This window comes from Salmo salar, chromosome ssa06 (assembly GCF_905237065.1).
Source record: "Salmo salar chromosome ssa06, Ssal_v3.1, whole genome shotgun sequence".
NCBI classification, from domain to species: Eukaryota; Metazoa; Chordata; class Actinopteri; order Salmoniformes; family Salmonidae; genus Salmo; species Salmo salar.
Window position 1 is genome coordinate 51,386,381 of NC_059447.1, and position 63,184 is coordinate 51,449,564.

Sequence of the window (63,184 nt, forward strand, 5' to 3'; positions counted from 1 at the left end):
ATTGCAACCCCGTAATGTAACAACGTCATTTTATTTAACCTTTGACACGGAGTCATGCTGAGGCCAGGCTCTTTTACAGATGAGCCCTGTATACACAAAGATACAAGTCAATATTTGCATCACTAGATGAAATAATTGAAAACAAACACTTTCTTCAGTAAAAAGGTCCTCAATCAGCCTGAGTTGCCGTAGAGCATGGAGGTTATTAGAAGTACGGTGCCAGAAACATTTAAGCAGTTTTACTTAACTCTGTGGATCTCCATAGTTAGCCACCCCTGAGACTGGGTCTGGTATCTCTTACTTCTAAGTTAACGATGAAGTAAGGTACAGCAGAAGTTTATGGAGGGCCAGCCAACTTTCTGATACAGACTGCAGTGATGTGTACTACTGAGCTCTTCTCCTGTAGTGTGGCTTCAATACAGTGGCAGCTGCATTCATATAGCCACAGTCTCTAACTTGCATGAATGTCAACTGAATTATTTGTTTTCTGCTATATAATGAGGCTTTTTTTTTTTCCCCCTTAATTTTAGGATGATAAGATGTTCAGCTTGGTCATGCAGTTCAGGCTGCCAGGAAACCACATGACTGAAGACCCTGTGTATAGAGTGGGCAAAACCTGTAGCTACACCCCTGGACCTCCCGAGAGATTCTGTGCGACCGCAACTACATGGAGGCAAGTGAGCAGAGCATGCCCCAACGGAGATGTTTACAGTGGAGCTTAAATGATCTGTCTAGAGCTACAATTGTCCAGTGTTTCATTTCTTCTGTGTCTTGACCGTCTCTCAATTCCTCTCGCCTCTTCAAAATGCACATAGGACAACTTTAGCGGCGAGGAATCTTGGCCTATTCTCAGTGCATTTAAGGAGGCGAGTGGACAGATTGCGTTCCTATTGTATGGGAGGGAGAAAATGCATAGGGAATAATGGCCTTTCTTCTCTAGGTGTCTGTCAGAAGGACTCTTCCAGACATCCAAACCGTCCCTGAACAGCCCACTGGAGGCCCGAAAGCAAGGAGAGGAGCTGAGGTAGCCATGTTTCTGTAATTTCACTACAAAATGACAGGATGGCGCTAAACAAAATGTGCGTTTGTTTAATTCACGTTTCCATTTCCTGAGACAGGCTGTTGCTTCAGGATACAAAATGACAGCAGTCGTTTTTAGTCCTAGCAAGAAGGTCATGAATGTGGATGAGGTCCAAAGAAAGGGCTATGCAATAGCCAACACTCCCACACGGCTGGTGTTAAGAAGCCCTCATAATGCAGAGGAGACATACCTCCAGAATGTAAGCTCACTTCCTCCATGAACTGGGTCATGTTCAGTAGAGCAAACGGTGGCCCTACCTGAACTCTGCAACATATTGTTAATACGGTGTGCCCTACTGAACACGGCCCTGGTGTGGTTGCCCCCTGAACAGGTAGCTGGGGTTCCGATGCGGGTGCTCTCAACCTCAACCTTCTTTGAGCAGAAGTGGCTGGTGACTCGCGTAGATGCCACGGCTGTTTGTCCAACACCAGGTTGAGTGTGAAATAATGGACTAACTTGGCAAATTTAAGAACCTATAAACCCATTTCTTAATTGGCTCCAGACAAGACTTTCGTTTGTGTTATGTAGTGTTCAGTTGGGACAATGTCTTTGAATGGGATGAACTTTTTTTCAATAATGGCACATTTGTTTTCAGTTGCAAAATGTTCTGTTATGATGTGCACTTGGCTTCTTGTTTCACTGCAGGGGCAGTGGCCTTTACTCCAGAAGTGATCACCTGGTACATGCCCAAGCACATCGACCCACTTTTCTCCTCTGATGCCTTCACCATGTTGGAGGTGTACATGGGAATTGACGCTAAGAGGCTGGACACTGAGGAAATGGCTGCCAGAAACTACTCGGTTTTAGTCACAGAGGCTCATATTATTGTTGAAATTCCGGTGGGGGCGGTTGGCGGCTATTTCAAGGTCAGTGTTGGATGACTAAAATGTTCCTGTTTAATTTCTAAGTCAAATCTATTTGTAGAGCCCTTTTTACAGCAGCAGTTGTCAGTGCTTTGCAGTAACCCTTTGCCATCTCTCATGGGTAAACTCCTAGAAACGTTGTCTTGTGTAAAATGTTTCTTATTGAGCAATTGTCTGCTTAATCAGGCTAATATACAATGGATCGGTGGGTGTGTATACAGCCTGACACATTGGATTGCAAAATCGTGTGAATGTTGCATAAAATTACATTTAAACATACTCTACCGCTTGAAATTTGAGACCAATATCCACACTAAAGTATTGTTTACCAGGCTTTTTAGGGAGCCGGTAGCTTTGCCACTGGCAACTGAATGCAAGCAACGCTCGGTTACACTCGGCTACTGTTTACATTTGCGTGTCGGTTGCTTTGAAAATGCAAGTTGACAACCATATACCTACCAGCTCTCTAAAGTCTGGTAAACAATACTTTCCTTTGGATATTTTGTCTTTAAATTACGAGCGGCTGGAGGACAAACCACACAGATAACCGGTAGGCTTTTTTTAAAAACCTGTTTTGGCACTCCAATTGTGTATTACAGCCTGAATGCATCACTCGTCTCCCTTACAGAGCCATATTCAGGATGACAAGTACTTTGTCACTTACACCATTGAGCCCATGCTTGAGTTGCTGTGGATCGAGGAGGTCGCACACGAGGACACCAGATACAAAGTCCTCTTCCCTATCACAACACCTCCGATGGCCAGGCCTCCACAAGTTCGCAACTGTGAGTCTGGTTTAGTTAAATGGTGCCTATGGTAATTTGGGATGCCTGGGTTGTTCATTAGGCACAAGACTGAAACGGGGAGGCAATACCCGGACTTCTCCAATAACAAATGTCCATTTTCGACTTCCATTGTACCGCATTTCAAAATGTTTGCCAATGAACAGACACGCCCTTAGACACGGTTCCTGAGCAGGCAGTGTTTGTGCTTGAGTTGGGGACCTTCAACCTTGATGTGGAGCTGCTGAACATCACCTTTCCCACCATGGTGCTAACTGTTGCAGAGTGCAACGCCAGAGGCTTCAATGTTCAGGAGCAGAGATCCCTGGACAACACCTTGAAGACCTTCAGGATGGAGGTGCCCTTCTCAGACCCGGTGGTCTTTAAGGAGGTGTGTTTCTGTTAAATGCAAAGCCACACGCTACATGCCCTAATAAGTGGGCCACCAACAAAATAGAAATGATGGTGCAAATGTACTTTGTATCCCTCATTTACTCAAGTGTTTCCATTATTTTGGCAGTTGTATGCATTCACTTGCCAATAGTGCTTGATTTAGAGGAATGAGGGCAACATTGTTTTAATAGTCCCCATATGTGCTTGGTTGTCACTTGATGTTGACTAGAGTTCTGTTACAACAATGATGCTTTTAACTTCACTACAGAAAAGGGTGGAACAAGGTGTCACAACCTTCACTCTTCAGCTGATCTACGGCCTGGTCGTCTTTCCAGAGTACGCTCCTTTCTCTCACTCTGCCGTTGTGGACGCTGTACTGCTGGACATTGGTATGTAACTGGACTACGCCAAACTACTGTTGAATGGTTTCCTCTCGTTAATGATTGCCCTGAAAGGAAATTGGCAGTGAAAGCCACATGGTGGACTTGAGAGCCCAACTAGCCATACTGTAGGCTTTTCCTACGCGGTCTCTCTACAAAGAAAATGTTAAGCTTTAGAGTATTTGGACCCAGTGTCCTGTTCCTGATTTTCCAGGATCGTGTTTATTCAGTCCCACCGTAGCAAAAGATTTTGCAACCGAAAACAAGGGTTTCTTCTTGGACAAGTTCAAGTCCTGTTTTTTGTGCTTAATGAACACAACCCTGTTTGTCCTTGTAGTGCCACCCTCAGTCACTGGCAACTGTGATCAGGAGAACTTCCACATCACTGTGGACTACAGCAACCAAGAGCCCTTTTTCGTGGTCTTGGTTGGCAAGCGGCTGCTTAACCATGAGCTTGCTCAACAGTATTTAACAGAGGGCGACGCAGACTTCACCATCACGTTGCCCTTCTCTTCGCCGGACGCAGTGTTTGAGGTACGATGCTCTCCCAAAACATGTTAACCTAAATTGCTGCAGCTAGCCTCGCTTTCCTTACCCTGTATACAATATTGGACTAATGAACTCTCCCACTGGTTCCCAGTCGGTTCACTCGTCCTCTGTCAGGAGCAGACTGGATGTGGCTCTGTTGAATCCTTACAACAACATGACCATCAAATACTTTTCCCTGGCTTGCAGCTTCCTCAAAACGCTGACTGGTTGGTTCTCAAACAATTACTTCCGATAAATAGTCGTATGACATGGTTACCAAACCTGGGTTCCTTGGAAATACTGAGTCTAATAGTAGTGCCAGATGGGCATGGTTTGCACTTTTGGTGCTATTCCATTGGTTCTACTGTGCTTGGCAAGCTCAATTAACACAGAATCCAGGTCTGATAGCTACATGTCTTTTGCCCCCCCTCCAAGAGTGTTTCTCTAATGGGACGATGACTGCGCTGGCGGTGAAGGTGGAGTCTGCTCCCAATCTGAACCCCGGTCAACTGACCCTGAGCGACCCCGCCTGTGGTCCCACCTACAGCGACGATCGCTTCGCCTACTTCCACTTCACTGTCAACTCCTGTGGCACCACCAGGAAGGTAAAATGACTATTACCCTGAGGTGATGGGTACTGTGTATTTACGGACTGTTTGCTTCTGCAGGCTGTAATAAGTCAATTCCCCTCTACTACATAGTTTATCAACAATGTGATGCTGTATGAGAACGAAATCTCCTTGCCAGATGAACTTGAGGTGAAGCTGAATGCCACGACGTCTTCAGAGGACGAATATCAGTGAGTGCATTACGCATCACAATTGTAGCTATTAGATTTTTATAGTTGTTTTTTCTTCCTTCACCAATTGCTCAATACTTGTGCCTCTACTACCAGTGTGTCCACTCCACTGCTTGAAGTTGCCTACATCCCTCTTTTTAGGTTAAAGGTTTCCTGCTACTATGTGGTCAACATCACTCGCACATTGGCCTTCCTCACCAGGCCGCGTGACAACGAGCCTTTTGCCGAGACTGGGACGGGTCGACTAATGGTCAGAATGAGACTCGCTCAGGGTAAGCGTGCACAAATATGATATATTACTAGTAGCGTTTGCTATAAGTGATTAGTGTTCATCGCGGCACAACAGGATATGATAAACGAGCCTTTCTCAATGGACAAGTTCAGATGGTACCTCGCTGTTTTGTGCCCACTGAACACGACCCCGGTTGTCTCGTCCTGTGTTCCAGACGCCTCGTATAACACGTTCTACCAGGAGGAGGACTATCCAGTGGTGAAATACCTGAAACAGCCTCTGCACTTTGAGGTGGAGCTGACCAGGTCCTCTGACCCCAAGGTTGCGCTGATGCTTGACCACTGCTGGGCCACCCTCAACGAGGACCGCGACTCCCGACCCCGGTGGAATCTCATCATTAATGGGTAACTTGTTGTTTTTTGGGCCTAAACAAGTGTTATTCCACAGGTGTGGTTCCTGAGTAATTAGCAACCGATCATGCTTGGCAGGCCATTTACTTTGGCTACCGTGGCTATGCCCCCATCCGTAGGTCATGAGTGGTCACAATGGTTTGAGCATTAAAACAATGTATGCGGTCTGTCACCAGATCTCCACCCAATTTAATTAACACGTATGGGAGATTCTGGCGTGGGGCCTGAGACGGCGTTTCACATCACCATCAACAAAAGATGGAATTTCTCGTGGAAGAATGGTGTTGCGTTCAAGACACTTGTAGAATCTATGCCAAGGTGCATTGAAGCTATTGTGGTTCGTGGTGGCCCTATTAACCATTTTTTTACGCGTACGATCACATGTTTGTTATCACTGAGGGGTCCCTGCAGCGTACCATTGGAACAGAACGTATGATGCAACAAACGACTCTAAACCGCATTGTCTGAATAAAACGTTAAGTACATTATACTTACGGTATGCTACAGTAGAAAGGACAATGCGTTACACAGAAAATAAGGCACTTTGATAGGAATGCAATAAATGTGCCAGGCCTGTTCTGACTAGATGTGCAAATGTCTGTATGCTTGGGCTTTCTCTTGAAGGAAAGTTTGGCCGGCTCGTGAAATGGGCTACTTTTGTGAATTAATGAGGCAAAGTTAGACGTTGAAAGGGCCTATAGAAAATTGCCAGGTAGTGTGCCTTGGTTTGAGGTCATCTGTCCACATTTTGGAACAGTGAGTGCATTCTGACATCACGTGCATAAACTAAACTCCCACTGGGGCGACTGTTGAAGATATTTGGAACTCGCGTGTGAAAAGGTTAAGACACTATGTTGGCGTTACCTGTACCTACACCTTTTTACTCAATGTTATCCTTTTGGTTTGCTACAGTTCAGTGTTGTGCCGAACTGATGGTCAGTCGAATGGAAATCAAGAGCGGCTGGCAAGCTTAGCTTGCCTTTCCGATTGGTTTTGGGTTGAATTGTGACCTCTTGCGTTTAAAACAGTTATTGCACTAAACATAAAGGATGGTTCACACGCCTGTGCAGCATGGAAGTTAATGTTTGAAACTGAATAGGATCAGTTGAAAGGATCCCCAGAAGTTGATGCCACTTTCAATGTAATTCCCTGTACCTGGGGAATGAGCTAATTGGGAGTTGCTAAACATGAACAAATACCACGGTCAAGTGTGGCAGCATCTTGCTAGCTAAAAAAATGTTACAGCACAGTACTCAAAAGAGTAGCTGGCTGGGTTTGTCATAAGCATTGATTTGGGTGAGCACTTCGCCACAGATGGAAACCGCTGGCCTATTTTTAACTTTGCCATCTTATCTCAAGAATTGAAATTGGGTAACTATATTGAAAGATGACTTTTCTACATTTTAATGGACACTGCAACCTTTGGTAGATGGGCAAATGACACTTTATTTTGCGGGTGCCTTTTCAGTAACTGGATGCAGTGTAGTGAAGCAACTTTATTGGTCAAAACCATTCATTTGGGGGATCGGGTTTGCAAAACGCTATCAAATCATGCAATTTTGCCGTTTTTAGGAAATGGTCGCAAAAACTTAAATTTGGCACCCCTATTTTAATTTGCTCCGGCGGCCATGTGGACACAAGGCTCATCTGTCACGGGAGTAACTTTGCAGCTGTTTACTAAATGGTAGCAGTGTGAAAATGTTTTGTATATCATAGGAAAAGACACCACATGTGCATGAAATGGGCAGTTCAGATTTGTCACTTCAAGTGCAACTATATCATACTTGGCTTAAATCGTTGTGCAAAATCCTGAGAAAGCTCTGGCCATCGTCTGTCAGATCAAGTGGATTTGTACTGGTGTGGGCGTTTGTCTCTCTTCACAAATCCCTTTTTGCTAATATCTGGCAGTTAAACAAGAAACCTCCCAAAGATGCAAATTAAAAAGTGTGCCTAAACTGTCAATGCGTCGGTTACTTTGTATAGTAGAGCTGCTCCCTTCACAGAAGTCCTCCACGTGTGAATCCGATGCCGTGGGTGTAGAATTTATTTTGTGTGACCAATTTTTCCGACAGCGGAAGAATTGCATGAAATTCTTAATTCAAATGATTGCGTTGTTGATGATACCGACTGTATATTCGGCAACTTTTGGTTAAACCACGATCAATATTCAGGTAGTCTGACCATTCTGGATCATTTAGATCTCACCACATGAGAATGCATTCATGTCAATGTAATTGAATATACATGTTGGATGTAGAATTGTCTTTTTTCAAGACAAAGGGAAAAGCCTGTTAACAAAGACATTCCTTTAGTTCATACTGGAGGGGGAGAAAGAACCCACTTCTCCTGTAAATTGATCTGATCCTCACAGGACAGTCGTGACACCACCATAAGACTTCGTACACAAGGCGGTTGGGGTTTACAGCGTTTTCTTGTGCCTAACTTAGTCCCTCTCTCTACACTGGCAGCTGTGAGAACCCGGAGGATCCATACCGTGTGGTCTTCCACCCGGTGGTAGCTGATGCCAGGGTCCACTTCCCCCCTCACGTCAAACGCTTTGAGGTCCATATGTTTTCCTTCGCTGAGGATGCGGTTGAGCCGAGGGGCCAGGTAACAAAGTTCACCCAATCTTTATTGGTTAATTTTGTTTGACTGGCAATCATCCCTTTTTTAAAATCTTTGATTCCTAGGTCTTTGTCCATTGTGACGTGGTCATCTGTGATGCCAGTAGTCCCACTGGTGGCCCCTGTAGTGGACAATGTGTGAATCAGGACAACCCGAAAAGAGGTCGGTCTTGTTTTATGCTTTTCAGACCCTGTCAGACCATAACTGAACTAATGGGTTCTCTCTCTCTCTCTCTCTCAACAGGTCAACGACATGTCAAAGACCTCTTTGAGGAACATCATTTATATGTTTCTTCTGGATACATTCTTTGGGTGTAATGTCTTGTTCTAACATGTCAAATAAAGTGTTCTATATAACAATTAAGTTTGCTTTACTTGCGCGGCAACAATCCTAACCGTTGGAGCTACCTTAATTGTATCTGATTTGCATTTAACACCACGGCGCATGTACTTTAGTGGACGTAGTAGGCTTGTCATCTGACGTGTATCAATCAACCCTTTTGTAAGCATGGAACTCTGAACCATCCACCGGAGATAAGTGTTGCACACTAATTTCCCGTCTAGGACAAACAATAGGTGTGAAAACAAAAGCTTTCCAATGTCCAGTAGGAAGAACTGACTCAATGTTATAGCAGATGGTGGTTTGCCAGCAGGGCTGTGGTTGGATGCAGGCCCCAGGGAGCGCAGCGGTGTTAATTTTCAACTGAAATTACAACTTTCCTTGATACCTCTCACTAGCTTGGTTTCCATCCAAATATGGACATTTCTTTATTAATGATATGCATGTCAATCTCAAATGGGAAGAGCTTGACTTCATCACTACTTGTTTTTGTAAGAAGTGTTGACAAGCTGAATGTACCGAGCTGTCTGTTTTTTAAAACTACCCATGCATATGCCACCACAGGTCTCTTCACAATCTCAGGATCAGATTCAAAGAAACACCTTACGGAACAGCGGGGACTGTGAAGAGACAGTGGTTCCTCCTTTAAAAGTTGCGGGACTTAGAGGTACCCAGCTTCATTGCTCCAGACCACCACAAGGGGGAGTTGGCGCACTCATTATGCATTTGGGTCCCAAGGTTTTGTTATGACCAATCGTTCCAAAGACGAATTTTGACGCGAGCCACCCTTGCCTTGTGGCGTTCAACGAAGCTGGCTGACAAAACAGATGGAAGGTGTCTTAACGAGTCAAGCAAATGTACAATTTGAGAGGAATATGTTAATGTGCGTCTATATTTTGTCAAAGGTAAATTAGCTAGTGTTAGGAGAATGAATTTGTCTTTTTAGGGACTCCTGAGAACCAGCAAACCAGGCTGTTGTCTTGTGAAACAGTGGATGTAAAGAATCTAGCTGGCTAACTATTTACTTGCTTATTGTGTCGGATTAAAAATGACTATGTAGCCGATCTGGGTATGGACCCTAAAACGTAAAGTTCATACCAATCTATGAAGCCTAGAGTAGAATATATTGTGCCAAGGATGCAAGTCCCCATATTGTAGCCTGTACATTGACTATATTCACTGATCATGTGCGGTTCAGGTATGACAGATTCTTTTTCAGTCATATCAAACGCCATTGTTTAAATGATGCGGTGTCTGCATGCATGTATTACACTTCAACTGTTTACTGCTCCTGGGATATCAATGATTACACATTGTGTAACTATGCAATAGACTAAACATGATTGATTTGTAATTCATATAAAGGGGGGAAAAAAACCCTATGCATATCTGAGGACACCGGCTAGTATTTCAACCAGTGGAGAATATGAAATGCTTTATTGAAGTGTATTTATAATAATACAATTAAAATGCAAGTTCAATCTTGGGCGGCCAGAGCGTTGGACTAGTAACCGGAAGGTTGCAAGATCGAATCCCCGAGCCGACAAGGTAAAAATCTGCCCCTGAACAAGGCCGTCATTAACTGACTTGCCTAGTTAAATAAAGGTAGGCAAATCTGTACTTCAATGCACGTATGGTGTGCATTAGAAGACGAGGTAAGAACAGCGGCAGACGGCATATGATTCATGGATGACAGTGCTACCCTAATATTCTCTCAGCGCAATTGTGATGACCTGTCTCCTAACCTTGGGGGGGCCAGTGACGGGACTGGCTTCCTCTCACATCAAAACATACCTGCAGACGAGAGAGCATGATTAACATGGTCAGTCATCTTAAATCAGGAGGTGAAATGCAAAACTGACCTTGGATCATTAACTCTGGGATTTCAATGTAAAGCATGTCTTTAATAATACTTTGTGTTGACTCAATCAAGTGACATCTCACCTATGATCATTCTGTGCCCTCTGTCAGCCAGTTCAGATGCGGGAGGGGTTCACCAAAACAGCTGATATAACCTAGAGGATTTAGTGGCTACAGAGTACTTTAAGCTGAAAAACAGACCCACGAGGATAATGCCAACAGGTGTCTGCGTCACACAGTATCTTCTTTCAGAGTGTACCTGAAATATTTAAATATAGAGGGCTGTGTTTCTCACCACTTGGTTATTGTGAGGCTAACCCCCAGGGAAATCATGACTTGGCAGCAACAGATAGTCCAGTGAAAATGGCTGTGTTTATGTGGAGTAAATTAGCAGCTGACATCTTAAGGGTTTTGTAATTCATGCATGTGAGACAGGTTCCATGTACAACAAGACAGGCAGACATGGAGAAAAAAAACAGAACAGTTTAATTACCTCTGGTTATGGACACTTTTTATGCCAGCAATAAAGCTTCCACTGCCTGGTCCTCAGGTCAGCTCGCTCTCTGAAAGTAAAGAAAACAATAACTGAGATATGACCGTTCAATCTAAAGCAGCACATGTCATTTTTTAGGATGCGTCAATACAGCCCAGTGCCGCTTACCTGAGATGCCATCTTCGTAGGTGTCCGCTTTGACATCCTTTTGTGTCGGGGGCGGGAATGTGCTTTCAGAAGAATTATTTGAAAATAAAGGTTTTGCTCTCGACACAAATGTACCTCCATAGCATATAACAATTTGCCTGTGATTAACCACACCTTCATACAAACGTGCTACTGTATGCAGAATTCTTGACGCGCAACTGAAGACGCTGCCCTATCCTGCCAGCACGCCCACAAGCGAGCCATTCGGTTGTGCTAATAGTTGGGCTAATAGCTGAACAATAGACTATTCGACCTTTACTAAAGAGTAGTCTAATAGCCGAGCTAAACCCAACTACACACACAACCCCTCATTCAATTACTCAAACGGTGAAGTGTGAGGAGCAGGAACAGCTATAACCCTCAAACTCACCTCTGGGCCTCAAAGCCAGATCCACTGCATTTCTTCATTGTTCTCCTCTAATCAGGCACTGATCTAGACCTGGGACACCAGGTGGGTGTAATTCATTATCAAATCAAATTTCTTTATATAGCCCTTCTTACATCAACTGATATCTCAAAGTGCTGTACAGAAACCCAGCCTAAAACCCCAAACAGCAAGTAATGCAGGTGTAGAAGCACGGTGGCTAGGAAAAACTCCCTAGAAAGACCAAAACCTAGGAAGAAACCTAGAGAGGAACCAGGCTATGAGGGGTGGCCAGTCCTCTTCTGGCTGTGCGGGGTGGAGATTATAACAGGACATGGCCAAGATGTTCAAATGTTCATAAATGACCAGCATGGTCAAATAATAATAATCACAGTAGTTGTCGAGGGTGCAACAAGTTAGCACCTCAAGAGTAAATGTCAGTTGGCTTTTCATAGCCGATTATTGAGAGTATCTCTTCCGCTCCTGCTGTCTCTAGAGAGTTGAAAACAGCAGGTCTGGGACAGCAAGGAGTCATCATGCCAGGTAGTCCTGAGGCATGGTCCTAGGGCTCAGGTCCTCCGAGAGAGAGAGAGAAAGAAAGAAAGAATTAGAGAGAGCATACTTAAATTCACACAGGACACCGGATAAGACAGGAGAAATACTCCAGATATAACAGACTGACCCTAGCCCCCCGACACATAAACTACTGCAGCATAAATACTGGAGGCTGAGACAGGAGGGGTCAGGAGACACTGTGGCCCCATCCGATGATACCCCGGACAGGGCCAAATAGGCAGGATATAACCCCACCCACTTTGTCAAAGCACAGCCCCCACACCACTAGAGGGATATCTTCAACCACCAACTTACCATCCTGAGACAAGGGCGAGTATAGCCCACGAAGATCTCCGCCACGGCACAACCCAAGGGGGGGGGGGCGCCAACCCAGACAGGAAGACCACGTCAGTGACTCAACCCACTCAAGTGACGCACCCCTCCTAGGGGACGGCATGGAAGAACACCAGTAAGCCAGTGACTCAGCCCCTGTAATAGGGTTAGAGGCAGAGAATCCCAGTGGAGAGAGGGGAACCGGCCAGGCAGAGACAGCAAGGGCGGTTCGTTGCTCCAGAGCCTTTCCGTTCACCTTCACACTCCTGGGCCAGACTACACTCAATCATAGGACCCCCTGAAGAGATGAGTCTTCAGTAAAGACTTAAAGGTTGAGACCGAGTCTGCGTCTCTCACATGGGTAGGCAGACCATTCCATAAAAATGGAGCTCTATAGAAGAAAGCCCTGCCTCCAGCTGTTTGCTTAGAAATTCTAGGGACAATTAGGAGGCCTGCGTCTTGTGACCGTAGCGTACGTGTAGGTATGTACGGCAGGACCAAATCGGAAAGATAGGTAGGAGCAAGCCCATGTAATGCTTTGTAGGTTAGCAGAAAAACCTTGAAATCAGCCCTTGCCTTAACAGGAAGCCAGTGTAGGGAGGCTAGCACTGGAGTAATATGATCAAATGTTTTGGTTCTAGTCAGGATTCTAGCAGCCGTATTTAGCACTAACTGAAGTTTATTTAGTGCTTTATCCGGGTAGCCGGAAAGTAGAGCATTGCAGTAGTCCAACCTAGAAGTAACAAAAGCATGGATACATTTTTCTGCATCATTTCTGGACAGAAAGTTTCAGATTTTTGCAATGTTACGTAGATGGGAAAAAAGCTGTCCTTGAAACAGTCTTGATATGTTCTTCAAAAGAGAGATCAGGGTCCAGAGTAACGCCGAGGTCCTTCACAGTTTTATTTGAGACGACTGTACAACCATCAAGATTAATTGTCAGATTCAACAGAAGATCTCTTTGTTTCTTGGGACCTAGAACAAGCATCTCTGTTTTGTCCGAGTTTAAAAGTAGAAAGTTTGCAGCCATCCACTTCCTTCTGTCTGAAACACAGGCTTCTAGCGAGGGCAATTTTGGGGCTTCACCATGTTTCTTTGAAATGTACAGCTGTGTGTCATCCGCATAGCAGTGAAATTTAACATTATGTTTTCGAATGACATCCCCAAGAGGTAAAATATATAGTGAAAACAATAGTGGTCCTAAAACGGAACCTTGAGGAACACCGAAATGTACAGTTGATTTGTCAGAGGACAAACCATTCAGAGGCAAACTGCTATCTTTCCGACAGATGAGATCTAAACCAGGCCAGAACTTGTCCGTGTAGAGCAATTTGGGTTTCCAATCGCTCCAAAAGAATGTGGTGATCGATGGTATCAAAAGCAGCACTAAGATCTAGGAGCACGAGGACAGATGCAGAGCCTCGGTCTGATGCCATTAAAACGTCATTTACCACCTTCACAAGTGCAGTCTCAGTGCTATGATGGGGTCCAAAACCAGACTGAAGCGTTTCGTATACGTTGTTTGTCTTTAGGAAGGCAGTGAGTTGCTGCGCAACAGCTTTTTCTGAGAGGAATGGAAGATTCGATATAGGCCGATTCGTTTTTTATATTTTCTGGGTCAAGATTTGGCTTTTTCAAGAGAGGCTTTATTACTGCCACTTTTAGTGAGTTTGGTACACATCCGGTGGTTAGAGAGCCGTTTATTATGTTCAACATAGGAGGGCCAAGCACAGGAAGCAGCTCTTTCAGTAGTTTAGTTGGAATAGGGTCCAGTATGCAGCTTGAAGGTTTAGAGGCCATGATTATTTTCATCATTGTGTCAAGAGATATAGTACTAAAACACTTTAGTGTCTCCCTTGATCCTAGGTCCTGGCAGAGTTGTGCAGACTCAGGACAACGGAGCTTTGGGAGGAATACGCAGATTTAAAGAGGAGTGCGTAATTTGCTTTCTAATGATCATGATCTTTTCCTCAAAGAAGTTCATGAATTTATTACCGCTGAAGTGAAAGCCATCCTCTCTAGGGGAATGCTGCTTTTTAGTTAGCTTTGCGACAGTATCAAAAAGAAATTTCGGATTGTTCTTATTTTCCTCAATTATCAGTTAGAACAGAAAACCAGCAGGCTCGTAGGGCAGCGTTTCCCAAACTTGGTGTGCATTTAGGTTTTTGTCCTAACACTACACAGCTGATTCAGATTAACAAAGCTTGATGATTAGTTGATTATTTGAATCAGCTTTGTAGGGCTAGGGGAATAAAAAGAAAATGTGCAGCCCTTTGGGGTTCAGGTGACTGAGTGTGGGAAGCCTTTGTCATAGGGTAAAAGTAGAATACCCCTGGGCTGTAGGCTGCACACCTTGGGTCAAATATTAGATTCTGTAGCTGTGTATTTCATCAAAACAGTTCTGTTCTACAATGGTTAATTTCCTTGGCTCAGGGTAAGTAGTAGCAGGCCTAGAAGAGTCTTATGCGACGCAAACATTTGAGTTGTCTTCTTCCTCCTTTTTTAATCAATCAATCATAATAATTTGTCAAATGCCTTACAGGTTGTTTTGCCTATTGATGGCAGCTGTGGGCATACAAGCACAACAGACGCCTTCTATAAGTATGCATTTTGCACCCTGCAAATTCAAGCACTAAGCGTTTGACAATATCTTTTTTAGATTTTTAACTAAGCTTTCCCATTCCAGATGACCTCAATGCTGAATGCCTTGGTAACGTTATTCGTCTGAGTGTAGCTCCTCTTTTTGAAGAGGTCGACGCTGTCTTCAGTGAGTTTGTCTCGTATGATTCTCTTTCTCTCCTTTTCATAATTCATGGATTGATATTGTTTGTCAACTGTTGTGTTCACACCATCTCCATCCCTTCCAGATGACACACAAATCATAAACCTGACGCCTGGCCTTGCTACTCAGTGTGGATTCAGCTTTAAATTTGACCCAATGGGGAATGCCATATTTTTTGCTTCTCTTCAAAACTGCTTTTCCCAGACCATGGTAACCCTAAGCACTGTAGTGTTTGCTCTAACTTCAAATGGACAGTTTGCCTTTCAGTGTCACTGCAATTGCAACCCCGTAATGTAACAACGTCATTTTATTTAACCTTTGACACGGAGTCATGCTGAGGCCAGGCTCTTTTACAGATGAGCCCTGTATACACAAAGATACAAGTCAATATTTGCATCACTAGATGAAATAATTGAAAACAAACACTTTCTTCAGTAAAAAGGTCCTCAATCAGCCTGAGTTGCCGTAGAGCATGGAGGTTATTAGAAGTACGGTGCCAGAAACATTTAAGCAGTTTTACTTAACTCTGTGGATCTCCATAGTTAGCCACCCCTGAGACTGGGTCTGGTATCTCTTACTTCTAAGTTAACGATGAAGTAAGGTACAGCAGAAGTTTATGGAGGGCCAGCCAACTTTCTGATACAGACTGCAGTGATGTGTACTACTGAGCTCTTCTCCTGTAGTGTGGCTTCAATACAGTGGCAGCTGCATTCATATAGCCACAGTCTCTAACTTGCATGAATGTCAACTGAATTATTTGTTTTCTGCTATATAATGAGGCTTTTTTTTTCCCCCTTAATTTTAGGATGATAAGATGTTCAGCTTGGTCATGCAGTTCAGGCTGCCAGGAAACCACATGACTGAAGACCCTGTGTATAGAGTGGGCAAAACCTGTAGCTACACCCCTGGACCTCCCGAGAGATTCTGTGCGACCGCAACTACATGGAGGCAAGTGAGCAGAGCATGCCCCAACGGAGATGTTTACAGTGGAGCTTAAATGATCTGTCTAGAGCTACAATTGTCCAGTGTTTCATTTCTTCTGTGTCTTGACCGTCTCTCAATTCCTCTCGCCTCTTCAAAATGCACATAGGACAACTTTAGCGGCGAGGAATCTTGGCCTATTCTCAGTGCATTTAAGGAGGCGAGTGGACAGATTGCGTTCCTATTGTATGGGAGGGAGAAAATGCATAGGGAATAATGGCCTTTCTTCTCTAGGTGTCTGTCAGAAGGACTCTTCCAGACATCCAAACCGTCCCTGAACAGCCCACTGGAGGCCCGAAAGCAAGGAGAGGAGCTGAGGTAGCCATGTTTCTGTAATTTCACTACAAAATGACAGGATGGCGCTAAACAAAATGTGCGTTTGTTTAATTCACGTTTCCATTTCCTGAGACAGGCTGTTGCTTCAGGATACAAAATGACAGCAGTCGTTTTTAGTCCTAGCAAGAAGGTCATGAATGTGGATGAGGTCCAAAGAAAGGGCTATGCAATAGCCAACACTCCCACACGGCTGGTGTTAAGAAGCCCTCATAATGCAGAGGAGACATACCTCCAGAATGTAAGCTCACTTCCTCCATGAACTGGGTCATGTTCAGTAGAGCAAACGGTGGCCCTACCTGAACTCTGCAACATATTGTTAATACGGTGTGCCCTACTGAACACGGCCCTGGTGTGGTTGCCCCCTGAACAGGTAGCTGGGGTTCCGATGCGGGTGCTCTCAACCTCAACCTTCTTTGAGCAGAAGTGGCTGGTGACTCGCGTAGATGCCACGGCTGTTTGTCCAACACCAGGTTGAGTGTGAAATAATGGACTAACTTGGCAAATTTAAGAACCTATAAACCCATTTCTTAATTGGCTCCAGACAAGACTTTCGTTTGTGTTATGTAGTGTTCAGTTGGGACAATGTCTTTGAATGGGATGAACTTTTTTTCAATAATGGCACATTTGTTTTCAGTTGCAAAATGTTCTGTTATGATGTGCACTTGGCTTCTTGTTTCACTGCAGGGGCAGTGGCCTTTACTCCAGAAGTGATCACCTGGTACATGCCCAAGCACATCGACCCACTTTTCTCCTCTGATGCCTTCACCATGTTGGAGGTGTACATGGGAATTGACGCTAAGAGGCTGGACACTGAGGAAATGGCTGCCAGAAACTACTCGGTTTTAGTCACAGAGGCTCATATTATTGTTGAAATTCCGGTGGGGGCGGTTGGCGGCTATTTCAAGGTCAGTGTTGGATGACTAAAATGTTCCTGTTTAATTTCTAAGTCAAATCTATTTGTAGAGCCCTTTTTACAGCAGCAGTTGTCAGTGCTTTGCAGTAACCCTTTGCCATCTCTCATGGGTAAACTCCTAGAAACGTTGTCTTGTGTAAAATGTTTCTTATTGAGCAATTGTCTGCTTAATCAGGCTAATATACAATGGATCGGTGGGTGTGTATACAGCCTGACACATTGGATTGCAAAATCGTGTGAATGTTGCATAAAATTACATTTAAACATACTCTACCGCTTGAAATTTGAGACCAATATCCACACTAAAGTATTGTTTACCAGGCTTTTTAGGGAGCCGGTAGCTTTGCCACTGGCAACTGAATGCAAGCAACGCTCGGTTACACTCGGCTACTGTTTACATTTGCGTGTCGGTTGCTTTGAAAATGCAAGTTGACAACCATATACCTACCAGCTCTCTAAAGTCTGGTAAACAATACTTTCCTTTGGATATTTTGTCTTTAAATTACGAGCGGCTGGAGGACAAACCACACAGATAACCGGTAGGCTTTTTTTAAAAACCTGTTTTGGCACTCCAATTGTGTATTACAGCCTGAATGCATCACTCGTCTCCCTTACAGAGCCATATTCAGGATGACAAGTACTTTGTCACTTACACCATTGAGCCCATGCTTGAGTTGCTGTGGATCGAGGAGGTCGCACACGAGGACACCAGATACAAAGTCCTCTTCCCTATCACAACACCTCCGATGGCCAGGCCTCCACAAGTTCGCAACTGTGAGTCTGGTTTAGTTAAATGGTGCCTATGGTAATTTGGGATGCCTGGGTTGTTCATTAGGCACAAGACTGAAACGGGGAGGCAATACCCGGACTTCTCCAATAACAAATGTCCATTTTCGACTTCCATTGTACCGCATTTCAAAATGTTTGCCAATGAACAGACACGCCCTTAGACACGGTTCCTGAGCAGGCAGTGTTTGTGCTTGAGTTGGGGACCTTCAACCTTGATGTGGAGCTGCTGAACATCACCTTTCCCACCATGGTGCTAACTGTTGCAGAGTGCAACGCCAGAGGCTTCAATGTTCAGGAGCAGAGATCCCTGGACAACACCTTGAAGACCTTCAGGATGGAGGTGCCCTTCTCAGACCCGGTGGTCTTTAAGGAGGTGTGTTTCTGTTAAATGCAAAGCCACACGCTACATGCCCTAATAAGTGGGCCACCAACAAAATAGAAATGATGGTGCAAATGTACTTTGTATCCCTCATTTACTCAAGTGTTTCCATTATTTTGGCAGTTGTATGCATTCACTTGCCAATAGTGCTTGATTTAGAGGAATGAGGGCAACATTGTTTTAATAGTCCCCATATGTGCTTGGTTGTCACTTGATGTTGACTAGAGTTCTGTTACAACAATGATGCTTTTAACTTCACTACAGAAAAGGGTGGAACAAGGTGTCACAACCTTCACTCTTCAGCTGATCTACGGCCTGGTCGTCTTTCCAGAGTACGCTCCTTTCTCTCACTCTGCCGTTGTGGACGCTGTACTGCTGGACATTGGTATGTAACTGGACTACGCCAAACTACTGTTGAATGGTTTCCTCTCGTTAATGATTGCCCTGAAAGGAAATTGGCAGTGAAAGCCACATGGTGGACTTGAGAGCCCAACTAGCCATACTGTAGGCTTTTCCTACGCGGTCTCTCTACAAAGAAAATGTTAAGCTTTAGAGTATTTGGACCCAGTGTCCTGTTCCTGATTTTCCAGGATCGTGTTTATTCAGTCCCACCGTAGCAAAAGATTTTGCAACCGAAAACAAGGGTTTCTTCTTGGACAAGTTCAAGTCCTGTTTTTTGTGCTTAATGAACACAACCCTGTTTGTCCTTGTAGTGCCACCCTCAGTCACTGGCAACTGTGATCAGGAGAACTTCCACATCACTGTGGACTACAGCAACCAAGAGCCCTTTTTCGTGGTCTTGGTTGGCAAGCGGCTGCTTAACCATGAGCTTGCTCAACAGTATTTAACAGAGGGCGACGCAGACTTCACCATCACGTTGCCCTTCTCTTCGCCGGACGCAGTGTTTGAGGTACGATGCTCTCCCAAAACATGTTAACCTAAATTGCTGCAGCTAGCCTCGCTTTCCTTACCCTGTATACAATATTGGACTAATGAACTCTCCCACTGGTTCCCAGTCGGTTCACTCGTCCTCTGTCAGGAGCAGACTGGATGTGGCTCTGTTGAATCCTTACAACAACATGACCATCAAATACTTTTCCCTGGCTTGCAGCTTCCTCAAAACGCTGACTGGTTGGTTCTCAAACAATTACTTCCGATAAATAGTCGTATGACATGGTTACCAAACCTGGGTTCCTTGGAAATACTGAGTCTAATAGTAGTGCCAGATGGGCATGGTTTGCACTTTTGGTGCTATTCCATTGGTTCTACTGTGCTTGGCAAGCTCAATTAACACAGAATCCAGGTCTGATAGCTACATGTCTTTTGCCCCCCCCTCCAAGAGTGTTTCTCTAATGGGACGATGACTGCGCTGGCGGTGAAGGTGGAGTCTGCTCCCAATCTGAACCCCGGTCAACTGACCCTGAGCGACCCCGCCTGTGGTCCCACCTACAGCGACGATCGCTTCGCCTACTTCCACTTCACTGTCAACTCCTGTGGCACCACCAGGAAGGTAAAATGACTATTACCCTGAGGTGATGGGTACTGTGTATTTACGGACTGTTTGCTTCTGCAGGCTGTAATAAGTCAATTCCCCTCTACTACATAGTTTATCAACAATGTGATGCTGTATGAGAACGAAATCTCCTTGCCAGATGAACTTGAGGTGAAGCTGAATGCCACGACGTCTTCAGAGGACGAATATCAGTGAGTGCATTACGCATCACAATTGTAGCTATTAGATTTTTATAGTTGTTTTTTCTTCCTTCACCAATTGCTCAATACTTGTGCCTCTACTACCAGTGTGTCCACTCCACTGCTTGAAGTTGCCTACATCCCTCTTTTTAGGTTAAAGGTTTCCTGCTACTATGTGGTCAACATCACTCGCACATTGGCCTTCCTCACCAGGCCGCGTGACAACGAGCCTTTTGCCGAGACTGGGACGGGTCGACTAATGGTCAGAATGAGACTCGCTCAGGGTAAGCGTGCACAAATATGATATATTACTAGTAGCGTTTGCTATAAGTGATTAGTGTTCATCGCGGCACAACAGGATATGATAAACGAGCCTTTCTCAATGGACAAGTTCAGATGGTACCTCGCTGTTTTGTGCCCACTGAACACGACCCCGGTTGTCTCGTCCTGTGTTCCAGACGCCTCGTATAACACGTTCTACCAGGAGGAGGACTATCCAGTGGTGAAATACCTGAAACAGCCTCTGCACTTTGAGGTGGAGCTGACCAGGTCCTCTGACCCCAAGGTTGCGCTGATGCTTGACCACTGCTGGGCCACCCTCAACGAGGACCGCGACTCCCGACCCCGGTGGAATCTCATCATTAATGGGTAACTTGTTGTTTTTTGGGCCTAAACAAGTGTTATTCCACAGGTGTGGTTCCTGAGTAATTAGCAACCGATCATGCTTGGCAGGCCATTTACTTTGGCTACCGTGGCTATGCCCCCATCCGTAGGTCATGAGTGGTCACAATGGTTTGAGCATTAAAACAATGTATGCGGTCTGTCACCAGATCTCCACCCAATTTAATTAACACGTATGGGAGATTCTGGCGTGGGGCCTGAGACGGCGTTTCACATCACCATCAACAAAAGATGGAATTTCTCGTGGAAGAATGGTGTTGCGTTCAAGACACTTGTAGAATCTATGCCAAGGTGCATTGAAGCTATTGTGGTTCGTGGTGGCCCTATTAACCATTTTTTTACGCGTACGATCACATGTTTGTTATCACTGAGGGGTCCCTGCAGCGTACCATTGGAACAGAACGTATGATGCAACAAACGACTCTAAACCGCATTGTCTGAATAAAACGTTAAGTACATTATACTTACGGTATGCTACAGTAGAAAGGACAATGCGTTACACAGAAAATAAGGCACTTTGATAGGAATGCAATAAATGTGCCAGGCCTGTTCTGACTAGATGTGCAAATGTCTGTATGCTTGGGCTTTCTCTTGAAGGAAAGTTTGGCCGGCTCGTGAAATGGGCTACTTTTGTGAATTAATGAGGCAAAGTTAGACGTTGAAAGGGCCTATAGAAAATTGCCAGGTAGTGTGCCTTGGTTTGAGGTCATCTGTCCACATTTTGGAACAGTGAGTGCATTCTGACATCACGTGCATAAACTAAACTCCCACTGGGGCGACTGTTGAAGATATTTGGAACTCGCGTGTGAAAAGGTTAAGACACTATGTTGGCGTTACCTGTACCTACACCTTTTTACTCAATGTTATCCTTTTGGTTTGCTACAGTTCAGTGTTGTGCCGAACTGATGGTCAGTCGAATGGAAATCAAGAGCGGCTGGCAAGCTTAGCTTGCCTTTCCGATTGGTTTTGGGTTGAATTGTGACCTCTTGCGTTTAAAACAGTTATTGCACTAAACATAAAGGATGGTTCACACGCCTGTGCAGCATGGAAGTTAATGTTTGAAACTGAATAGGATCAGTTGAAAGGATCCCCAGAAGTTGATGCCACTTTCAATGTAATTCCCTGTACCTGGGGAATGAGCTAATTGGGAGTTGCTAAACATGAACAAATACCACGGTCAAGTGTGGCAGCATCTTGCTAGCTAAAAAATGTTACAGCACAGTACTCAAAAGAGTAGCTGGCTGGGTTTGTCATAAGCATTGATTTGGGTGAGCACTTCGCCACAGATGGAAACCGCTGGCCTATTTTTAACTTTGCCATCTTATCTCAAGAATTGAAATTGGGTAACTATATTGAAAGATGACTTTTCTACATTTTAATGGACACTGCAACCTTTGGTAGATGGGCAAATGACACTTTATTTTGCGGGTGCCTTTTCAGTAACTGGATGCAGTGTAGTGAAGCAACTTTATTGGTCAAAACCATTCATTTGGGGGATCGGGTTTGCAAAACGCTATCAAATCATGCAATTTTGCCGTTTTTAGGAAATGGTCGCAAAAACTTAAATTTGGCACCCCTATTTTAATTTGCTCCGGCGGCCATGTGGACACAAGGCTCATCTGTCACGGGAGTAACTTTGCAGCTGTTTACTAAATGGTAGCAGTGTGAAAATGTTTTGTATATCATAGGAAAAGACACCACATGTGCATGAAATGGGCAGTTCAGATTTGTCACTTCAAGTGCAACTATATCATACTTGGCTTAAATCGTTGTGCAAAATCCTGAGAAAGCTCTGGCCATCGTCTGTCAGATCAAGTGGATTTGTACTGGTGTGGGCGTTTGTCTCTCTTCACAAATCCCTTTTTGCTAATATCTGGCAGTTAAACAAGAAACCTCCCAAAGATGCAAATTAAAAAGTGTGCCTAAACTGTCAATGCGTCGGTTACTTTGTATAGTAGAGCTGCTCCCTTCACAGAAGTCCTCCACGTGTGAATCCGATGCCGTGGGTGTAGAATTTATTTTGTGTGACCAATTTTTCCGACAGCGGAAGAATTGCATGAAATTCTTAATTCAAATGATTGCGTTGTTGATGATACCGACTGTATATTCGGCAACTTTTGGTTAAACCACGATCAATATTCAGGTAGTCTGACCATTCTGGATCATTTAGATCTCACCACATGAGAATGCATTCATGTCAATGTAATTGAATATACATGTTGGATGTAGAATTGTCTTTTTTCAAGACAAAGGGAAAAGCCTGTTAACAAAGACATTCCTTTAGTTCATACTGGAGGGGGAGAAAGAACCCACTTCTCCTGTAAATTGATCTGATCCTCACAGGACAGTCGTGACACCACCATAAGACTTCGTACACAAGGCGGTTGGGGTTTACAGCGTTTTCTTGTGCCTAACTTAGTCCCTCTCTCTACACTGGCAGCTGTGAGAACCCGGAGGATCCATACCGTGTGGTCTTCCACCCGGTGGTAGCTGATGCCAGGGTCCACTTCCCCCCTCACGTCAAACGCTTTGAGGTCCATATGTTTTCCTTCGCTGAGGATGCGGTTGAGCCGAGGGGCCAGGTAACAAAGTTCACCCAATCTTTATTGGTTAATTTTGTTTGACTGGCAATCATCCCTTTTTTAAAATCTTTGATTCCTAGGTCTTTGTCCATTGTGACGTGGTCATCTGTGATGCCAGTAGTCCCACTGGTGGCCCCTGTAGTGGACAATGTGTGAATCAGGACAACCCGAAAAGAGGTCGGTCTTGTTTTATGCTTTTCAGACCCTGTCAGACCATAACTGAACTAATGGGTTCTCTCTCTCTCTCTCAACAGGTCAACGACATGTCAAAGACCTCTTTGAGGAACATCATTTATATGTTTCTTCTGGATACATTCTTTGGGTGTAATGTCTTGTTCTAACATGTCAAATAAAGTGTTCTATATAACAATTAAGTTTGCTTTACTTGCGCGGCAACAATCCTAACCGTTGGAGCTACCTTAATTGTATCTGATTTGCATTTAACACCACGGCGCATGTACTTTAGTGGACGTAGTAGGCTTGTCATCTGACGTGTATCAATCAACCCTTTTGTAAGCATGGAACTCTGAACCATCCACCGGAGATAAGTGTTGCACACTAATTTCCCGTCTAGGACAAACAATAGGTGTGAAAACAAAAGCTTTCCAATGTCCAGTAGGAAGAACTGACTCAATGTTATAGCAGATGGTGGTTTGCCAGCAGGGCTGTGGTTGGATGCAGGCCCCAGGGAGCGCAGCGGTGTTAATTTTCAACTGAAATTACAACTTTCCTTGATACCTCTCACTAGCTTGGTTTCCATCCAAATATGGACATTTCTTTATTAATGATATGCATGTCAATCTCAAATGGGAAGAGCTTGACTTCATCACTACTTGTTTTTGTAAGAAGTGTTGACAAGCTGAATGTACCGAGCTGTCTGTTTTTTAAAACTACCCATGCATATGCCACCACAGGTCTCTTCACAATCTCAGGATCAGATTCAAAGAAACACCTTACGGAACAGCGGGGACTGTGAAGAGACAGTGGTTCCTCCTTTAAAAGTTGCGGGACTTAGAGGTACCCAGCTTCATTGCTCCAGACCACCACAAGGGGGAGTTGGCGCACTCATTATGCATTTGGGTCCCAAGGTTTTGTTATGACCAATCGTTCCAAAGACGAATTTTGACGCGAGCCACCCTTGCCTTGTGGCGTTCAACGAAGCTGGCTGACAAAACAGATGGAAGGTGTCTTAACGAGTCAAGCAAATGTACAATTTGAGAGGAATATGTTAATGTGCGTCTATATTTTGTCAAAGGTAAATTAGCTAGTGTTAGGAGAATGAATTTGTCTTTTTAGGGACTCCTGAGAACCAGCAAACCAGGCTGTTGTCTTGTGAAACAGTGGATGTAAAGAATCTAGCTGGCTAACTATTTACTTGCTTATTGTGTCGGATTAAAAATGACTATGTAGCCGATCTGGGTATGGACCCTAAAACGTAAAGTTCATACCAATCTATGAAGCCTAGAGTAGAATATATTGTGCCAAGGATGCAAGTCCCCATATTGTAGCCTGTACATTGACTATATTCACTGATCATGTGCGGTTCAGGTATGACAGATTCTTTTTCAGTCATATCAAACGCCATTGTTTAAATGATGCGGTGTCTGCATGCATGTATTACACTTCAACTGTTTACTGCTCCTGGGATATCAATGATTACACATTGTGTAACTATGCAATAGACTAAACATGATTGATTTGTAATTCATATAAAGGGGGGAAAAAAACCCTATGCATATCTGAGGACACCGGCTAGTATTTCAACCAGTGGAGAATATGAAATGCTTTATTGAAGTGTATTTATAATAATACAATTAAAATGCAAGTTCAATCTTGGGCGGCCAGAGCGTTGGACTAGTAACCGGAAGGTTGCAAGATCGAATCCCCGAGCCGACAAGGTAAAAATCTGCCCCTGAACAAGGCCGTCATTAACTGACTTGCCTAGTTAAATAAAGGTAGGCAAATCTGTACTTCAATGCACGTATGGTGTGCATTAGAAGACGAGGTAAGAACAGCGGCAGACGGCATATGATTCATGGATGACAGTGCTACCCTAATATTCTCTCAGCGCAATTGTGATGACCTGTCTCCTAACCTTGGGGGGGCCAGTGACGGGACTGGCTTCCTCTCACATCAAAACATACCTGCAGACGAGAGAGCATGATTAACATGGTCAGTCATCTTAAATCAGGAGGTGAAATGCAAAACTGACCTTGGATCATTAACTCTGGGATTTCAATGTAAAGCATGTCTTTAATAATACTTTGTGTTGACTCAATCAAGTGACATCTCACCTATGATCATTCTGTGCCCTCTGTCAGCCAGTTCAGATGCGGGAGGGGTTCACCAAAACAGCTGATATAACCTAGAGGATTTAGTGGCTACAGAGTACTTTAAGCTGAAAAACAGACCCACGAGGATAATGCCAACAGGTGTCTGCGTCACACAGTATCTTCTTTCAGAGTGTACCTGAAATATTTAAATATAGAGGGCTGTGTTTCTCACCACTTGGTTATTGTGAGGCTAACCCCCAGGGAAATCATGACTTGGCAGCAACAGATAGTCCAGTGAAAATGGCTGTGTTTATGTGGAGTAAATTAGCAGCTGACATCTTAAGGGTTTTGTAATTCATGCATGTGAGACAGGTTCCATGTACAACAAGACAGGCAGACATGGAGAAAAAAAACAGAACAGTTTAATTACCTCTGGTTATGGACACTTTTTATGCCAGCAATAAAGCTTCCACTGCCTGGTCCTCAGGTCAGCTCGCTCTCTGAAAGTAAAGAAAACAATAACTGAGATATGACCGTTCAATCTAAAGCAGCACATGTCATTTTTTAGGATGCGTCAATACAGCCCAGTGCCGCTTACCTGAGATGCCATCTTCGTAGGTGTCCGCTTTGACATCCTTTTGTGTCGGGGGCGGGAATGTGCTTTCAGAAGAATTATTTGAAAATAAAGGTTTTGCTCTCGACACAAATGTACCTCCATAGCATATAACAATTTGCCTGTGATTAACCACACCTTCATACAAACGTGCTACTGTATGCAGAATTCTTGACGCGCAACTGAAGACGCTGCCCTATCCTGCCAGCACGCCCACAAGCGAGCCATTCGGTTGTGCTAATAGTTGGGCTAATAGCTGAACAATAGACTATTCGACCTTTACTAAAGAGTAGTCTAATAGCCGAGCTAAACCCAACTACACACACAACCCCTCATTCAATTACTCAAACGGTGAAGTGTGAGGAGCAGGAACAGCTATAACCCTCAAACTCACCTCTGGGCCTCAAAGCCAGATCCACTGCATTTCTTCATTGTTCTCCTCTAATCAGGCACTGATCTAGACCTGGGACACCAGGTGGGTGTAATTCATTATCAAATCAAATTTCTTTATATAGCCCTTCTTACATCAACTGATATCTCAAAGTGCTGTACAGAAACCCAGCCTAAAACCCCAAACAGCAAGTAATGCAGGTGTAGAAGCACGGTGGCTAGGAAAAACTCCCTAGAAAGACCAAAACCTAGGAAGAAACCTAGAGAGGAACCAGGCTATGAGGGGTGGCCAGTCCTCTTCTGGCTGTGCGGGGTGGAGATTATAACAGGACATGGCCAAGATGTTCAAATGTTCATAAATGACCAGCATGGTCAAATAATAATAATCACAGTAGTTGTCGAGGGTGCAACAAGTTAGCACCTCAAGAGTAAATGTCAGTTGGCTTTTCATAGCCGATTATTGAGAGTATCTCTTCCGCTCCTGCTGTCTCTAGAGAGTTGAAAACAGCAGGTCTGGGACAGCAAGGAGTCATCATGCCAGGTAGTCCTGAGGCATGGTCCTAGGGCTCAGGTCCTCCGAGAGAGAGAGAGAAAGAAAGAAAGAATTAGAGAGAGCATACTTAAATTCACACAGGACACCGGATAAGACAGGAGAAATACTCCAGATATAACAGACTGACCCTAGCCCCCCGACACATAAACTACTGCAGCATAAATACTGGAGGCTGAGACAGGAGGGGTCAGGAGACACTGTGGCCCCATCCGATGATACCCCCGGACAGGGCCAAATAGGCAGGATATAACCCCACCCACTTTGTCAAAGCACAGCCCCCACACCACTAGAGGGATATCTTCAACCACCAACTTACCATCCTGAGACAAGGGCGAGTATAGCCCACGAAGATCTCCGCCACGGCACAACCCAAGGGGGGGGGGCGCCAACCCAGACAGGAAGACCACGTCAGTGACTCAACCCACTCAAGTGACGCACCCCTCCTAGGGGACGGCATGGAAGAACACCAGTAAGCCAGTGACTCAGCCCCTGTAATAGGGTTAGAGGCAGAGAATCCCAGTGGAGAGAGGGGAACCGGCCAGGCAGAGACAGCAAGGGCGGTTCGTTGCTCCAGAGCCTTTCCGTTCACCTTCACACTCCTGGGCCAGACTACACTCAATCATAGGACCCCCTGAAGAGATGAGTCTTCAGTAAAGACTTAAAGGTTGAGACCGAGTCTGCGTCTCTCACATGGGTAGGCAGACCATTCCATAAAAATGGAGCTCTATAGAAGAAAGCCCTGCCTCCAGCTGTTTGCTTAGAAATTCTAGGGACAATTAGGAGGCCTGCGTCTTGTGACCGTAGCGTACGTGTAGGTATGTACGGCAGGACCAAATCGGAAAGATAGGTAGGAGCAAGCCCATGTAATGCTTTGTAGGTTAGCAGAAAAACCTTGAAATCAGCCCTTGCCTTAACAGGAAGCCAGTGTAGGGAGGCTAGCACTGGAGTAATATGATCAAATGTTTTGGTTCTAGTCAGGATTCTAGCAGCCGTATTTAGCACTAACTGAAGTTTATTTAGTGCTTTATCCGGGTAGCCGGAAAGTAGAGCATTGCAGTAGTCCAACCTAGAAGTAACAAAAGCATGGATACATTTTTCTGCATCATTTCTGGACAGAAAGTTTCAGATTTTTGCAATGTTACGTAGATGGGAAAAAAGCTGTCCTTGAAACAGTCTTGATATGTTCTTCAAAAGAGAGATCAGGGTCCAGAGTAACGCCGAGGTCCTTCACAGTTTTATTTGAGACGACTGTACAACCATCAAGATTAATTGTCAGATTCAACAGAAGATCTCTTTGTTTCTTGGGACCTAGAACAAGCATCTCTGTTTTGTCCGAGTTTAAAAGTAGAAAGTTTGCAGCCATCCACTTCCTTCTGTCTGAAACACAGGCTTCTAGCGAGGGCAATTTTGGGGCTTCACCATGTTTCTTTGAAATGTACAGCTGTGTGTCATCCGCATAGCAGTGAAATTTAACATTATGTTTTCGAATGACATCCCCAAGAGGTAAAATATATAGTGAAAACAATAGTGGTCCTAAAACGGAACCTTGAGGAACACCGAAATGTACAGTTGATTTGTCAGAGGACAAACCATTCAGAGGCAAACTGCTATCTTTCCGACAGATGAGATCTAAACCAGGCCAGAACTTGTCCGTGTAGAGCAATTTGGGTTTCCAATCGCTCCAAAAGAATGTGGTGATCGATGGTATCAAAAGCAGCACTAAGATCTAGGAGCACGAGGACAGATGCAGAGCCTCGGTCTGATGCCATTAAAACGTCATTTACCACCTTCACAAGTGCAGTCTCAGTGCTATGATGGGGTCCAAAACCAGACTGAAGCGTTTCGTATACGTTGTTTGTCTTTAGGAAGGCAGTGAGTTGCTGCGCAACAGCTTTTTCTGAGAGGAATGGAAGATTCGATATAGGCCGATTCGTTTTTTATATTTTCTGGGTCAAGATTTGGCTTTTTCAAGAGAGGCTTTATTACTGCCACTTTTAGTGAGTTTGGTACACATCCGGTGGTTAGAGAGCCGTTTATTATGTTCAACATAGGAGGGCCAAGCACAGGAAGCAGCTCTTTCAGTAGTTTAGTTGGAATAGGGTCCAGTATGCAGCTTGAAGGTTTAGAGGCCATGATTATTTTCATCATTGTGTCAAGAGATATAGTACTAAAACACTTTAGTGTCTCCCTTGATCCTAGGTCCTGGCAGAGTTGTGCAGACTCAGGACAACGGAGCTTTGGGAGGAATACGCAGATTTAAAGAGGAGTGCGTAATTTGCTTTCTAATGATCATGATCTTTTCCTCAAAGAAGTTCATGAATTTATTACCGCTGAAGTGAAAGCCATCCTCTCTAGGGGAATGCTGCTTTTTAGTTAGCTTTGCGACAGTATCAAAAAGAAATTTCGGATTGTTCTTATTTTCCTCAATTATCAGTTAGAACAGAAAACCAGCAGGCTCGTAGGGCAGCGTTTCCCAAACTTGGTGTGCATTTAGGTTTTTGTCCTAACACTACACAGCTGATTCAGATTAACAAAGCTTGATGATTAGTTGATTATTTGAATCAGCTTTGTAGGGCTAGGGGAATAAAAAGAAAATGTGCAGCCCTTTGGGGTTCAGGTGACTGAGTGTGGGAAGCCTTTGTCATAGGGTAAAAGTAGAATACCCCTGGGCTGTAGGCTGCACACCTTGGGTCAAATATTAGATTCTGTAGCTGTGTATTTCATCAAAACAGTTCTGTTCTACAATGGTTAATTTCCTTGGCTCAGGGTAAGTAGTAGCAGGCCTAGAAGAGTCTTATGCGACGCAAACATTTGAGTTGTCTTCTTCCTCCTTTTTAATCAATCAATCATAATAATTTGTCAAATGCCTTACAGGTTGTTTTGCCTATTGATGGCAGCTGTGGGCATACAAGCACAACAGACGCCTTCTATAAGTATGCATTTTGCACCCTGCAAATTCAAGCACTAAGCGTTTGACAATATCTTTTAGATTTTTAACTAAGCTTTCCCATTCCAGATGACCTCAATGCTGAATGCCTTGGTAACGTTATTCGTCTGAGTGTAGCTCCTCTTTTTGAAGAGGTCGACGCTGTCTTCAGTGAGTTTGTCTCGTATGATTCTCTTTCTCTCCTTTTCATAATTCATGGATTGATATTGTTTGTCAACTGTTGTGTTCACACCATCTCCATCCCTTCCAGATGACACACAAATCATAAACCTGACGCCTGGCCTTGCTACTCAGTGTGGATTCAGCTTTAAATTTGACCCAATGGGGAATGCCATATTTTTTGCTTCTCTTCAAAACTGCTTTTCCCAGACCATGGTAACCCTAAGCACTGTAGTGTTTGCTCTAACTTCAAATGGACAGTTTGCCTTTCAGTGTCACTGCAATTGCAACCCCGTAATGTAACAACGTCATTTTATTTAACCTTTGACACGGAGTCATGCTGAGGCCAGGCTCTTTTACAGATGAGCCCTGTATACACAAAGATACAAGTCAATATTTGCATCACTAGATGAAATAATTGAAAACAAACACTTTCTTCAGTAAAAAGGTCCTCAATCAGCCTGAGTTGCCGTAGAGCATGGAGGTTATTAGAAGTACGGTGCCAGAAACATTTAAGCAGTTTTACTTAACTCTGTGGATCTCCATAGTTAGCCACCCCTGAGACTGGGTCTGGTATCTCTTACTTCTAAGTTAACGATGAAGTAAGGTACAGCAGAAGTTTATGGAGGGCCAGCCAACTTTCTGATACAGACTGCAGTGATGTGTACTACTGAGCTCTTCTCCTGTAGTGTGGCTTCAATACAGTGGCAGCTGCATTCATATAGCCACAGTCTCTAACTTGCATGAATGTCAACTGAATTATTTGTTTTCTGCTATATAATGAGGCTTTTTTTTTTTTCCCCCCTTAATTTTAGGATGATAAGATGTTCAGCTTGGTCATGCAGTTCAGGCTGCCAGGAAACCACATGACTGAAGACCCTGTGTATAGAGTGGGCAAAACCTGTAGCTACACCCCCTGGACCTCCCGAGAGATTCTGTGCGACCGCAACTACATGGAGGCAAGTGAGCAGAGCATGCCCCAACGGAGATGTTTACAGTGGAGCTTAAATGATCTGTCTAGAGCTACAATTGTCCAGTGTTTCATTTCTTCTGTGTCTTGACCGTCTCTCAATTCCTCTCGCCTCTTCAAAATGCACATAGGACAACTTTAGCGGCGAGGAATCTTGGCCTATTCTCAGTGCATTTAAGGAGGCGAGTGGACAGATTGCGTTCCTATTGTATGGGAGGGAGAAAATGCATAGGGAATAATGGCCTTTCTTCTCTAGGTGTCTGTCAGAAGGACTCTTCCAGACATCCAAACCGTCCCTGAACAGCCCACTGGAGGCCCGAAAGCAAGGAGAGGAGCTGAGGTAGCCATGTTTCTGTAATTTCACTACAAAATGACAGGATGGCGCTAAACAAAATGTGCGTTTGTTTAATTCACGTTTCCATTTCCTGAGACAGGCTGTTGCTTCAGGATACAAAATGACAGCAGTCGTTTTTAGTCCTAGCAAGAAGGTCATGAATGTGGATGAGGTCCAAAGAAAGGGCTATGCAATAGCCAACACTCCCACACGGCTGGTGTTAAGAAGCCCTCATAATGCAGAGGAGACATACCTCCAGAATGTAAGCTCACTTCCTCCATGAACTGGGTCATGTTCAGTAGAGCAAACGGTGGCCCTACCTGAACTCTGCAACATATTGTTAATACGGTGTGCCCTACTGAACACGGCCCTGGTGTGGTTGCCCCCTGAACAGGTAGCTGGGGTTCCGATGCGGGTGCTCTCAACCTCAACCTTCTTTGAGCAGAAGTGGCTGGTGACTCGCGTAGATGCCACGGCTGTTTGTCCAACACCAGGTTGAGTGTGAAATAATGGACTAACTTGGCAAATTTAAGAACCTATAAACCCATTTCTTAATTGGCTCCAGACAAGACTTTCGTTTGTGTTATGTAGTGTTCAGTTGGGACAATGTCTTTGAATGGGATGAACTTTTTTTCAATAATGGCACATTTGTTTTCAGTTGCAAAATGTTCTGTTATGATGTGCACTTGGCTTCTTGTTTCACTGCAGGGGCAGTGGCCTTTACTCCAGAAGTGATCACCTGGTACATGCCCAAGCACATCGACCCACTTTTCTCCTCTGATGCCTTCACCATGTTGGAGGTGTACATGGGAATTGACGCTAAGAGGCTGGACACTGAGGAAATGGCTGCCAGAAACTACTCGGTTTTAGTCACAGAGGCTCATATTATTGTTGAAATTCCGGTGGGGGCGGTTGGCGGCTATTTCAAGGTCAGTGTTGGATGACTAAAATGTTCCTGTTTAATTTCTAAGTCAAATCTATTTGTAGAGCCCTTTTTACAGCAGCAGTTGTCAGTGCTTTGCAGTAACCCTTTGCCATCTCTCATGGGTAAACTCCTAGAAACGTTGTCTTGTGTAAAATGTTTCTTATTGAGCAATTGTCTGCTTAATCAGGCTAATATACAATGGATCGGTGGGTGTGTATACAGCCTGACACATTGGATTGCAAAATCGTGTGAATGTTGCATAAAATTACATTTAAACATACTCTACCGCTTGAAATTTGAGACCAATATCCACACTAAAGTATTGTTTACCAGGCTTTTTAGGGAGCCGGTAGCTTTGCCACTGGCAACTGAATGCAAGCAACGCTCGGTTACACTCGGCTACTGTTTACATTTGCGTGTCGGTTGCTTTGAAAATGCAAGTTGACAACCATATACCTACCAGCTCTCTAAAGTCTGGTAAACAATACTTTCCTTTGGATATTTTGTCTTTAAATTACGAGCGGCTGGAGGACAAACCACACAGATAACCGGTAGGCTTTTTTTAAAAACCTGTTTTGGCACTCCAATTGTGTATTACAGCCTGAATGCATCACTCGTCTCCCTTACAGAGCCATATTCAGGATGACAAGTACTTTGTCACTTACACCATTGAGCCCATGCTTGAGTTGCTGTGGATCGAGGAGGTCGCACACGAGGACACCAGATACAAAGTCCTCTTCCCTATCACAACACCTCCGATGGCCAGGCCTCCACAAGTTCGCAACTGTGAGTCTGGTTTAGTTAAATGGTGCCTATGGTAATTTGGGATGCCTGGGTTGTTCATTAGGCACAAGACTGAAACGGGGAGGCAATACCCGGACTTCTCCAATAACAAATGTCCATTTTCGACTTCCATTGTACCGCATTTCAAAATGTTTGCCAATGAACAGACACGCCCTTAGACACGGTTCCTGAGCAGGCAGTGTTTGTGCTTGAGTTGGGGACCTTCAACCTTGATGTGGAGCTGCTGAACATCACCTTTCCCACCATGGTGCTAACTGTTGCAGAGTGCAACGCCAGAGGCTTCAATGTTCAGGAGCAGAGATCCCTGGACAACACCTTGAAGACCTTCAGGATGGAGGTGCCCTTCTCAGACCCGGTGGTCTTTAAGGAGGTGTGTTTCTGTTAAATGCAAAGCCACACGCTACATGCCCTAATAAGTGGGCCACCAACAAAATAGAAATGATGGTGCAAATGTACTTTGTATCCCTCATTTACTCAAGTGTTTCCATTATTTTGGCAGTTGTATGCATTCACTTGCCAATAGTGCTTGATTTAGAGGAATGAGGGCAACATTGTTTTAATAGTCCCCATATGTGCTTGGTTGTCACTTGATGTTGACTAGAGTTCTGTTACAACAATGATGCTTTTAACTTCACTACAGAAAAGGGTGGAACAAGGTGTCACAACCTTCACTCTTCAGCTGATCTACGGCCTGGTCGTCTTTCCAGAGTACGCTCCTTTCTCTCACTCTGCCGTTGTGGACGCTGTACTGCTGGACATTGGTATGTAAGCCTGGACTACGCCAAACTACTGTTGAATGGTTTCCTCTCGTTAATGATTGCCCTGAAAGGAAATTGGCAGTGAAAGCCACATGGTGGACTTGAGAGCCCAACTAGCCATACTGTAGGCTTTTCCTACGCGGTCTCTCTACAAAGAAAATGTTAAGCTTTAGAGTATTTGGACCCAGTGTCCTGTTCCTGATTTTCCAGGATCGTGTTTATTCAGTCCCACCGTAGCAAAAGATTTTGCAACCGAAAACAAGGGTTTCTTCTTGGACAAGTTCAAGTCCTGTTTTTTGTGCTTAATGAACACAACCCTGTTTGTCCTTGTAGTGCCACCCTCAGTCACTGGCAACTGTGATCAGGAGAACTTCCACATCACTGTGGACTACAGCAACCAAGAGCCCTTTTTCGTGGTCTTGGTTGGCAAGCGGCTGCTTAACCATGAGCTTGCTCAACAGTATTTAACAGAGGGCGACGCAGACTTCACCATCACGTTGCCCTTCTCTTCGCCGGACGCAGTGTTTGAGGTACGATGCTCTCCCAAAACATGTTAACCTAAATTGCTGCAGCTAGCCTCGCTTTCCTTACCCTGTATACAATATTGGACTAATGAACTCTCCCACTGGTTCCCAGTCGGTTCACTCGTCCTCTGTCAGGAGCAGACTGGATGTGGCTCTGTTGAATCCTTACAACAACATGACCATCAAATACTTTTCCCTGGCTTGCAGCTTCCTCAAAACGCTGACTGGTTGGTTCTCAAACAATTACTTCCGATAAATAGTCGTATGACATGGTTACCAAACCTGGGTTCCTTGGAAATACTGAGTCTAATAGTAGTGCCAGATGGGCATGGTTTGCACTTTTGGTGCTATTCCATTGGTTCTACTGTGCTTGGCAAGCTCAATTAACACAGAATCCAGGTCTGATAGCTACATGTCTTTTGCCCCCCCCCCCTCCAAGAGTGTTTCTCTAATGGGACGATGACTGCGCTGGCGGTGAAGGTGGAGTCTGCTCCCAATCTGAACCCCGGTCAACTGACCCTGAGCGACCCCGCCTGTGGTCCCACCTACAGCGACGATCGCTTCGCCTACTTCCACTTCACTGTCAACTCCTGTGGCACCACCAGGAAGGTAAAATGACTATTACCCTGAGGTGATGGGTACTGTGTATTTACGGACTGTTTGCTTCTGCAGGCTGTAATAAGTCAATTCCCCTCTACTACATAGTTTATCAACAATGTGATGCTGTATGAGAACGAAATCTCCTTGCCAGATGAACTTGAGGTGAAGCTGAATGCCACGACGTCTTCAGAGGACGAATATCAGTGAGTGCATTACGCATCACAATTGTAGCTATTAGATTTTTATAGTTGTTTTTTCTTCCTTCACCAATTGCTCAATACTTGTGCCTCTACTACCAGTGTGTCCACTCCACTGCTTGAAGTTGCCTACATCCCTCTTTTTAGGTTAAAGGTTTCCTGCTACTATGTGGTCAACATCACTCGCACATTGGCCTTCCTCACCAGGCCGCGTGACAACGAGCCTTTTGCCGAGACTGGGACGGGTCGACTAATGGTCAGAATGAGACTCGCTCAGGGTAAGCGTGCACAAATATGATATATTACTAGTAGCGTTTGCTATAAGTGATTAGTGTTCATCGCGGCACAACAGGATATGATAAACGAGCCTTTCTCAATGGACAAGTTCAGATGGTACCTCGCTGTTTTGTGCCCACTGAACACGACCCCGGTTGTCTCGTCCTGTGTTCCAGACGCCTCGTATAACACGTTCTACCAGGAGGAGGACTATCCAGTGGTGAAATACCTGAAACAGCCTCTGCACTTTGAGGTGGAGCTGACCAGGTCCTCTGACCCCAAGGTTGCGCTGATGCTTGACCACTGCTGGGCCACCCTCAACGAGGACCGCGACTCCCGACCCCGGTGGAATCTCATCATTAATGGGTAACTTGTTGTTTTTTGGGCCTAAACAAGTGTTATTCCACAGGTGTGGTTCCTGAGTAATTAGCAACCGATCATGCTTGGCAGGCCATTTACTTTGGCTACCGTGGCTATGCCCCCATCCGTAGGTCATGAGTGGTCACAATGGTTTGAGCATTAAAACAATGTATGCGGTCTGTCACCAGATCTCCACCCAATTTAATTAACACGTATGGGAGATTCTGGCGTGGGGCCTGAGACGGCGTTTCACATCACCATCAACAAAAGATGGAATTTCTCGTGGAAGAATGGTGTTGCGTTCAAGACACTTGTAGAATCTATGCCAAGGTGCATTGAAGCTATTGTGGTTCGTGGTGGCCCTATTAACCATTTTTTTACGCGTACGATCACATGTTTGTTATCACTGAGGGGTCCCTGCAGCGTACCATTGGAACAGAACGTATGATGCAACAAACGACTCTAAACCGCATTGTCTGAATAAAACGTTAAGTACATTATACTTACGGTATGCTACAGTAGAAAGGACAATGCGTTACACAGAAAATAAGGCACTTTGATAGGAATGCAATAAATGTGCCAGGCCTGTTCTGACTAGATGTGCAAATGTCTGTATGCTTGGGCTTTCTCTTGAAGGAAAGTTTGGCCGGCTCGTGAAATGGGCTACTTTTGTGAATTAATGAGGCAAAGTTAGACGTTGAAAGGGCCTATAGAAAATTGCCAGGTAGTGTGCCTTGGTTTGAGGTCATCTGTCCACATTTTGGAACAGTGAGTGCATTCTGACATCACGTGCATAAACTAAACTCCCACTGGGGCGACTGTTGAAGATATTTGGAACTCGCGTGTGAAAAGGTTAAGACACTATGTTGGCGTTACCTGTACCTACACCTTTTTACTCAATGTTATCCTTTTGGTTTGCTACAGTTCAGTGTTGTGCCGAACTGATGGTCAGTCGAATGGAAATCAAGAGCGGCTGGCAAGCTTAGCTTGCCTTTCCGATTGGTTTTGGGTTGAATTGTGACCTCTTGCGTTTAAAACAGTTATTGCACTAAACATAAAGGATGGTTCACACGCCTGTGCAGCATGGAAGTTAATGTTTGAAACTGAATAGGATCAGTTGAAAGGATCCCCAGAAGTTGATGCCACTTTCAATGTAATTCCCTGTACCTGGGGAATGAGCTAATTGGGAGTTGCTAAACATGAACAAATACCACGGTCAAGTGTGGCAGCATCTTGCTAGCTAAAAAAATGTTACAGCACAGTACTCAAAAGAGTAGCTGGCTGGGTTTGTCATAAGCATTGATTTGGGTGAGCACTTCGCCACAGATGGAAACCGCTGGCCTATTTTTAACTTTGCCATCTTATCTCAAGAATTGAAATTGGGTAACTATATTGAAAGATGACTTTTCTACATTTTAATGGACACTGCAACCTTTGGTAGATGGGCAAATGACACTTTATTTTGCGGGTGCCTTTTCAGTAACTGGATGCAGTGTAGTGAAGCAACTTTATTGGTCAAAACCATTCATTTGGGGGATCGGGTTTGCAAAACGCTATCAAATCATGCAATTTTGCCGTTTTTAGGAAATGGTCGCAAAAACTTAAATTTGGCACCCCTATTTTAATTTGCTCCGGCGGCCATGTGGACACAAGGCTCATCTGTCACGGGAGTAACTTTGCAGCTGTTTACTAAATGGTAGCAGTGTGAAAATGTTTTGTATATCATAGGAAAAGACACCACATGTGCATGAAATGGGCAGTTCAGATTTGTCACTTCAAGTGCAACTATATCATACTTGGCTTAAATCGTTGTGCAAAATCCTGAGAAAGCTCTGGCCATCGTCTGTCAGATCAAGTGGATTTGTACTGGTGTGGGCGTTTGTCTCTCTTCACAAATCCCTTTTTGCTAATATCTGGCAGTTAAACAAGAAACCTCCCAAAGATGCAAATTAAAAAGTGTGCCTAAACTGTCAATGCGTCGGTTACTTTGTATAGTAGAGCTGCTCCCTTCACAGAAGTCCTCCACGTGTGAATCCGATGCCGTGGGTGTAGAATTTATTTTGTGTGACCAATTTTTCCGACAGCGGAAGAATTGCATGAAATTCTTAATTCAAATGATTGCGTTGTTGATGATACCGACTGTATATTCGGCAACTTTTGGTTAAACCACGATCAATATTCAGGTAGTCTGACCATTCTGGATCATTTAGATCTCACCACATGAGAATGCATTCATGTCAATGTAATTGAATATACATGTTGGATGTAGAATTGTCTTTTTTCAAGACAAAGGGAAAAGCCTGTTAACAAAGACATTCCTTTAGTTCATACTGGAGGGGGAGAAAGAACCCACTTCTCCTGTAAATTGATCTGATCCTCACAGGACAGTCGTGACACCACCATAAGACTTCGTACACAAGGCGGTTGGGGTTTACAGCGTTTTCTTGTGCCTAACTTAGTCCCTCTCTCTACACTGGCAGCTGTGAGAACCCGGAGGATCCATACCGTGTGGTCTTCCACCCGGTGGTAGCTGATGCCAGGGTCCACTTCCCCCCTCACGTCAAACGCTTTGAGGTCCATATGTTTTCCTTCGCTGAGGATGCGGTTGAGCCGAGGGGCCAGGTAACAAAGTTCACCCAATCTTTATTGGTTAATTTTGTTTGACTGGCAATCATCCCTTTTTTAAAATCTTTGATTCCTAGGTCTTTGTCCATTGTGACGTGGTCATCTGTGATGCCAGTAGTCCCACTGGTGGCCCCTGTAGTGGACAATGTGTGAATCAGGACAACCCGAAAAGAGGTCGGTCTTGTTTTATGCTTTTCAGACCCTGTCAGACCATAACTGAACTAATGGGTTCTCTCTCTCTCTCTCAACAGGTCAACGACATGTCAAAGACCTCTTTGAGGAACATCATTTATATGTTTCTTCTGGATACATTCTTTGGGTGTAATGTCTTGTTCTAACATGTCAAATAAAGTGTTCTATATAACAATTAAGTTTGCTTTACTTGCGCGGCAACAATCCTAACCGTTGGAGCTACCTTAATTGTATCTGATTTGCATTTAACACCACGGCGCATGTACTTTAGTGGACGTAGTAGGCTTGTCATCTGACGTGTATCAATCAACCCTTTTGTAAGCATGGAACTCTGAACCATCCACCGGAGATAAGTGTTGCACACTAATTTCCCGTCTAGGACAAACAATAGGTGTGAAAACAAAAGCTTTCCAATGTCCAGTAGGAAGAACTGACTCAATGTTATAGCAGATGGTGGTTTGCCAGCAGGGCTGTGGTTGGATGCAGGCCCCAGGGAGCGCAGCGGTGTTAATTTTCAACTGAAATTACAACTTTCCTTGATACCTCTCACTAGCTTGGTTTCCATCCAAATATGGACATTTCTTTATTAATGATATGCATGTCAATCTCAAATGGGAAGAGCTTGACTTCATCACTACTTGTTTTTGTAAGAAGTGTTGACAAGCTGAATGTACCGAGCTGTCTGTTTTTTAAAACTACCCATGCATATGCCACCACAGGTCTCTTCACAATCTCAGGATCAGATTCAAAGAAACACCTTACGGAACAGCGGGGACTGTGAAGAGACAGTGGTTCCTCCTTTAAAAGTTGCGGGACTTAGAGGTACCCAGCTTCATTGCTCCAGACCACCACAAGGGGGAGTTGGCGCACTCATTATGCATTTGGGTCCCAAGGTTTTGTTATGACCAATCGTTCCAAAGACGAATTTTGACGCGAGCCACCCTTGCCTTGTGGCGTTCAACGAAGCTGGCTGACAAAACAGATGGAAGGTGTCTTAACGAGTCAAGCAAATGTACAATTTGAGAGGAATATGTTAATGTGCGTCTATATTTTGTCAAAGGTAAATTAGCTAGTGTTAGGAGAATGAATTTGTCTTTTTAGGGACTCCTGAGAACCAGCAAACCAGGCTGTTGTCTTGTGAAACAGTGGATGTAAAGAATCTAGCTGGCTAACTATTTACTTGCTTATTGTGTCGGATTAAAAATGACTATGTAGCCGATCTGGGTATGGACCCTAAAACGTAAAGTTCATACCAATCTATGAAGCCTAGAGTAGAATATATTGTGCCAAGGATGCAAGTCCCCATATTGTAGCCTGTACATTGACTATATTCACTGATCATGTGCGGTTCAGGTATGACAGATTCTTTTTCAGTCATATCAAACGCCATTGTTTAAATGATGCGGTGTCTGCATGCATGTATTACACTTCAACTGTTTACTGCTCCTGGGATATCAATGATTACACATTGTGTAACTATGCAATAGACTAAACATGATTGATTTGTAATTCATATAAAGGGGGGAAAAAAACCCTATGCATATCTGAGGACACCGGCTAGTATTTCAACCAGTGGAGAATATGAAATGCTTTATTGAAGTGTATTTATAATAATACAATTAAAATGCAAGTTCAATCTTGGGCGGCCAGAGCGTTGGACTAGTAACCGGAAGGTTGCAAGATCGAATCCCCGAGCCGACAAGGTAAAAATCTGCCCCTGAACAAGGCCGTCATTAACTGACTTGCCTAGTTAAATAAAGGTAGGCAAATCTGTACTTCAATGCACGTATGGTGTGCATTAGAAGACGAGGTAAGAACAGCGGCAGACGGCATATGATTCATGGATGACAGTGCTACCCTAATATTCTCTCAGCGCAATTGTGATGACCTGTCTCCTAACCTTGGGGGGGCCAGTGACGGGACTGGCTTCCTCTCACATCAAAACATACCTGCAGACGAGAGAGCATGATTAACATGGTCAGTCATCTTAAATCAGGAGGTGAAATGCAAAACTGACCTTGGATCATTAACTCTGGGATTTCAATGTAAAGCATGTCTTTAATAATACTTTGTGTTGACTCAATCAAGTGACATCTCACCTATGATCATTCTGTGCCCTCTGTCAGCCAGTTCAGATGCGGGAGGGGTTCACCAAAACAGCTGATATAACCTAGAGGATTTAGTGGCTACAGAGTACTTTAAGCTGAAAAACAGACCCACGAGGATAATGCCAACAGGTGTCTGCGTCACACAGTATCTTCTTTCAGAGTGTACCTGAAATATTTAAATATAGAGGGCTGTGTTTCTCACCACTTGGTTATTGTGAGGCTAACCCCCAGGGAAATCATGACTTGGCAGCAACAGATAGTCCAGTGAAAATGGCTGTGTTTATGTGGAGTAAATTAGCAGCTGACATCTTAAGGGTTTTGTAATTCATGCATGTGAGACAGGTTCCATGTACAACAAGACAGGCAGACATGGAGAAAAAAAACAGAACAGTTTAATTACCTCTGGTTATGGACACTTTTTATGCCAGCAATAAAGCTTCCACTGCCTGGTCCTCAGGTCAGCTCGCTCTCTGAAAGTAAAGAAAACAATAACTGAGATATGACCGTTCAATCTAAAGCAGCACATGTCATTTTTTAGGATGCGTCAATACAGCCCAGTGCCGCTTACCTGAGATGCCATCTTCGTAGGTGTCCGCTTTGACATCCTTTTGTGTCGGGGGCGGGAATGTGCTTTCAGAAGAATTATTTGAAAATAAAGGTTTTGCTCTCGACACAAATGTACCTCCATAGCATATAACAATTTGCCTGTGATTAACCACACCTTCATACAAACGTGCTACTGTATGCAGAATTCTTGACGCGCAACTGAAGACGCTGCCCTATCCTGCCAGCACGCCCACAAGCGAGCCATTCGGTTGTGCTAATAGTTGGGCTAATAGCTGAACAATAGACTATTCGACCTTTACTAAAGAGTAGTCTAATAGCCGAGCTAAACCCAACTACACACACAACCCCTCATTCAATTACTCAAACGGTGAAGTGTGAGGAGCAGGAACAGCTATAACCCTCAAACTCACCTCTGGGCCTCAAAGCCAGATCCACTGCATTTCTTCATTGTTCTCCTCTAATCAGGCACTGATCTAGACCTGGGACACCAGGTGGGTGTAATTCATTATCAAATCAAATTTCTTTATATAGCCCTTCTTACATCAACTGATATCTCAAAGTGCTGTACAGAAACCCAGCCTAAAACCCCAAACAGCAAGTAATGCAGGTGTAGAAGCACGGTGGCTAGGAAAAACTCCCTAGAAAGACCAAAACCTAGGAAGAAACCTAGAGAGGAACCAGGCTATGAGGGGTGGCCAGTCCTCTTCTGGCTGTGCGGGGTGGAGATTATAACAGGACATGGCCAAGATGTTCAAATGTTCATAAATGACCAGCATGGTCAAATAATAATAATCACAGTAGTTGTCGAGGGTGCAACAAGTTAGCACCTCAAGAGTAAATGTCAGTTGGCTTTTCATAGCCGATTATTGAGAGTATCTCTTCCGCTCCTGCTGTCTCTAGAGAGTTGAAAACAGCAGGTCTGGGACAGCAAGGAGTCATCATGCCAGGTAGTCCTGAGGCATGGTCCTAGGGCTCAGGTCCTCCGAGAGAGAGAGAGAAAGAAAGAAAGAATTAGAGAGAGCATACTTAAATTCACACAGGACACCGGATAAGACAGGAGAAATACTCCAGATATAACAGACTGACCCTAGCCCCCGACACATAAACTACTGCAGCATAAATACTGGAGGCTGAGACAGGAGGGGTCAGGAGACACTGTGGCCCCATCCGATGATACCCCGGACAGGGCCAAATAGGCAGGATATAACCCCACCCACTTTGTCAAAGCACAGCCCCCACACCACTAGAGGGATATCTTCAACCACCAACTTACCATCCTGAGACAAGGGCGAGTATAGCCCACGAAGATCTCCGCCACGGCACAACCCAAGGGGGGGGGGGGGGCGCCAACCCAGACAGGAAGACCACGTCAGTGACTCAACCCACTCAAGTGACGCACCCCTCCTAGGGGACGGCATGGAAGAACACCAGTAAGCCAGTGACTCAGCCCCTGTAATAGGGTTAGAGGCAGAGAATCCCAGTGGAGAGAGGGGAACCGGCCAGGCAGAGACAGCAAGGGCGGTTCGTTGCTCCAGAGCCTTTCCGTTCACCTTCACACTCCTGGGCCAGACTACACTCAATCATAGGACCCCCTGAAGAGATGAGTCTTCAGTAAAGACTTAAAGGTTGAGACCGAGTCTGCGTCTCTCACATGGGTAGGCAGACCATTCCATAAAAATGGAGCTCTATAGAAGAAAGCCCTGCCTCCAGCTGTTTGCTTAGAAATTCTAGGGACAATTAGGAGGCCTGCGTCTTGTGACCGTAGCGTACGTGTAGGTATGTACGGCAGGACCAAATCGGAAAGATAGGTAGGAGCAAGCCCATGTAATGCTTTGTAGGTTAGCAGAAAAACCTTGAAATCAGCCCTTGCCTTAACAGGAAGCCAGTGTAGGGAGGCTAGCACTGGAGTAATATGATCAAATGTTTTGGTTCTAGTCAGGATTCTAGCAGCCGTATTTAGCACTAACTGAAGTTTATTTAGTGCTTTATCCGGGTAGCCGGAAAGTAGAGCATTGCAGTAGTCCAACCTAGAAGTAACAAAAGCATGGATACATTTTTCTGCATCATTTCTGGACAGAAAGTTTCAGATTTTTGCAATGTTACGTAGATGGGAAAAAAGCTGTCCTTGAAACAGTCTTGATATGTTCTTCAAAAGAGAGATCAGGGTCCAGAGTAACGCCGAGGTCCTTCACAGTTTTATTTGAGACGACTGTACAACCATCAAGATTAATTGTCAGATTCAACAGAAGATCTCTTTGTTTCTTGGGACCTAGAACAAGCATCTCTGTTTTGTCCGAGTTTAAAAGTAGAAAGTTTGCAGCCATCCACTTCCTTCTGTCTGAAACACAGGCTTCTAGCGAGGGCAATTTTGGGGCTTCACCATGTTTCTTTGAAATGTACAGCTGTGTGTCATCCGCATAGCAGTGAAATTTAACATTATGTTTTCGAATGACATCCCCAAGAGGTAAAATATATAGTGAAAACAATAGTGGTCCTAAAACGGAACCTTGAGGAACACCGAAATGTACAGTTGATTTGTCAGAGGACAAACCATTCAGAGGCAAACTGCTATCTTTCCGACAGATGAGATCTAAACCAGGCCAGAACTTGTCCGTGTAGAGCAATTTGGGTTTCCAATCGCTCCAAAAGAATGTGGTGATCGATGGTATCAAAAGCAGCACTAAGATCTAGGAGCACGAGGACAGATGCAGAGCCTCGGTCTGATGCCATTAAAACGTCATTTACCACCTTCACAAGTGCAGTCTCAGTGCTATGATGGGGTCCAAAACCAGACTGAAGCGTTTCGTATACGTTGTTTGTCTTTAGGAAGGCAGTGAGTTGCTGCGCAACAGCTTTTTCTGAGAGGAATGGAAGTTTCGATATAGGCCGATTCGTTTTTTATATTTTCTGGGTCAAGATTTGGCTTTTCAAGAGAGGCTTTATTACTGCCACTTTTAGTGAGTTTGGTACACATCCGGTGGTTAGAGAGCCGTTTATTATGTTCAACATAGGAGGGCCAAGCACAGGAAGCAGCTCTTTCAGTAGTTTAGTTGGAATAGGGTCCAGTATGCAGCTTGAAGGTTTAGAGGCCATGATTATTTTCATCATTGTGTCAAGAGATATAGTACTAAAACACTTTAGTGTCTCCCTTGATCCTAGGTCCTGGCAGAGTTGTGCAGACTCAGGACAACGGAGCTTTGGGAGGAATACGCAGATTTAAAGAGGAGTGCGTAATTTGCTTTCTAATGATCATGATCTTTTCCTCAAAGAAGTTCATGAATTTATTACCGCTGAAGTGAAAGCCATCCTCTCTAGGGGAATGCTGCTTTTTAGTTAGCTTTGCGACAGTATCAAAAAGAAATTTCAGATTGTTCTTATTTTCCTCAATTATCAGTTAGAACAGAAAACCAGCAGGCTCGTAGGGCAGCGTTTCCCAAACTTGGTGTGCATTTAGGTTTTTGTCCTAACACTACACAGCTGATTCAGATTAACAAAGCTTGATGATTAGTTGATTATTTGAATCAGCTTTGTAGGGCTAGGGGAATAAAAAGAAAATGTGCAGCCCTTTGGGGTTCAGGTGACTGAGTGTGGGAAGCCTTTGTCATAGGGTAAAAGTAGAATACCCCTGGGCTGTAGGCTGCACACCTTGGGTCAAATATTAGATTCTGTAGCTGTGTATTTCATCAAAACAGTTCTGTTCTACAATGGTTAATTTCCTTGGCTCAGGGTAAGTAGTAGCAGGCCTAGAAGAGTCTTATGCGACGCAAACATTTGAGTTGTCTTCTTCCTCCTTTTTTAATCAATCAATCATAATAATTTGTCAAATGCCTTACAGGTTGTTTTGCCTATTGATGGCAGCTGTGGGCATACAAGCACAACAGACGCCTTCTATAAGTATGCATTTTGCACCCTGCAAATTCAAGCACTAAGCGTTTGACAATATCTTTTAGATTTTTAACTAAGCTTTCCCATTCCAGATGACCTCAATGCTGAATGCCTTGGTAACGTTATTCGTCTGAGTGTAGCTCCTCTTTTTGAAGAGGTCGACGCTGTCTTCAGTGAGTTTGTCTCGTATGATTCTCTTTCTCTCCTTTTCATAATTCATGGATTGATATTGTTTGTCAACTGTTGTGTTCACACCATCTCCATCCCTTCCAGATGACACACAAATCATAAACCTGACGCCTGGCCTTGCTACTCAGTGTGGATTCAGCTTTAAATTTGACCCAATGGGGAATGCCATATTTTTTGCTTCTCTTCAAAACTGCTTTTCCCAGACCATGGTAACCCTAAGCACTGTAGTGTTTGCTCTAACTTCAAATGGACAGTTTGCCTTTCAGTGTCACTGCAATTGCAACCCCGTAATGTAACAACGTCATTTTATTTAACCTTTGACACGGAGTCATGCTGAGGCCAGGCTCTTTTACAGATGAGCCCTGTATACACAAAGATACAAGTCAATATTTGCATCACTAGATGAAATAATTGAAAACAAACACTTTCTTCAGTAAAAAGGTCCTCAATCAGCCTGAGTTGCCGTAGAGCATGGAGGTTATTAGAAGTACGGTGCCAGAAACATTTAAGCAGTTTTACTTAACTCTGTGGATCTCCATAGTTAGCCACCCCTGAGACTGGGTCTGGTATCTCTTACTTCTAAGTTAACGATGAAGTAAGGTACAGCAGAAGTTTATGGAGGGCCAGCCAACTTTCTGATACAGACTGCAGTGATGTGTACTACTGAGCTCTTCTCCTGTAGTGTGGCTTCAATACAGTGGCAGCTGCATTCATATAGCCACAGTCTCTAACTTGCATGAATGTCAACTGAATTATTTGTTTTCTGCTATATAATGAGGCTTTTTTTTTTTCCCCCTTAATTTTAGGATGATAAGATGTTCAGCTTGGTCATGCAGTTCAGGCTGCCAGGAAACCACATGACTGAAGACCCTGTGTATAGAGTGGGCAAAACCTGTAGCTACACCCCTGGACCTCCCGAGAGATTCTGTGCGACCGCAACTACATGGAGGCAAGTGAGCAGAGCATGCCCCAACGGAGATGTTTACAGTGGAGCTTAAATGATCTGTCTAGAGCTACAATTGTCCAGTGTTTCATTTCTTCTGTGTCTTGACCGTCTCTCAATTCCTCTCGCCTCTTCAAAATGCACATAGGACAACTTTAGCGGCGAGGAATCTTGGCCTATTCTCAGTGCATTTAAGGAGGCGAGTGGACAGATTGCGTTCCTATTGTATGGGAGGGAGAAAATGCATAGGGAATAATGGCCTTTCTTCTCTAGGTGTCTGTCAGAAGGACTCTTCCAGACATCCAAACCGTCCCTGAACAGCCCACTGGAGGCCCGAAAGCAAGGAGAGGAGCTGAGGTAGCCATGTTTCTGTAATTTCACTACAAAATGACAGGATGGCGCTAAACAAAATGTGCGTTTGTTTAATTCACGTTTCCATTTCCTGAGACAGGCTGTTGCTTCAGGATACAAAATGACAGCAGTCGTTTTTAGTCCTAGCAAGAAGGTCATGAATGTGGATGAGGTCCAAAGAAAGGGCTATGCAATAGCCAACACTCCCACACGGCTGGTGTTAAGAAGCCCTCATAATGCAGAGGAGACATACCTCCAGAATGTAAGCTCACTTCCTCCATGAACTGGGTCATGTTCAGTAGAGCAAACGGTGGCCCTACCTGAACTCTGCAACATATTGTTAATACGGTGTGCCCTACTGAACACGGCCCTGGTGTGGTTGCCCCCTGAACAGGTAGCTGGGGTTCCGATGCGGGTGCTCTCAACCTCAACCTTCTTTGAGCAGAAGTGGCTGGTGACTCGCGTAGATGCCACGGCTGTTTGTCCAACACCAGGTTGAGTGTGAAATAATGGACTAACTTGGCAAATTTAAGAACCTATAAACCCATTTCTTAATTGGCTCCAGACAAGACTTTCGTTTGTGTTATGTAGTGTTCAGTTGGGACAATGTCTTTGAATGGGATGAACTTTTTTTCAATAATGGCACATTTGTTTTCAGTTGCAAAATGTTCTGTTATGATGTGCACTTGGCTTCTTGTTTCACTGCAGGGGCAGTGGCCTTTACTCCAGAAGTGATCACCTGGTACATGCCCAAGCACATCGACCCACTTTTCTCCTCTGATGCCTTCACCATGTTGGAGGTGTACATGGGAATTGACGCTAAGAGGCTGGACACTGAGGAAATGGCTGCCAGAAACTACTCGGTTTTAGTCACAGAGGCTCATATTATTGTTGAAATTCCGGTGGGGGCGGTTGGCGGCTATTTCAAGGTCAGTGTTGGATGACTAAAATGTTCCTGTTTAATTTCTAAGTCAAATCTATTTGTAGAGCCCTTTTTACAGCAGCAGTTGTCAGTGCTTTGCAGTAACCCTTTGCCATCTCTCATGGGTAAACTCCTAGAAACGTTGTCTTGTGTAAAATGTTTCTTATTGAGCAATTGTCTGCTTAATCAGGCTAATATACAATGGATCGGTGGGTGTGTATACAGCCTGACACATTGGATTGCAAAATCGTGTGAATGTTGCATAAAATTACATTTAAACATACTCTACCGCTTGAAATTTGAGACCAATATCCACACTAAAGTATTGTTTACCAGGCTTTTTAGGGAGCCGGTAGCTTTGCCACTGGCAACTGAATGCAAGCAACGCTCGGTTACACTCGGCTACTGTTTACATTTGCGTGTCGGTTGCTTTGAAAATGCAAGTTGACAACCATATACCTACCAGCTCTCTAAAGTCTGGTAAACAATACTTTCCTTTGGATATTTTGTCTTTAAATTACGAGCGGCTGGAGGACAAACCACACAGATAACCGGTAGGCTTTTTTTAAAAACCTGTTTTGGCACTCCAATTGTGTATTACAGCCTGAATGCATCACTCGTCTCCCTTACAGAGCCATATTCAGGATGACAAGTACTTTGTCACTTACACCATTGAGCCCATGCTTGAGTTGCTGTGGATCGAGGAGGTCGCACACGAGGACACCAGATACAAAGTCCTCTTCCCTATCACAACACCTCCGATGGCCAGGCCTCCACAAGTTCGCAACTGTGAGTCTGGTTTAGTTAAATGGTGCCTATGGTAATTTGGGATGCCTGGGTTGTTCATTAGGCACAAGACTGAAACGGGGAGGCAATACCCGGACTTCTCCAATAACAAATGTCCATTTTCGACTTCCATTGTACCGCATTTCAAAATGTTTGCCAATGAACAGACACGCCCTTAGACACGGTTCCTGAGCAGGCAGTGTTTGTGCTTGAGTTGGGGACCTTCAACCTTGATGTGGAGCTGCTGAACATCACCTTTCCCACCATGGTGCTAACTGTTGCAGAGTGCAACGCCAGAGGCTTCAATGTTCAGGAGCAGAGATCCCTGGACAACACCTTGAAGACCTTCAGGATGGAGGTGCCCTTCTCAGACCCGGTGGTCTTTAAGGAGGTGTGTTTCTGTTAAATGCAAAGCCACACGCTACATGCCCTAATAAGTGGGCCACCAACAAAATAGAAATGATGGTGCAAATGTACTTTGTATCCCTCATTTACTCAAGTGTTTCCATTATTTTGGCAGTTGTATGCATTCACTTGCCAATAGTGCTTGATTTAGAGGAATGAGGGCAACATTGTTTTAATAGTCCCCATATGTGCTTGGTTGTCACTTGATGTTGACTAGAGTTCTGTTACAACAATGATGCTTTTAACTTCACTACAGAAAAGGGTGGAACAAGGTGTCACAACCTTCACTCTTCAGCTGATCTACGGCCTGGTCGTCTTTCCAGAGTACGCTCCTTTCTCTCACTCTGCCGTTGTGGACGCTGTACTGCTGGACATTGGTATGTAACTGGACTACGCCAAACTACTGTTGAATGGTTTCCTCTCGTTAATGATTGCCCTGAAAGGAAATTGGCAGTGAAAGCCACATGGTGGACTTGAGAGCCCAACTAGCCATACTGTAGGCTTTTCCTACGCGGTCTCTCTACAAAGAAAATGTTAAGCTTTAGAGTATTTGGACCCAGTGTCCTGTTCCTGATTTTCCAGGATCGTGTTTATTCAGTCCCACCGTAGCAAAAGATTTTGCAACCGAAAACAAGGGTTTCTTCTTGGACAAGTTCAAGTCCTGTTTTTTGTGCTTAATGAACACAACCCTGTTTGTCCTTGTAGTGCCACCCTCAGTCACTGGCAACTGTGATCAGGAGAACTTCCACATCACTGTGGACTACAGCAACCAAGAGCCCTTTTTCGTGGTCTTGGTTGGCAAGCGGCTGCTTAACCATGAGCTTGCTCAACAGTATTTAACAGAGGGCGACGCAGACTTCACCATCACGTTGCCCTTCTCTTCGCCGGACGCAGTGTTTGAGGTACGATGCTCTCCCAAAACATGTTAACCTAAATTGCTGCAGCTAGCCTCGCTTTCCTTACCCTGTATACAATATTGGACTAATGAACTCTCCCACTGGTTCCCAGTCGGTTCACTCGTCCTCTGTCAGGAGCAGACTGGATGTGGCTCTGTTGAATCCTTACAACAACATGACCATCAAATACTTTTCCCTGGCTTGCAGCTTCCTCAAAACGCTGACTGGTTGGTTCTCAAACAATTACTTCCGATAAATAGTCGTATGACATGGTTACCAAACCTGGGTTCCTTGGAAATACTGAGTCTAATAGTAGTGCCAGATGGGCATGGTTTGCACTTTTGGTGCTATTCCATTGGTTCTACTGTGCTTGGCAAGCTCAATTAACACAGAATCCAGGTCTGATAGCTACATGTCTTTTGCCCCCCCCTCCAAGAGTGTTTCTCTAATGGGACGATGACTGCGCTGGCGGTGAAGGTGGAGTCTGCTCCCAATCTGAACCCCGGTCAACTGACCCTGAGCGACCCCGCCTGTGGTCCCACCTACAGCGACGATCGCTTCGCCTACTTCCACTTCACTGTCAACTCCTGTGGCACCACCAGGAAGGTAAAATGACTATTACCCTGAGGTGATGGGTACTGTGTATTTACGGACTGTTTGCTTCTGCAGGCTGTAATAAGTCAATTCCCCTCTACTACATAGTTTATCAACAATGTGATGCTGTATGAGAACGAAATCTCCTTGCCAGATGAACTTGAGGTGAAGCTGAATGCCACGACGTCTTCAGAGGACGAATATCAGTGAGTGCATTACGCATCACAATTGTAGCTATTAGATTTTTATAGTTGTTTTTTCTTCCTTCACCAATTGCTCAATACTTGTGCCTCTACTACCAGTGTGTCCACTCCACTGCTTGAAGTTGCCTACATCCCTCTTTTTAGGTTAAAGGTTTCCTGCTACTATGTGGTCAACATCACTCGCACATTGGCCTTCCTCACCAGGCCGCGTGACAACGAGCCTTTTGCCGAGACTGGGACGGGTCGACTAATGGTCAGAATGAGACTCGCTCAGGGTAAGCGTGCACAAATATGATATATTACTAGTAGCGTTTGCTATAAGTGATTAGTGTTCATCGCGGCACAACAGGATATGATAAACGAGCCTTTCTCAATGGACAAGTTCAGATGGTACCTCGCTGTTTTGTGCCCACTGAACACGACCCCGGTTGTCTCGTCCTGTGTTCCAGACGCCTCGTATAACACGTTCTACCAGGAGGAGGACTATCCAGTGGTGAAATACCTGAAACAGCCTCTGCACTTTGAGGTGGAGCTGACCAGGTCCTCTGACCCCAAGGTTGCGCTGATGCTTGACCACTGCTGGGCCACCCTCAACGAGGACCGCGACTCCCGACCCCGGTGGAATCTCATCATTAATGGGTAACTTGTTGTTTTTTGGGCCTAAACAAGTGTTATTCCACAGGTGTGGTTCCTGAGTAATTAGCAACCGATCATGCTTGGCAGGCCATTTACTTTGGCTACCGTGGCTATGCCCCCATCCGTAGGTCATGAGTGGTCACAATGGTTTGAGCATTAAAACAATGTATGCGGTCTGTCACCAGATCTCCACCCAATTTAATTAACACGTATGGGAGATTCTGGCGTGGGGCCTGAGACGGCGTTTCACATCACCATCAACAAAAGATGGAATTTCTCGTGGAAGAATGGTGTTGCGTTCAAGACACTTGTAGAATCTATGCCAAGGTGCATTGAAGCTATTGTGGTTCGTGGTGGCCCTATTAACCATTTTTTTACGCGTACGATCACATGTTTGTTATCACTGAGGGGTCCCTGCAGCGTACCATTGGAACAGAACGTATGATGCAACAAACGACTCTAAACCGCATTGTCTGAATAAAACGTTAAGTACATTATACTTACGGTATGCTACAGTAGAAAGGACAATGCGTTACACAGAAAATAAGGCACTTTGATAGGAATGCAATAAATGTGCCAGGCCTGTTCTGACTAGATGTGCAAATGTCTGTATGCTTGGGCTTTCTCTTGAAGGAAAGTTTGGCCGGCTCGTGAAATGGGCTACTTTTGTGAATTAATGAGGCAAAGTTAGACGTTGAAAGGGCCTATAGAAAATTGCCAGGTAGTGTGCCTTGGTTTGAGGTCATCTGTCCACATTTTGGAACAGTGAGTGCATTCTGACATCACGTGCATAAACTAAACTCCCACTGGGGCGACTGTTGAAGATATTTGGAACTCGCGTGTGAAAAGGTTAAGACACTATGTTGGCGTTACCTGTACCTACACCTTTTACTCAATGTTATCCTTTTGGTTTGCTACAGTTCAGTGTTGTGCCGAACTGATGGTCAGTCGAATGGAAATCAAGAGCGGCTGGCAAGCTTAGCTTGCCTTTCCGATTGGTTTTGGGTTGAATTGTGACCTCTTGCGTTTAAAACAGTTATTGCACTAAACATAAAGGATGGTTCACACGCCTGTGCAGCATGGAAGTTAATGTTTGAAACTGAATAGGATCAGTTGAAAGGATCCCCAGAAGTTGATGCCACTTTCAATGTAATTCCCTGTACCTGGGGAATGAGCTAATTGGGAGTTGCTAAACATGAACAAATACCACGGTCAAGTGTGGCAGCATCTTGCTAGCTAAAAAAATGTTACAGCACAGTACTCAAAAGAGTAGCTGGCTGGGTTTGTCATAAGCATTGATTTGGGTGAGCACTTCGCCACAGATGGAAACCGCTGGCCTATTTTTAACTTTGCCATCTTATCTCAAGAATTGAAATTGGGTAACTATATTGAAAGATGACTTTTCTACATTTTAATGGACACTGCAACCTTTGGTAGATGGGCAAATGACACTTTATTTTGCGGGTGCCTTTTCAGTAACTGGATGCAGTGTAGTGAAGCAACTTTATTGGTCAAAACCATTCATTTGGGGGATCGGGTTTGCAAAACGCTATCAAATCATGCAATTTTGCCGTTTTTAGGAAATGGTCGCAAAAACTTAAATTTGGCACCCCTATTTTAATTTGCTCCGGCGGCCATGTGGACACAAGGCTCATCTGTCACGGGAGTAACTTTGCAGCTGTTTACTAAATGGTAGCAGTGTGAAAATGTTTTGTATATCATAGGAAAAGACACCACATGTGCATGAAATGGGCAGTTCAGATTTGTCACTTCAAGTGCAACTATATCATACTTGGCTTAAATCGTTGTGCAAAATCCTGAGAAAGCTCTGGCCATCGTCTGTCAGATCAAGTGGATTTGTACTGGTGTGGGCGTTTGTCTCTCTTCACAAATCCCTTTTTGCTAATATCTGGCAGTTAAACAAGAAACCTCCCAAAGATGCAAATTAAAAAGTGTGCCTAAACTGTCAATGCGTCGGTTACTTTGTATAGTAGAGCTGCTCCCTTCACAGAAGTCCTCCACGTGTGAATCCGATGCCGTGGGTGTAGAATTTATTTTGTGTGACCAATTTTTCCGACAGCGGAAGAATTGCATGAAATTCTTAATTCAAATGATTGCGTTGTTGATGATACCGACTGTATATTCGGCAACTTTTGGTTAAACCACGATCAATATTCAGGTAGTCTGACCATTCTGGATCATTTAGATCTCACCACATGAGAATGCATTCATGTCAATGTAATTGAATATACATGTTGGATGTAGAATTGTCTTTTTTCAAGACAAAGGGAAAAGCCTGTTAACAAAGACATTCCTTTAGTTCATACTGGAGGGGGAGAAAGAACCCACTTCTCCTGTAAATTGATCTGATCCTCACAGGACAGTCGTGACACCACCATAAGACTTCGTACACAAGGCGGTTGGGGTTTACAGCGTTTTCTTGTGCCTAACTTAGTCCCTCTCTCTACACTGGCAGCTGTGAGAACCCGGAGGATCCATACCGTGTGGTCTTCCACCCGGTGGTAGCTGATGCCAGGGTCCACTTCCCCCCTCACGTCAAACGCTTTGAGGTCCATATGTTTTCCTTCGCTGAGGATGCGGTTGAGCCGAGGGGCCAGGTAACAAAGTTCACCCAATCTTTATTGGTTAATTTTGTTTGACTGGCAATCATCCCTTTTTAAAATCTTTGATTCCTAGGTCTTTGTCCATTGTGACGTGGTCATCTGTGATGCCAGTAGTCCCACTGGTGGCCCCTGTAGTGGACAATGTGTGAATCAGGACAACCCGAAAAGAGGTCGGTCTTGTTTTATGCTTTTCAGACCCTGTCAGACCATAACTGAACTAATGGGTTCTCTCTCTCTCTCTCTCAACAGGTCAACGACATGTCAAAGACCTCTTTGAGGAACATCATTTATATGTTTCTTCTGGATACATTCTTTGGGTGTAATGTCTTGTTCTAACATGTCAAATAAAGTGTTCTATATAACAATTAAGTTTGCTTTACTTGCGCGGCAACAATCCTAACCGTTGGAGCTACCTTAATTGTATCTGATTTGCATTTAACACCACGGCGCATGTACTTTAGTGGACGTAGTAGGCTTGTCATCTGACGTGTATCAATCAACCCTTTTGTAAGCATGGAACTCTGAACCATCCACCGGAGATAAGTGTTGCACACTAATTTCCCGTCTAGGACAAACAATAGGTGTGAAAACAAAAGCTTTCCAATGTCCAGTAGGAAGAACTGACTCAATGTTATAGCAGATGGTGGTTTGCCAGCAGGGCTGTGGTTGGATGCAGGCCCCAGGGAGCGCAGCGGTGTTAATTTTCAACTGAAATTACAACTTTCCTTGATACCTCTCACTAGCTTGGTTTCCATCCAAATATGGACATTTCTTTATTAATGATATGCATGTCAATCTCAAATGGGAAGAGCTTGACTTCATCACTACTTGTTTTTGTAAGAAGTGTTGACAAGCTGAATGTACCGAGCTGTCTGTTTTTTAAAACTACCCATGCATATGCCACCACAGGTCTCTTCACAATCTCAGGATCAGATTCAAAGAAACACCTTACGGAACAGCGGGGACTGTGAAGAGACAGTGGTTCCTCCTTTAAAAGTTGCGGGACTTAGAGGTACCCAGCTTCATTGCTCCAGACCACCACAAGGGGGAGTTGGCGCACTCATTATGCATTTGGGTCCCAAGGTTTTGTTATGACCAATCGTTCCAAAGACGAATTTTGACGCGAGCCACCCTTGCCTTGTGGCGTTCAACGAAGCTGGCTGACAAAACAGATGGAAGGTGTCTTAACGAGTCAAGCAAATGTACAATTTGAGAGGAATATGTTAATGTGCGTCTATATTTTGTCAAAGGTAAATTAGCTAGTGTTAGGAGAATGAATTTGTCTTTTTAGGGACTCCTGAGAACCAGCAAACCAGGCTGTTGTCTTGTGAAACAGTGGATGTAAAGAATCTAGCTGGCTAACTATTTACTTGCTTATTGTGTCGGATTAAAAATGACTATGTAGCCGATCTGGGTATGGACCCTAAAACGTAAAGTTCATACCAATCTATGAAGCCTAGAGTAGAATATATTGTGCCAAGGATGCAAGTCCCCATATTGTAGCCTGTACATTGACTATATTCACTGATCATGTGCGGTTCAGGTATGACAGATTCTTTTTCAGTCATATCAAACGCCATTGTTTAAATGATGCGGTGTCTGCATGCATGTATTACACTTCAACTGTTTACTGCTCCTGGGATATCAATGATTACACATTGTGTAACTATGCAATAGACTAAACATGATTGATTTGTAATTCATATAAAGGGGGGAAAAAAACCCTATGCATATCTGAGGACACCGGCTAGTATTTCAACCAGTGGAGAATATGAAATGCTTTATTGAAGTGTATTTATAATAATACAATTAAAATGCAAGTTCAATCTTGGGCGGCCAGAGCGTTGGACTAGTAACCGGAAGGTTGCAAGATCGAATCCCCGAGCCGACAAGGTAAAAATCTGCCCCTGAACAAGGCCGTCATTAACTGACTTGCCTAGTTAAATAAAGGTAGGCAAATCTGTACTTCAATGCACGTATGGTGTGCATTAGAAGACGAGGTAAGAACAGCGGCAGACGGCATATGATTCATGGATGACAGTGCTACCCTAATATTCTCTCAGCGCAATTGTGATGACCTGTCTCCTAACCTTGGGGGGGCCAGTGACGGGACTGGCTTCCTCTCACATCAAAACATACCTGCAGACGAGAGAGCATGATTAACATGGTCAGTCATCTTAAATCAGGAGGTGAAATGCAAAACTGACCTTGGATCATTAACTCTGGGATTTCAATGTAAAGCATGTCTTTAATAATACTTTGTGTTGACTCAATCAAGTGACATCTCACCTATGATCATTCTGTGCCCTCTGTCAGCCAGTTCAGATGCGGGAGGGGTTCACCAAAACAGCTGATATAACCTAGAGGATTTAGTGGCTACAGAGTACTTTAAGCTGAAAAACAGACCCACGAGGATAATGCCAACAGGTGTCTGCGTCACACAGTATCTTCTTTCAGAGTGTACCTGAAATATTTAAATATAGAGGGCTGTGTTTCTCACCACTTGGTTATTGTGAGGCTAACCCCCAGGGAAATCATGACTTGGCAGCAACAGATAGTCCAGTGAAAATGGCTGTGTTTATGTGGAGTAAATTAGCAGCTGACATCTTAAGGGTTTTGTAATTCATGCATGTGAGACAGGTTCCATGTACAACAAGACAGGCAGACATGGAGAAAAAAAACAGAACAGTTTAATTACCTCTGGTTATGGACACTTTTTATGCCAGCAATAAAGCTTCCACTGCCTGGTCCTCAGGTCAGCTCGCTCTCTGAAAGTAAAGAAAACAATAACTGAGATATGACCGTTCAATCTAAAGCAGCACATGTCATTTTTTAGGATGCGTCAATACAGCCCAGTGCCGCTTACCTGAGATGCCATCTTCGTAGGTGTCCGCTTTGACATCCTTTTGTGTCGGGGCGGGAATGTGCTTTCAGAAGAATTATTTGAAAATAAAGGTTTTGCTCTCGACACAAATGTACCTCCATAGCATATAACAATTTGCCTGTGATTAACCACACCTTCATACAAACGTGCTACTGTATGCAGAATTCTTGACGCGCAACTGAAGACGCTGCCCTATCCTGCCAGCACGCCCACAAGCGAGCCATTCGGTTGTGCTAATAGTTGGGCTAATAGCTGAACAATAGACTATTCGACCTTTACTAAAGAGTAGTCTAATAGCCGAGCTAGGTGTGAACCCCCCCCCCCATCGGAGACCAGAGTTGCCCTAACGACCAAGGGGTAGTCAATGTAATGACTTTTTAAATAAGTTACCTTACACGTTATGTTGGCTGACAATTTGTTAGCTACGCTGTCCTTACGAACCACATTGGATATCATTACAGCACTATGTACTGGTATGTTAGCTAGCTACTGAACATTAGTAGTTATACACAACCGGTCAAAAGTTTTAGGATATCTACTCATTCAAGGGTTTTTCTTTATTTTTACTATGTTCTACAATGTAGAATAATAGTGAATACATTAACTATGAAATAACAAATATGGAATCATGTATTAACCAAAGAAGTGTTAAAATCAAGATATATTTTGTATTTGAGATTCTTCAAATAGCCACATTTTGCCTTGACAGCTTTGCGCACTCTTGGCATTCTCTACCAACTTCACCTGGAATGCTTTTCCAACAGAGTTCCCACATTTGCTGAGCACTTGTTTGCTGCTTTTCCTTCACTCTGTGGTCCGACTCATCCCAAACCATCTCAATTTGGTTGTGGTCGGGGGATTGTGGAGGCCAGGTAATCTGATGCAGCACTCCATCACTCCCCTTCTCTGTAAAATAGCCCTTGCACAGCCTGGAGGTGTGTTGGTCATTGTCCTGTTGAAAAACAAATGATAAGCCCACTAAGCCCACACCAGCTGGGTTGGTGTATTGCTGCAGAATGCTTTCGTAGCCATGCTGGTTAAGTGTGCTTTGAATTCTAAATAAATCACAGACAGTGTCACCAGCAAAGCAGCCCCACACCATAACACCTCCTTCTCCATGCTTTACATTGGAGATGATCTTTCTCACAAAGACACAGCGGATGGAACCAAAAATCTCCAATTTGGACTCCAGCCCAAAGGACTAATTTCCACCGGTCTAATGTCCACTGCTCGTGTTTCTTTGCCCAAGCAAGTCTCTTCTTCTTATTGGTGTCCTTTACTAGTGGTTTCTTTGCAGCAATTCGACCATGAAGGCCTGATTCACAGTCTCCTCTGAACAGTTGATGTTGAGATGTGTCTGTTACTTGAACTCTGTGAAGCATTTATTTGGGCTGCAATTTCTGAGGCTGGTAACTTTTTAATGAACATATCCTCTGCAGCAGAGGTAACTCTGGGTCTTCCTTTCCTGTGGCGGTCCTCGTGAGAGCCAGTTTCATCATAGCACTTGATGGTTTTTGCGACTCCACTTGAAGAAACTTTAAAAGTTCTTGAAATGTTCTGTGTTGACTGACCTTCATGTCTTAAAGTAATAACGAAATGTCATTTCTCTTTGATTATTTGAGCTGTTCTTGCCATAATATGGACTTGGTCTTTTACTAACTAGGGCTATTGTCTGTACAAACCTCCCCCCCCCTTCCCCCTACTCACAACACAACTGATTTGCTCAAATGCATTAAGAAGGAAAGAAATTCCACAAATTAACTTTTAAGAAGGCACCTGTTAATTGGAATGCATTCCAGGTGACTACCTCATGAAGCTGGTTGAGAGAATGCCAATAGTGTGCAAAGCTGTCATCAAGGCAGTTGGGGTGGAGTGAGGAATTTGGGCCGAGTTCAGGTCAGATGAAGTGAGGAAGAACAGATATCACTAAAGTTCTGTCAAGCAACAGAGGTGTACTGGCTGTTCAGATGTGTAAGGAGGAGACTCAGCATAGGAGAAAGGGTTAAATACCAGTACTTGTGTGATTACAGCACCTTGCCTTGGCCTCCACTCCACACTTGCCATATTCATGTGGTCCCCCACACCTCACACAACGTCTCTGCCCCTTACAGATGCTAGCTGCATGTCCCATGTGCTGACACTTAAAGCACCAAAGCGGCGCTGGCACAAACTCCCTAACATAAAAGCTGATGAATCCTAGATGTACTCGTTTCGGAAGATTCCCTTCAAACTCTAACTGCACTGTAGTACTTTCTACTCCACCCTCACTTTTCTTACTGCTCATTCGCCTCACCTCATCCACCGGTCACCTCCCTCTTACAAACCTCTACAGGATCGGTGTCCCCCCCATGGGACAGTTAAGCTAACGTAGGCTAATGTGATTAGCATGAGGTTGTAAGTAACTTGAACATTTCCCAGGACATAGACATATCTGATATGGGCAGAAAACTTACATTCTTGTTAATGTAACTGCACTGTCCAATTAACAGTAGGTATTAGAGTGAAAGAATACCATGCTATTGTTTGAGGAGAGTGCACAAATTATGAACTTGAAAATGTATTGATAAACCAATTAGGCACATTTGGGCAGTCTTGATACAACATTTTGAACATATATGCAATGGTTCATTGGATCGGTCTAAAACTTTGCACGTGCACTGCTGCCATCTAGTGGCCAAAATCGAAATTGCACCTGGGCTGTATAAATACATGATGGCCTTTCTCTTGCATTTCAAAGATGATGGTACCATATCTAATGTGTTATATACTCCTACAATCAATTCACATTTCCACAAACTTCAAAGTGTTTCCTTTCAAATGCTGTCAAGAAAATGCATATCCTTGCTTCAGGTCCTGAGCTACAGCCAGTTAGATTTGGGTATGTCATTTTAGGTGAAAATTGAAAAAAAAGGGGGGGAACAAACTGGAGCAGCAGCACGACCAGGTGGACTGGGGACAGCAAGGAGTCATCAGGCCAGGTAGTCCTGAGTCATGATCCTAGGGCTCAGGTCCTCAGAGAGAAAGAAAGAAAGAGAGAGAGAATTAGAGAGAGCATACTTAAATTCATACAGGACACCGGATATACAGGAAAGATACTCCAGATGTAATAGACTGACCCTAGCCTCCGACACATAAACTATTGCAACATAAATACTGGAGGCTGAGACAGGAGGGGTCGGGAGAGACTGTGGCCCCGTCCGACGATACCCCCGGACTGGGACAAACAGGCAGGATATAACGCCACCCACTTTGCCAAAGCACAGCCCCCACACCACGAGAGGGATATCTTCAATCACCAACTTACCATCCTGAGACAAGGCAGAGTATAGCCAACGAAGATCTCCCCCATGGCACAAACCCAAGGGGGGCACCAACCCGGACAGGAAGATCACGTCAGTGACTCAACCCACTCAAGTGACGCACCACTCCTAGGGACGGCATGGAAGAGCACCAGTAAGCCAGTGACTCAGCCCCTGTAATAGGGTTTGAGGCAGAGAATCCCAGTGAAGAGAAGGGAACCGGCCAGGCAGAGACAGCAAGGGTGGTTAGTTGCTCCAGTGCATTTCTGTTCACCTTCACACTCCTAGGCCAGACTACACTCAATCATAGGACATACTGAAGAGATGAGTCTTCAATAAAGACTTAAAGTTTGAGACCGAGTCTGCGTCTCTCACATGGATAAGCAGACCATTCCATAAAAATGGAGCTCTATAGAAGAAAGCCCTGCCTCCAGCTGTTTGCTTAGAAATTCTAGACACAGTAAGGAGGCCTGCGTCTTGTGACCGTAGCGCACGTGTAGGTATGTACGGCAGGACCAAATCGGAAAGATAGGTAGGAGCAAGCCCATGTAATGCTTTGAAATCAGCCCTTGCCTTAAAGTAACTAACTTTGGCTTTCCGGATAGCCTGAGTGCACTTATTTCTCATTTGCTTGAATGAGAGCCATTCAGCCTGAGTATGTGTGTGCCGAGCCTTTCACCAAATGCAATTATTGAGGTGGAGTAACTCTGTAAGATCACGGTCGAACCAGGGGCTGAACCCGTTTTTAATTCTCATTTTCTTTATGGGGGTGTGATTGTTAATAATACCGCTGAAAATATGAAAAAGAAGGTCCATGCGTCTTCGACAGAGGGGATCAAGCTGATTCTATACCATTTTACAGAATAACACAAACTGCAGTTATACTGCAAAATTACTGCAGTAAAATAAAGTTATTTTGGACAAAGTATTTGCAGCATACTGCAGTTATACTACACTCTGACTATAATCTTTTTTCAGAAGGGATGTGGTAGCTAACTAGCTTGTTAATTGTTTACAAATTGGTGAATGTGCTAATAAGCTAAAACAGCTACCTTGCTAAACTCAGCAAAAAAAGAAACGTCCCTTTTTCAGGACCCTGTCTTTCAAAGATAATTCGTAAAAATCCAAATAACTTCACAGATCTTCATTGTAAAGGGTTTAATCACTGTTTCCCATGCTTGTTCAATGAACCATAAACAATTAATGAACATGCACCTGTGGAACGGTCGTTAAGACACTAACAGCTTACAGATGGTAGGCAATTAAGGTCAAAGTTATGAAAACTTAGGACGCTTAAGAGGCCTTTCTACCGACTCTGAAAAACACTCAAAGAAAGATGCCCAGGATCCCTGCTCATCTGCGTGAACGTGCCTTGGGCACGCTGCAAGGAAGCATGAGGACTGCAGATGTGGCCAGGGCAATAAATTGCAATGTTCGTACTGTGAGATGACTAAGACAGCGCTACAGGGAGACAGGACGGACAGCTGATCGTCCTCGCAGTGGCAGACCACGTGTAACACCTGCACAGGATCGGTACATCTGAACATTACACCAGCGGGACAGGTACAGGATGGCAACAACAACTGCCCGAGTTACACCAGGAAAGCACAATCCCTCCATCAGTGCTCAGATTGTCCGCAATAGGCTGAGAGAGGCTGGACTTAGGGCTTGTAGGCCTGTTGTAAGGTAGGTCCTTACCAGACATCACTGGCAACAACGTTGCCTATGGGCAGAAACCCACCATTGCTGGAACAGACAGGACTGGCAAAAAGTGCTCTTCACTCACGAGACGCGGTTTTGTCTCACCAGGGGTGATGGTCGGATTCGCATTTATCTTCGACGGAATGAGCGTTACACCAAGGCCTGTACTCTGGAGCGGGATTGATTTGGAGGTGCAGGGTCCGTCATGGTCTGGGGCAGTGTGTCACAGCATCATCAGACTGAGCTTATCATTGCAGGAAATCTCAACGCTGTGCGTTACAGGGAAGACATCCTCCTCCCTCATGTGGTACCCTTCCTGCAGGCTCATCCTGACATGACCCTCCAGCATGACAACGCCACCAGTCATACCGCTCGTTCTGTGCGTGATTTCCTGCAAAACAGGAATGTCAGTGATCTGCCATAGCCAGTGAAGAGCCAGGATCTCAATCCCATTGAGCACGTCTGGGACCTGTTGGATCAGAGGGTGAGGGCTAGGGCCATTCCCCCTAGAAAAGTCCAGGAACTTGCAGGTGCCTTGGTGGAAGAGTGGGGTAACATCTCACAGCAAGAACTGTCAAATCTGGTGCAGTCCATGAGGAGATGCACTGCAGTACATTATGCAGCTGGTGGCCACACCAGGTACTGACTGTTACATTTGACCCCCCCCTCCCTCCCTTCGTTCAGGGACACATTATTCAATTTCTGTTAGTCACGTCTGTGGAACTTGTTCAGTTTATGTCTCAGTTGTTGAATCTTATGTTCATACAAATATTTACACATGTTAAGTTTGCTGAAAATAAACCCAGTTGACAGTGGGAGGACATTTCTTTTTTTGGTGAGTTTAGTTAGTTGAGTGCTGTTGCTAGCCAAAAAGGACTTGTTTTGAAAGTTGGATCATCTTATCCTTTAAGGCTTTAAATGTGTTCTTAAACTATGATTTTGAACATTCAAAGCAACTGTGAAATGTCCATAGCAACTGGGAAACGTCCATGCAGGCATTGTCACCTTACCTTGCTAAATTACTTCTAAGTGATAGAACGAAGAGCGCGACAACCAATCAGCATACACCACTGCATCCACACCTGTCGTTACTATGACAACTAGTGTAGCCATGTCAGCAATTAACTGTCTGAACACAGATAAAACGGATTTGGAAAACAAAACTGTTTTGAGCATTAATGCCTGCAGTGTAAACAAGGCTTTAGAGCACTGAGCTTGCAATTCAAAATAGCATTATTATTTTCATAATTTACTGACATGAGATGGCGCCAGATCTATTATTCAGTATTGAGAAGCTGCCTCCAAATAGATT

At 44.3% G+C, this 63,184-nt stretch overlaps 4 protein-coding genes across 8 annotated transcripts in view; all 4 read left to right on the top strand.

Moving 5' to 3' along the window:
- Positions 1-8,452, top strand: part of LOC106599932 (uncharacterized) — a 9,232-nt gene extending 780 nt beyond the window's left edge. The window contains exons 5-21 of one of the 2 annotated variants that reach the window (XM_045720693.1): positions 531-673; positions 941-1,024; positions 1,119-1,280; positions 1,413-1,512; positions 1,727-1,947; positions 2,573-2,729; positions 2,894-3,117; positions 3,388-3,508; positions 3,837-4,033; positions 4,140-4,254; positions 4,463-4,632; positions 4,729-4,826; positions 4,968-5,098; positions 5,273-5,462; positions 7,937-8,078; positions 8,159-8,255; positions 8,337-8,452. In XM_045720693.1, the coding sequence (XP_045576649.1) occupies positions 668-673; positions 941-1,024; positions 1,119-1,280; positions 1,413-1,512; positions 1,727-1,947; positions 2,573-2,729; positions 2,894-3,117; positions 3,388-3,508; positions 3,837-4,033; positions 4,140-4,254; positions 4,463-4,632; positions 4,729-4,826; positions 4,968-5,098; positions 5,273-5,462; positions 7,937-8,078; positions 8,159-8,255; positions 8,337-8,410 (2,289 nt within the window). In that variant the 5' untranslated portion in view covers positions 531-667 and the 3' untranslated portion in view covers positions 8,411-8,452. The remainder of the gene's footprint in view (positions 1-530; positions 674-940; positions 1,025-1,118; positions 1,281-1,412; positions 1,513-1,726; positions 1,948-2,572; positions 2,730-2,893; positions 3,118-3,387; positions 3,509-3,836; positions 4,034-4,139; positions 4,255-4,462; positions 4,633-4,728; positions 4,827-4,967; positions 5,099-5,272; positions 5,463-7,936; positions 8,079-8,158; positions 8,256-8,336) is intronic. The other variant, XM_045720694.1, reaches the window with a different exon arrangement.
- A 6,069-nt stretch (positions 8,453-14,521) lies between these two features.
- Positions 14,522-23,749, top strand: LOC106599421 (uncharacterized). Of its 2 annotated transcripts, none has more exons than XM_045720696.1 (21): positions 14,522-14,678; positions 14,787-14,845; positions 14,931-15,011; positions 15,112-15,236; positions 15,832-15,974; positions 16,242-16,325; positions 16,420-16,581; positions 16,714-16,813; positions 17,028-17,248; positions 17,874-18,030; positions 18,195-18,418; positions 18,689-18,809; positions 19,138-19,334; positions 19,441-19,555; positions 19,765-19,934; positions 20,031-20,128; positions 20,270-20,400; positions 20,575-20,764; positions 23,238-23,379; positions 23,460-23,556; positions 23,634-23,749. In XM_045720696.1, exons 5-21 carry the CDS (start codon positions 15,969-15,971, stop codon positions 23,705-23,707), a joined length of 2,289 nt encoding a protein of 762 aa, XP_045576652.1. In that variant the 5' UTR covers positions 14,522-14,678; positions 14,787-14,845; positions 14,931-15,011; positions 15,112-15,236; positions 15,832-15,968; the 3' UTR covers positions 23,708-23,749. The 2 variants fall into 2 exon arrangements, with proteins under 2 accessions (XP_045576652.1, XP_045576653.1); XM_045720697.1 differs by having other exon boundaries at positions 18,207-18,418.
- Positions 23,750-29,818: 6,069 nt separating this feature from the next.
- LOC106591478 (uncharacterized) lies at positions 29,819-39,054 on the top strand. Of its 2 annotated transcripts, none has more exons than XM_045720698.1 (21): positions 29,819-29,975; positions 30,083-30,141; positions 30,225-30,305; positions 30,406-30,530; positions 31,130-31,273; positions 31,541-31,624; positions 31,719-31,880; positions 32,013-32,112; positions 32,327-32,547; positions 33,173-33,329; positions 33,494-33,717; positions 33,988-34,108; positions 34,439-34,635; positions 34,742-34,856; positions 35,069-35,238; positions 35,335-35,432; positions 35,574-35,704; positions 35,879-36,068; positions 38,543-38,684; positions 38,765-38,861; positions 38,939-39,054. In XM_045720698.1, exons 1-21 carry the CDS (start codon positions 29,953-29,955, stop codon positions 39,010-39,012), a joined length of 2,715 nt encoding a protein of 904 aa, XP_045576654.1. In that variant the 5' UTR covers positions 29,819-29,952; the 3' UTR covers positions 39,013-39,054. The 2 variants fall into 2 exon arrangements, with proteins under 2 accessions (XP_045576654.1, XP_045576655.1); XM_045720699.1 differs by having other exon boundaries at positions 33,506-33,717.
- Positions 39,055-45,124: 6,070 nt separating this feature from the next.
- LOC106595957 (uncharacterized) lies at positions 45,125-54,353 on the top strand. Of its 2 annotated transcripts, none has more exons than XM_045720700.1 (21): positions 45,125-45,281; positions 45,390-45,448; positions 45,532-45,612; positions 45,713-45,837; positions 46,435-46,577; positions 46,845-46,928; positions 47,023-47,184; positions 47,317-47,416; positions 47,631-47,851; positions 48,477-48,633; positions 48,798-49,021; positions 49,292-49,412; positions 49,741-49,937; positions 50,044-50,158; positions 50,368-50,537; positions 50,634-50,731; positions 50,873-51,003; positions 51,178-51,367; positions 53,841-53,982; positions 54,062-54,158; positions 54,238-54,353. In XM_045720700.1, exons 5-21 carry the CDS (start codon positions 46,572-46,574, stop codon positions 54,309-54,311), a joined length of 2,289 nt encoding a protein of 762 aa, XP_045576656.1. In that variant the 5' UTR covers positions 45,125-45,281; positions 45,390-45,448; positions 45,532-45,612; positions 45,713-45,837; positions 46,435-46,571; the 3' UTR covers positions 54,312-54,353. The 2 variants fall into 2 exon arrangements, with proteins under 2 accessions (XP_045576656.1, XP_045576657.1); XM_045720701.1 differs by having other exon boundaries at positions 48,810-49,021.
- Positions 54,354-63,184: the final 8,831 nt, after the last annotated feature.

Excerpts from the sequence above, each read along its gene's own strand:
- LOC106599421 (XM_045720696.1), top strand. Across the intron at positions 16,582-16,713 it reads AGGAGACATACCTCCAGAAT|GTAGCTGGGGTTCCGATGCG; the intron begins GTAAGCTCACTT and ends CCCCCTGAACAG. Across the intron at positions 19,935-20,030 it reads CCTGTGGCACCACCAGGAAG|TTTATCAACAATGTGATGCT; the intron begins GTAAAATGACTA and ends TCTACTACATAG.
- LOC106595957 (XM_045720700.1), top strand. Across the intron at positions 49,022-49,291 it reads ACCCGGTGGTCTTTAAGGAG|AAAAGGGTGGAACAAGGTGT; the intron begins GTGTGTTTCTGT and ends ACTTCACTACAG. Across the intron at positions 50,732-50,872 it reads TCTTCAGAGGACGAATATCA|GTTAAAGGTTTCCTGCTACT; the intron begins GTGAGTGCATTA and ends CCCTCTTTTTAG.
- LOC106591478 (XM_045720698.1), top strand. The coding sequence starts at position 29,953 with ATGGTTAATTTCCTTGGCTCAGG. Across the intron at positions 29,976-30,082 it reads GTTAATTTCCTTGGCTCAGG|GTTGTTTTGCCTATTGATGG; the intron begins GTAAGTAGTAGC and ends AATGCCTTACAG. Across the intron at positions 35,239-35,334 it reads CCTGTGGCACCACCAGGAAG|TTTATCAACAATGTGATGCT; the intron begins GTAAAATGACTA and ends TCTACTACATAG.